The sequence below is a fragment of the Herpailurus yagouaroundi genome, unplaced genomic scaffold, assembly GCF_014898765.1.
Source record: "Herpailurus yagouaroundi ecotype Mexico unplaced genomic scaffold, PumYag 193, whole genome shotgun sequence".
Lineage (NCBI taxonomy): Eukaryota > Metazoa > Chordata > Mammalia > Carnivora > Felidae > Herpailurus > Herpailurus yagouaroundi.
The window spans coordinates 7,790,230-7,844,924 of record NW_024412424.1 but is presented as its reverse complement, the minus strand read 5'-3'; the positions used below and the strand labels follow the sequence as shown (position 1 = coordinate 7,844,924).

General features: G+C 40.0%; 1 protein-coding gene across 1 annotated transcript; it reads right to left on the bottom strand.

The window, feature by feature from the left end:
* Positions 1-27,480: 27,480 nt before the first annotated feature.
* Positions 27,481-52,346, bottom strand: RBM6 (RNA binding motif protein 6). The gene is made up of 4 exons (XM_040445424.1): positions 51,048-52,346; positions 49,541-49,630; positions 47,995-48,064; positions 27,481-29,653 (listed from the first exon to the last, which is right to left on the bottom strand). Exons 1-4 carry the CDS (start codon positions 51,972-51,974, stop codon positions 29,502-29,504), a joined length of 1,239 nt encoding a protein of 412 aa, XP_040301358.1. The 5' UTR covers positions 51,975-52,346; the 3' UTR covers positions 27,481-29,501.
* Between the last annotated feature and the right edge of the window lie 2,349 nt (positions 52,347-54,695).

Sequence of the window (54,695 nt, the reverse complement as noted above, 5' to 3'; positions counted from 1 at the left end):
TTTTTTTTTTTAATAAAGAGAGAGAGAGAGAGAGAGAGAGAGCGAGCGAGCATGGGTGGGGAACAGGGGCATGGGGCTGGGGGGAGAGGGAGACAGAGAAAGAGAGAGACAGAGAGGGGGGGGAGAGAGAGAGAGAAAAAGAGAGAGAGAGAGAGAGAGAGAGGGAGAGAGAGAGAGAGAGAGAGAGAATTTCAAGCAGGCTCCATGCTCCACAAGGAGCCCAACACGGGGCTCGATCCCATGACCCTTGGATCATGACCCGAGCCGAAATCAAGGCTGGGCCACCCAGGCACCCCCCAGTCTTTGGTGTATTTTTAAGATCCCAGTTCTTCTAGAAAACGCCTCTTGTAATTATGAAAGAAAACCAGTAATCTACGGTCTTGGAGGTAATTCAACAACTTAGCTCCTCAGAAGACTTAAGGAAGACTTGCCTACCAAGGGATCCACAAAACTCTCCTATCCTAAGAGTCATCTGGGTCAAAAACAAAGATGCAAAATAAAAACAAATATATGAGTAAGCAAATAAGTAAATAATCAAAACAGCCAAAAGTCTTTTCTTTCCTTGGGAGAAGGTGAGGCTCCTGGCAGAGGCTGAGACCAGGTAGATGGATGGGGCACTCAGCAAACTCCTTCACCACAAACATATTGCTCTAAAGAAATTATTACTAGATCCAGCAACTGGTACTTACAATAACTGAATAATTGTGAACCACTAAACTGCAAACATTTTTGAAAATTTCATTTTGTTAGAATTGTGTATGTTTTAAAGTAATTATTTCATTCAATGTTGATAAGGACCTCAGTCTAGTTAAACAATTTCCCTGGTTAATCAATAACTTATTTCCAAAAAATTCTTAATGGAAGTAGAAGATCACATTGGAACAGATCTTATTGATAATCCTCAGAATTCCCTTCAGAATTCAGGTTTTTATAACCTTCACTTTTTTTTCTCACTTGGTTTCAATTGCATTGTGATGAAATCAAAGTACTCATAAAGTAGAACAGATACAGAAACAAGATACAGATTGTTCCTTCCTAACGATTTTCTCAATTAACCCTAAAAAAATTGTGAGGTATGCAGAGCAGAGGTTTTAGTCCCAGATAAAAGAGGGGCTCTCTGCCTACTGCAGTTAGGGACATTTTCTCCCCACACTGCTGAATAACAGAACACTATATATATAAACACTCTTTCATATCCTGAGATGACTATTGCTCTAGCTCCCCCTGCTCATTTCTCTGCAAAAAGTGGACCCTAAATTAAACATATAGTTATGCTTCAATGTCTAGGGCTCTAAATCAAGTCACTGTAGGGGAAGTAAAAGGGAGTTTCTAAAATCATTGTGGTAAATGTAAAGTTTCTTATTTTGTTTATTGAGTGACATAATCAAAACATTTCTCATTTCTTTTTCTGTATGCAGAGCTCATGCTGGGAGGTGGAAGGAAAAGCCAAGAGAGGCCCACAAGTCTTAAGACACTGCAGATCACACCCTGAGGCAACCACGAAGGCTACAGTGTTCCCCAGGTATCCCCCAAAGAGCCAGCAGCTCTTCTTCCGGCCTCCCATTGAAAACATTATTTCTACTGCTACCTCCCACCCAAGAACCTTAGCTTCTTGAAGACTGTCTCTATTAGTCTCTTTGCTTTCAGTGTCCTTGCTCAGACATTTCAGAAAGCCCTGCTGACATACTTTCTGCAGAAACAATGTCCTGAAAAGATGAATAAAATACAGTGCCAGACTTGTGAATACACAATGTTCAATTGCCACTTTAGGTCGGTAAACACCCACCATTCTTTTTTTCTTAGGCAAAAAGCTACAGATCCAAGGTACAGAATCAGGCTGGCTCAGCTGGAATAATATGCGACTCCTGATCTTGGGACTGTGAGTTTGAGCCAGACCCATGTTGGGTATAGAGATTACTAAAGAAAACAACAACAACAACAAACAAACAATTAAAAAAAAAAAAGGGGGCGACTGGGTGGCGCAGTCGGTTAAGCGTCCGACTTCAGCCAGGTCACGATCTCGTGGTGTGGGAGTTCGAGCCCCGCATCGGGCTCTGGGCTGATGGCTCAGAGCCTGGAGCCTGTTTCCGATTCTGTGTCTCCCTCTCTCTCTGCCCCTCCCCCATTCATGCTCTGTCTCTCTCTGTCCCAAAAATAAAAAAATAAACGTTGGAAAAAAAAAAAAAAAAAGCGCTACAGACCCAATGCCACTCTTGACAGCTGCTATAAGACTAAGAATGGAAGCTCTGCGTCAGAAAAGGTCCAACGGGACAAATGATTAAGTGCCTAATCCTTTTCGGTCTACTCATTCTCACTTGCAAATAACAGAATTATCAAACTTCACTTCAGTTCGTAATAAAAACGAGGGGTGGCTTTTCACATGTAAGGCAAGCTCAAGTCAAACTAGACCACTGAGTTTGGGGCGCCTGGGTGGTTCAGTCGGTTAAGCGTCCGACTTCGGCTCAGGTCACTATCTCATAGCTTGTGAGTTTGAGCCCCGCGTCGGGCTCTGTGCTGGCAGCTCAGAGCCTGGAGCCTGCTTCAGATTTTGTGTCTCCCTCTCTCTCTGGCCCTCCCCCGTTCATGCTCTGTCTCTCTCTGTCTCAAAAATAAATAAACATAAAAACAACAACAACAACAAAAAACAAGTTAGACCACTGAGGAAGCAACATTTACTGAGCTATATAATAGCTGCTACTGCAGCAGGTACACACTGAGAATGAGGGAATGATTTCTGCACAGGGCAGAAATCTCAGGTAATCTATGAATTTGAGAGAACACAAACCCAAGAGGTCTCTAACAATGTCTCAGCTAGAGTTGCTGCCAAGTGCTACAAAGGCAGAGCCCTCAGCAATCAAGAAACTCTCCCTGATCAGACTTGTATGCTCTGAGAATCTAATACAGCCTTAACCCTTGAACACCTTTAAACACCCTCAGAGCTAAAATATACTATTCAGTGTATTAAAAGGCATCCTGGGGAGCTTGGGTGGCTCAGTCGGTTAAGCGTCCAACTCTGTACTGATAGTTCAGAGCCTGGAGCCTTCTTCAGATTCTGTGTCTCCCTCTCTCTCTGCCCCTCTCCCACTCATGCACTGTCTCTCTCTCAAGAATAAATAAACATTAAAAAAATAAATAAAAGGCATCCTTTATACCTGTTTAAAGGAGATCAAAATTGGGGCGCCTGGGTGGCTCAGTAGGTTGGGCTGACTCTTGGTTTTGGCTCAGGTCATGATCTCATGGGTGTAGGAAAGAACCTCACATACGGCTCTGAGTTGAATATGAAGCCTGCTTGGGATTCTCTCTCTTCCTCTCTTTCTGGTCCTCTCACGCTTACATGCTCTCTCTCTCTCTCAAAGTAAACATTTAAAAATAAATAAAGGTTGTCAAAATTAACCAAGTGATCATATAATTGAAAATTTCTCTTTTTTATAAGAAAAACTGGGAAGAGGGGCCCCTGGGTGGTTCAGCTGGTTAAGTGTCTGACTCTTGATTTCAACTCAGGTCAGTTGTGAGACTGAGCCCCATGTCAGACTCTGCGCTGAACATGGAGCCTGCTTGGGATTCTCTCTCAATCTCTCTGTCCCTCCCCTGCTTGCATGCATGCTTTCTCTCTCAAAAGAAATAAACATTAAAACAAAAAAAAGCGGGGGTGGGGGGTGGGGGGGCGGCGCCTGGGCAGCTCAGTCAGTTAAGCATCTGACTTCAGCTCAGGTCATGATCTCACAGTTCATAAGTTCGAGCCCCATATCGGCTCTGTGCTGACAGCTCAGAGACTGGAGACTGCTTTGGATTCTGTGTCTCCCTCTCTCTCTGCCCTTCCCCTGCTCGTGCACTCTCTCTCTCAAAAATAAACATTAAAAAAGAAAAAAAGAAAAAATAAATAAAAACTGGGAAAGAAATATTTAAAAAGGGCCATCCTTGAGCAGTGTTAGGAGGCCTCTTTAGTCAGGAACCTACTTTAATGTCTTTGTAGGTGGGGAATTATTTTTTTTTAAATTATTATTTTTTTATTAAAAAAAAAATTTTTTTTTTCAACGTTTTTATTTATTTTTGGGACAGAGAGAGACAGAGCATGAACGGGGGAGGGGCAGAGAGAGAGGGAGACACAGAATCGGAAACAGGCTCCAGGCTCCGAGCCACCAGACCAGAGCCCGACGCGGGGCTCGAACTCACGAACCGCGAGATGGTGACCTGGCTGAAGTCGGACACTTAACCGACTGCGCCACCCAGGCGCCCCAAATTATTATTTTTTTAACGTTTATTTATTTTTGAGACAGAGACAGAGCATAAACAGGGGAGGGGCAGAGAGAGAGGGAGACACAGAATCGGAAGCAAGCTCCAGGCTCCGAGCCATCAGCCCAGAGCCCGACGCGGGGCTCGAAATCACAGACCGCGAGATCATGACCTGAGCCGAAGTCGGACGCTTAACCGACTGAGCCACCCAAATGCCCCGGGAATTACTATTATTATTATTGTTTTGGGTGGGGTGTATCCTTGTCACGATGAAGCCTTTACCTAGATTAGCCATTCAGCTGAGTTGAAGTTTATTTGAATTAAAGACTGAAATGTTTTAAATAGGTCTCAGTAAAAGATCTTCTTTAGGAAAAGAAAAAAAAAAACCCAAAAAACGGAAGCATCTTGAGGTTTCTATTACACACAATAGCCTGCACACCTAGATTTTCTAAGATAGTTCCAACTTCATGTTCTGGCCCGTTGAAAAGTGATGTGTTAAGCAATACAAACCAATCTGAGGTTCAAGAAGATGGTCAACATTATAACACGTGGCTGGCTCCTCTCCAAAAGACTTCAACTCAATGTACTGAGATTATTTCTTCTTGTGGGAAGACTTCTAGAGGTTTGTAGATTTAAAAAATGCCTTTATCCTTTCCCTACCACCTCCTCATCCCCAAAAAACATTAACCAGAATAGGATATGTATTCTTAATCCACAAAAATATTTTCTCACAGCTGACTAGGCATGGTGGTGACTAGACTAGTTCAGTAGTGAACAAAACCTAATGATGCTCTCGTGGAGATTATGTTTTAAAGCACAAAGACAATAAACAAATGGGAAACCATATCTCTATCTGAAATTCTTAGAGGAAAATTACAGAATGGAAAGAGTTCTTCGACACTGCTGGAAGTGAAGACAGACAGAAGGAAATGAGAAAGTTTATGCTCAGAGGTCAACTGTGCTGATGGTTCACCAGGTATAAAGTGCACTGTGAGCAGCACGTATAATAGGCAAAGTTGGATGTGACCCAGAGAGGACTACACTTAAGAAAAGTAAAAAAGCCCAGAAATAAGTTAAGATCAACATATCCTCTTCTTCTTGCTAAGAAAGGCCTAGCAGAAATGCTGGTGCTTTCAGAGGCATTCTGCTTCTATCCTCTTTAATCCTGTATATTTATAATAAATCTAAGACTCAGAAGAACTCATGTAGAAAAACTACATCCAAAGCTGCCAAGGTAAAACATGGTTTTTATCACACTGCAACTTTTCTAGCTTCTGGATCTACCGATCTTACATTCAAACTTTTTTTCCCCCAATATATGAAGTTTATTGTCAAATTGGTTTCCACACAACACCTGTGTTCATCCCAAAAGGTGCCCTCAATACCCATCACCCACCCTCCCCTCAAACTCTTTTTTTTTTAAATTCAAACTTTAGACATTGATTCCAACAATGGTCTATTCCGTAGCATATGCTATAGCTACTAGCTATCAGTCTATGTGGGTTTTTAAAAAATTTTTTAAAGATTATTTATTTAGTTTGAGAGAGAGAGAGCGTGAGCTTGAGCAGGGAAGGGGTAGAGATGGAGAGAGAGAATCCCAAGCAGGCTCTGCACTGTCAGCACAGAGCCCAATGTGGGGCTTGAACTCGCAAACGGTGAGATCATGACCTGAGCCAAAACCAAGAGTCAGACACTTAACTGACTGAGCACATAGACTAGGTGCCCCAAGTCTACATGTTTTTTAAAGAGTACAAGAACAGAGTGGCGCCTGGGTGGCTTAGTTGGTTAAGTGTGTGGCTCAGGTCATGATCTCACGGTTTGTTGAGTTCCAGCCCCGTGTCAGGCTCTGGGCTGACAGCTCGGTACCTGGAGTCTGCTTTGGATTCTGTCTCCCTCTCGCTCTGTCTCCCTCTCAAAGATGAATAAACATTAAAAAAAAAAAAAAAAAGAATACAAGAACAGAAATGTACATTTTAAATTAAATTTATTAAATATATTTTATTATTTAATATATTTTTTATTATTATAAGGATAATTAAGGTTTGGAGAAACAAAATTCTGTAACCTGGAAGAATTTGGAGTTTGGTTCTTACTCTGGATAATTAAGAGACTTCAAGGAGTCTCCCAATGCCTATTTGCTTCCTTTTCCTTGGAAGCAAACCCTTGATTTTCAACTGAGCACATGGTTACCTGAAATAAAGAAGTCTCCCAGAGCTCCCTTCAGTTAAGTGTGGCCATGACTAAATTCTAATCACCTGGACATAAATAATAGTGTGTGCAAAGTCCAGGCAGTATTCTTAAAGGGGAAGGGGGGGGGCATGTCCACTTTCATTCCTGCTTCTTTCCTATTGGTTGGCAAGTCAAAGTGGTGGCTAGCACTCAAGCAGCCATCTTGAAGCCATCACTTTGGCTTAACAAATCTATGAACAAGATATAAAACAGTCTTCAGAGTTAAAGAATTTCTTCTTGTTCTCAAAAGTGCTCAGTGCAGTAAGTATTGTAATAAGTACTTAGTAGATACCTTCTTCTTGCTTATAAGAGTTTCTCATACAGACCGAGGTGCAAAAAACCAGTTATTAAGTGATTTTGCACTTTCTTCGGTAGTTTTCAATTAATTTCTATGGCATGTAGATATTTAATAAAAAACTATACTGAAAAGAAAAAAACCATCTTAAAGTGGTCATATGTTGAGGATGATAGGGCTACATGACTGAAGGAGTCTGGGTCTCTGAGGACCATGAAACCACAGAAGAAAGCCTGGATAGCTTAGACTTCATTTATTAGAAAGAAAGAAACTCATTTAAGCCAATCTAATCCTAATTGGTACAGATGCTTTTAGAAATTACTGGTGATAGGGTAATAGGGTGCCTGGGTGGCTCAGTTGGTTGAGCATCTGACTCTTGATTTTGGCTCCATCATGATCCCAGGGTTGTGGGATCGAGCCTTGCGTCAGGCTCCATACTGAGCATGGAGCCTACTCAAGACTCATGTTCCCTCCCTTCCTCCCTCTCTCTCTCCCCCACTCCACCCCGTGTCCCCCTCCAGCACTTGTGCGCACATGTGCACACACACGCGCGCACACACACACACACACACGGGATAAAAATTTAAAAAATAGGGGCGCCTGGGTGGCGCAGTCGGTTAAGCGTCCGACTTCAGCCAGGTCACAATCTCGCGGTCCGTGAGTTCGAGCTCCGTGTCAGGCTCTGGGCGGATGACTCAGAGCCTGGAGCCTGTTTCCGATTCTGTGTCTCCCTCTCTCTCTGCCCCTCCCCCGTTCATGCTCTGTCTCTCTCTGTCCCAAAAATAAATAAACGTTGAAAAAAAAAAATTAAAAAAATAAAATAAAATAAAATAAAAAATAAAGAAATTACCTGGGATAGACAGAGGTAGGTATTTTGCTCAAAAAACATAAGATTATGAAATAAAGAGAAAGCTGTAGAATAAACTAGTTACGTAGTGGAACAAAACGTGGCAATGGAAAAACCTCACGATTTTTCTGCTATGCTTCAGTCTTATAAGGTTCTGATGTCACCTCACGCTCAATATATCTAAAACACTCATCTTCATCCCTGCCTCCCAAATGCCTTCCTTTTCCACATGCTTTATTTCTGTTTAAGGTACTACCATTCTTCTAACCTGAGTGGCCCTTTGAATCTGCCCTCTTTTTGCCTTTCTGTCCAATATTAAGTGTTAACAGACATTAGAGATTCTTTGTGCAAAAGGCCTTTCAAACCTAACTTTTCCCTTACATAGCTGCTGTCAGCCCTTAGTGCAAACCATCACCTCTTCACATTTCAACTGCTGCCCTAGATCCTAAGGCCTTCTCTGCAGTTTCTCCCGTCTAGTCAAGACCATATACTACCCAAGAAGAGTTTCCCTATAGCGTAATCTTGATTTTGTTGCATTTTTGTGGCTCTCCCATGTCTTCAAATTAAAGATTTATTTATTTATTTATTTATTTATTTATTTATTTATTTATTTATAATTTTTTTTTTAACGTTTATTTATTTTTGAGACAGAGAGAGACAGAGCATGAAGGGGGGAGGGGCAGAGAGAGAAGGAGACACAGAATCGGAAGCAGGCTCCAGGCTCTGAGCCATCAGTCCAGAGCCTGACGCGGGGCTCGAACTCACAGACCGCAAGATCGTGACCTGAGCTGAAGTCGGACGCTTAACCGACTGCACCACCCAGGCGCCCCTTCAAATTAAAGATTAAATGCAAGGCTCTTGACAACCTACCTTGCACTTTCTAAGTTGTTTCTTTCACTACTCCCCAGAGTATGAGGACAAGAATCAGACAGGAGATTGGAAGCTGTAACAAACAAGATGTGGCTACCTCTGGCAAAAACAGAAACAGCATATTACTATCTGCTATCAAAGATTACAGGGCAGAAAGCTAACAGAAGTACCAGAATCTGGCAAGTCAAGAGGCTGCTCATGTTGGAAGGACAAGAGCCTTCTACATTATGCAGGAACTAAAAAGATTGCTAAGAGCTTATAAAGAAGGAATATGGAGTCAGAAACTACTGAAAATTTATTAATCCGGTTAACAAATATTTATTTAACACATCATATGTTGCCAGGTATAGCTCCAAACCATTTGGGTAGTGAAGGAAAAAGAAGGTGAAAAAAAGAAAAGAAACGGTCCATGCCCTCACGAACCTTTCAATCTAGAGATGTCCAATTATATCTGGTGGCATTTGCTTTATTGTACATAGATCTTTGCCAGTCATTATCTGGGTACTTTGTCTGGTTTAGCGGTTTACTTCTTTATTCCATATTTCTCAGGGGTCTGGTACTATCTTTAAAATACCTAAGCAAATGCCTGACAATGGAGAGCCTCTTCATTTAAGCACTTAGAAGAGCCACAAAAGCATTCTTCTAGGCAAGGTGGCCAATATAATGTTCCCTGATCTTAAAGAGAGCTCCTGACCCTGGAACCTTGATAGGAACAAACAGAAATATGTCTCTGAGTTGGCGCTCCTCCAGATTGTAGGAGCCAAACATATCCTGTATTGGTGTAGATTCACATTACCCAAGAATCAAGTCAAAGAAAAAAAGAGACCTTTACCCTATAACTTTAAAATAAATACCTCAGGAGCTAGACAACATAAGCATTATTAGATACATAGGCAGAAACAATAAATGTGCAATTTAATAGTTGCAGGAGAATCTATAAGGAATGGAAAGAGGAAAATTAGCTCTTAAAGTGTCAACTGCAAATCCTGGATATGCTCAAAACCTAAATAACAAAGACAGACCCACATCCAGGGCAGCAAGTACCCTGAGACATCCAGTAAAAAACAAACAAACAAACAAACAAACAAACAAAAGAGCCCAAAGGAGAATTCAAAATGACAATATGAATGTACAAAATAAAAATGAAACCTGGCCACTGGAACTGTGAGTGTTCCATGTTTTCAATACTACACCACTCTAATACAGGATCTAATGAGCTATTCATTTGGAGAAAGCTCCTGAAAAAAACAAACAAAAGCTTTAGCATTTCTAGTCCTAGATACATATACAAGAGACTTGAAAAACCCATGCCCAGACAAAAGCGTGTACATGAATGTTCATAGTAGCATTTTATATATATGTATGTGTGTGTGTGTGTGTGTGTGTGTGTGTGTGTGTGTGTATCCCAAAGTGGAAATAACCTAATGTCCCATCAATGAATTAACAGATAAAGAAAATGTGTTACATCCATACAATGGAATATACTCAACCATAAAAAGAGATGAGGTACTAATTCATACAGCAAAATGGATGAACTTTGAAAACATGATGCTAAGTGAAAGAAGACAGTCAAAAAAGTGTATGATCCCACCTATATGAAACATCTTGAGTAGGCAAATGTATAGAGACAGAAAGTAGACTCATAGACATTTAGATCATGGGTAGGGGAGAGTGGAAAGAAATGGAAAGTGACTGATAATGGGTACAGGGTTTCTTTTTGAAATAAATAAAAATGTTCAGAAATTACATAGTGGTTACGGTTGCATAACCTCGTGAATGTACTAAAAACTCCTAAGTAGTATACTTTAAGAGGGCTAATTTTATAGTATGTAGATTAAACCTCAGTTAAAAAACAAACAAAAAAAGCTTTCAGGGCCACAAGACTATTGCCAGAACAAAGCCATTCAGTTATTTCGTTCCTCCCTCTCTGCCATACCCTGGCCCACTTAACCTGCCCCCACCCCACAGCCTCTCAGGGAGCATCTGCCTCCAGCTAGCCTCCTCTAACCATGCACATCACTGACACATGCATCCTCCTTACTGTGCCCCTATTTTTGCCCAAAGCTCTGGTTCCTAGTAACTACATAACTGAAAATTAGAGAAAACTAGAAAGGAACACTTATTTTTCCAACAAACAGACGGCCAAAAAGCAATCTGACTGACCTTGAATGAATGAACTTTCAGGGATATGAATGAAATAGACAAACATCCACTTACACTTAATTTCTTAACTTAGTTTTATACATTTAAATTATAAAATATAGTCATAATTATGACTATACCCCCAATACCTACACAATGGCAGACATATAAACATAGTGGGGGATCAATAGCTACTGAATGATTATATCTAGGCAGCAATCAATGGAAGTTTATTACTATTAATGTTTACTTATTATTTTGAGAGAGGGAGATAGAGTGCAAGCAGGGGACGGGCAGAGAGAGAGGGAGACACAGAATCTGAAGCAGGCTCCAGGCTCTGAGCTGTCAGCACAGAACCCGATGCAGTGCTCGAACCTACGAACCATGAGATCATGACCTGAGCTTAAGTCGGACACTTAACTGACTGAGATACCCAGGTGCCCCAATCAATGAAAATTTAAACTACTGGGTTACGGATTGGAGATAACACACAAAATCTAGCAAGTCTACTCACGGGTTTATATTAAGAGAAATGAGTATACCTATTCACCAAGAGAATTAACTTTGAAATAATAACGCCTCCAACCTTACATGTCCTTTAACAGAAGTAATGAATAAACTGTAATATACTTTCTCCCTCTCTCTTTTTTTTTTTTAAGTAGGCTTCATGCCCAGCAAAGAGCCCAACATGGGGCTTGAACTAATGACCCTAAGATCAAGACCTGAGATGAGATCAAGAAATGGATGCTTAAATGACTGAGCCACCCAGGGATCCTGTGATATACTCTTACACTGTAAGACTGTATAACAACAAAAAATGAACCCAGCTATACAGAAGATGAATTTAAAAATAATACTAAACAAAAAAGTCAGGTAGAAGAATAGATCCTGTGTGATTCCATATACATAAGGCTCAAAACCAAGTAAAAGGACTCTTCAGTATTATAACTTACAACGGCGACTACCTCTGTAGGGGTAGAAAGGAAAACAGCCAGGAGAGGCAGGAGGGACTTCTACATATAACACAACATTTTGTTTATTAACCTGGGCGGTAGTAACAGGTGTTATGGATAGAATGTTTGTGAACCACCCTCCCCCACCGTTTCAATTTATATACTGAAGTCCTAACCCCCTATCTGATGGTATCTGGAAGTGGCACCTTTGGGAAGTAATTGGGTCATGAAGGTGGAGTCTTCATGAATGGAATTATTACTCTAAGAGATAAGAGACAGAGATCATCTTTCTCTACCATGTGAGGATACACCAAGAAGACATCCATCTGCAAGCCAGGAAGAGGGCCTTCACAGGGAAATGAATTGGCTGGCACCTTGATCTTGGACTTTCCAGCCTCCAGAACAACGAAAAACAAATTTCTACTGTATAAACCACCACGTCTATGGTTATTTTGTAACAGCAGCCCAAACTGAAACAATAGGTATATACAATTTGTGATTATTCACTGAACAGTAATGCTTATGATCTATGTTCTTTTCTGTATGTATGTAATACAGAAAGAGAGAGAGACAAAGAAAGAAAAGGAATAATGATTTCAAGACATTGGCCTTTCCATGTGTACCCTTCTATTTTATTCAAGCTCCTTATATGCTGCAGTTCCCTCACTGATAGTGCCATTTTAGGTCATCTAGCAATTTCCTAGAGCACATCATTTTTAAATTATTTATTTATTTTTGAGAGAGAGAGAGAGAGAGAGAGAGAGAGAGAGGGAAAATATGAATAAATCTTAAGCAGGCTCCATATCTAGTGCAGAACTCGAAACAGGGTTTGATCTCATAACCGTGAGATCATGACCTGAGCTGAAATCAGAAGTCAGACACTTAACCCACTGAGCCACTTAGGTGCCACTAGAGCACATCATTTTAATTGCCATCGAACATGCTTAAGGTGTACCACTTGGAATCTGAGAATAATGTCATTGTAAGAAAGTTTATCCTAAGCCACAGTACCTTTTGGCGTAAAATTATGATAGCAATAGTCAATTCTTTTGTTGGCCCTGTAAGTAAATTTGAATACTTCATTTTTTTTTCAAAAAATTTTTTGGTGTTTATTTATTTTTGAGACCAAACACGAGCAAGGGAAGGGCAGAGAGAGAGAAAGAATCTGAAGCAGGATCCAGGATCTGAGCTGTCAGCACAGAGCCCAATGTCGGGTTTGAACTCACAAGCTGTGAGATCATGACCTGAGCCGAAATCAGATGCCCAACCAACTAAGCCACCCAGGCGCTCCCTGAATACTTCTTTTATTAAAAATGTTATCCAAGGGGCGCCTGGGTGCCTCAGCCAGTTAAGTGTCTGACTTCAGCTCAGGTCATGATCTTGTGGTTCTTGAGTTTGAGCCCCACATATGGCTTTCTGCTGTCAGCATAGAGCCTGCTTCAGATATGCTGCTCCCTCTTTCTCTGCCTCTCCCCCACTCACACTCTCTCTCAAAACAAATAAACTTAAAAAAAAAAGTTATCCAACATTCTGTGTGATTATAACCTCAGAATCATCACTGAAATTTTAAAATTTCTTTACTTCTTTAAAACATCAGAATCTAAAATTAGAATGGGCTTCAGTGGGTGATTAATATATCGTCCTCAAATAATACTTTGTGACTCAAAAGAATTGGGAAGACTCCAGAACAGCAAAGACTTTGTAAGATCTTCAAAAAAAAAAAAAAAAAAAAAAAAAAAAAAAATCTTTTCTGAGGGGTAAGTTCTTAGGTAACCCTATCTCATATTCAGGTAATATACTAATTTTCAGCATTTCAAAAAAGTCTAGCAGATGTTCCCTACGTATTTACCTTAAGACTAGACACAGTAACTAAGATGTTCTGCCTTTTCTCTTTTAGCTGAATATGTATCAAGAACCAACAACTTATAAAAGAAATACAAATAACTAGTAATCAAATGTAAAAATGTTCTATCTCACTAACAACCTAAGACAGGAAAATCAAATCATTCCCTTTGCTACACTGGCAATATTCTTTTTCTTATTTTTACTTTTTTTAAAAGTTTACTTATTTATTTTGAGAGAGAAAGAGAGGGAGGGATGGAGGGAGGGAGGGAGAGAGGGAGAGAGGGACGGAGGGAGGGAGGGAGGGAGGGTGTACGTGCAGGGGAGGGGCAGATATAGAGGGAGAGAATCCCAAGCAGGCTCCATGCTGTCAATGCAGAGCCTGATGCAGGGCTCAAACTCACAAACTGTGAGATCATGACCTGAGCTGAAACCAAGAGCTAGACACTTAACTGACTGAGCCACCCAGGTACCCCAACACTGGCAACATTTTTAAAAGATATGAAATGTTCTTTTTTTAATAAAATTTATTGTCAAATTGGTTTCCATATAACACCCAGTGCTCATCCCAACAGGTGCCCTCAATACCCATCACCCACTTTCCCTTCTCCCCCACCCCCCATCAGCCCTCAGTTTGTTCTCAGTATTTTTTTTTTATTAACGTTTATTCATTTTTTTTTTAAATTTTTTTTTCAACGTTTATTTATTTTTGGAACAGAGAGAGACAGAGCATGAACGGGGGAGGGGCAGAGAGAGGGAGACACAGAATCGGAAACAGGCTCCAGGCTCCGAGCCATCAGCCCAGAGCCTGACGCGGGGCTCGAACTCACGGACCGCAAGATCGTGACCTGGCTGAAGTCGGATGCTCAACCGACTGCGCCACCCAGGCGCCCCACGTTTATTCATTTTTGAGAGACAGAGAGAGACAGAGCATGAGCAGGGGAGAGGCAGAGAGGGAGACACAGAATCTGAAACGGGCTCCAGGCTCTGAGCTGTCAGCACAGAGCCTGACACGGGGCTCAAACTCACAAACTGCGAGATCATGACCTGAGCCGAAGTCAGACGCTCAACTGACTGAGCCACCCGGGCGCCCCTGTTCTCAGTTATTTAAGAGTCTCTTATGGTTTGCCTCCCTCCCTCTCTGTTAACTTTTTTCTCCGCTCCCCCCGTACCCTCCCCCATGGTCTTCTGTTAAGTTTCTCAGGATCCACGTATGAGTGAAAACATATGGTATCTGTCTTTCTCTGCCTGACTTATTTCTCTTAGTATAATACCATCCAGTTCCATACGCGTTGCTGCAAATGGCCAGATATGAAATGTTTCTAACACACACACACAAAATCAGAGAATACAATAACAAACACCCATGTACCACTAAGCAGTATAAATACTGTTATTAATGCTTGGCACTGGTTGGGATGCAGGGAGGACAGGTACAATCAAACATTGCTGACAGAAGAATAAATCAGGAAACTTCTAGATGGCAGTCTGACTACATTGAACAAGTCATAAAACATGTTTACCGCTTAATCTGACAAGTTTACCTAGAGGAAATTCACTTAAGTAATGAAGGATGTGTGACTATTTAGCTATGGGGGTATTCATGACAGGATTATTTAATAAAAATAAAGTCCTCAAAATGTCAAATGAAGAACTAGTTAAATCATGGTGATCTAAACCATGGAACATTATATCGCCAACAAAAATGATGTGATAAAAATGTATTTAATGACAAGGAAATATGTTCACAATACTTGAAAAAAAAGATTATAAATCATATGCACAAGACTATCCTACTTTGTAAATATAGTGATCACAGATGATATGTGCACAGAAAAATCGGGAAAGGCAAACATCAAAATAACGGCAGTAGTCTAATCAGTATTTACAGAATAGGTCATCTAACAAGAGAAGGTACACATTCTTCTCAAGCTCATATGGAACATTCTGGGCCCTAAAGCACACCTTAAAAATTTAAAATAGAAAATTATACAATGTATGCCTCAGACCACAAAAGAATTAAAATAAAAATCAACAACAAACACAGGTATAATCTCCCAACACTTGGAGATTAAACAACACATTTCTAAGTAACACAGGGGGAAAGAAGTAATCTCTCAAGAATTTTTTTTTTTAAACTAACTGAAATTGTAAACACAACCAAATTTGTGGGATGCAGTGAAAGTTGTGCTTAGAGGGAAATGTAAAGCACTGAATGCACATAATAGAAAAAAGGGAATATCTAAAATGAATAACCTAAGCTTCCACTTCAGGAAACTAGAAAAAGAAAAACAAATTAAATCCAAAGTAAGCAGAAGAAAAGAAATGATAAAAATTAGAGCAGAGGGCGCCTGGCTGGATATGTAGGAAGAGCATGTTGACTCTTGATCTCAGGGTTAAGTTCAAGCCCCACACTGGGTATAGAGATCACTTAAATAAAACTTTTAACGTTTATTTATTTTTGAGACAGAGAGAGACAGAGCATGAATGGGGGAGGTCCAGAGAGAGAGGGAGACACAGAATCTGAAGCAGGCTCCAGGCTCTGAGCTGTCAGCACAGAGCCCGATGCAGGGCTGGAACTCAAAGAGCGGGGGGTCATGACCTGAGCCGAAGTCAGTCACTCAACCGACTGAGCCACCCAGGTGCCCCAGTTAAATAAAACTTTAAAAATGAAATAGGGGCCATCACTGCTGACTTCCTGAACATTAAAATAATAAAGGAATGTTATGAATAATTGTATGCCCAACAAAATTGATAACCTAGATGAAAAAGTCTAATTCTCAAAAAAAAACCCAATCTGCCAAAACTCATACAAAAAGGAAAAGACAGGCAGCTCAGTAGGTTAAGCATCTGACTCTTGATTTGGCTCAGATCATGATCTCACGGTTGGTGGGTTCGAGCATCCTGTCAGGCTCCGCGCTGACTACGCAGAACCTGGGACTCTCTCTTGCCTCTCCCCACTCATGCTCATCACACGCACTCCTGCTCAAAATAAGTAAGTAAGTAAGTAAATACATAAACATTAAAAGAAAAAAAAAAAAAAAGGAAAAGACAATCTGGATAGACCTATATCTATTAAAGATATTGGTTAATTAATAATCTTCCAAAATTGAAAGCACCAAGCCCAGATGGGTTCACTGATGAAGCCAACCAAACATTTAAGAAAGAAATTACACTAACTTTCTACAATCTCTTCCAGAAGATAGAAGTAGAAAGAATACTTGCTAACTCATTCTATGTAGCAGGCAACACCCATTACCAAAATCAGACAAAGACACTACAAGAAAAGAACCACGGATCAATTATCTCCATGATAATGCAAAATCCTCAACAGAGTAACATCAAATCAAAACAAACTACGCATAAAAAGAATTATACTGGGGCACCTGGGTGGCTCAGTCAGTTAAGTGTCTCTCTCTCTTTTTTTTTTTTTTTAAGTTTATTTTTGAGAGAGAGAGAGAGAGAGAGAGAGAGAGGGAGGGAGAGAACGCACACAAGCAGGGAGCAGGCTCCAAGCTCCAAGCTGTCAGCACAGAGCCAGACACCGGGCTCAAACCCACAAACCTCGGGATCATGACCTGAGCCGAAGTCAGATGCTTAACTGACTGAGCCACCTAGATGCCCCAAGCGACCAACTCTTGATTTGGGTTCAAGTCATGATCTCACAGTTTGTGAGATCCAGCCCTGCGTGGAGCTCTGAGCTGACAGTGCAGAGCCTGCGTGGGATTCTCTCTCTGCCCATCTCCCGCTATACACACACTCTCATTCACTGTCTCAAAATAAATCAATAAACATGAAAAAAAATTATGCACCGTAACCAATTGGGCTTTATTCCAGGTATGCAGGCCAGGTTCAACTTTCAAAAACCATTTATGTACTCCATGACATCAACAGGCTAAAGAAGAAAAAAAATCACATAGTCCTATCATTAGACGCAGAAAAAACACTGGACAAAATCCAACACATGTTTATGATAAAAACTCTCAGCAAAGTAGGAATAAATGGAACCTCTTCAACTTGATAAAGAACACTGAGAAAAAGAATAACAGCAGGACAGAGTTTATTGGAAATGTTAACTCTTTTCTTTAACTTGTGTTCTCCACTTTTTCTACAGAGCGAATAACAACATACTCAAGAGTCGATGAGGTGGTGAAGAACTAACCTAGGTAACTTTGGAACACAGAATTTTGATTACATACTCACAGGCTGATAACAAAAAGAACTGTCCTGAAGTACTGTAGTCTAGTTTTTCACAGGGGTATGAACAAACAATTCTGAAACTACTTTATGTATACTCTAGGACTGAGCAAATAAGTAAATACATTGCGGATAATGAGACCTAAGATTTTCACTGTTAGGGAAAGGAATTATAATTCAGATTGGGGTAAAGCTGGAGAACTGTGATACTGAACCGGAATTGGAATTATCGTTATGAAATCAGAGTTTTATAAGGGAGAAGGGATGGTTCTTTCTCATAAAAGAATTCTAACAAATACGTAAAGAATGACAGAAATAGAGAATTACCATTACACAAACCCCACAGTAGTAACTGTTAGAAGAATCATCAGTGAATGCTATAATTAAGTGAAAAGGGTATACTGAGAAGCAGAACATTTATATAATCTCAAAGTATGCCCTATAAGACACTTACTAATTAGTTAATTATTAAGTTAATTATACCTAAAATAGCAACTTTATAGTAGAGAAACACCACCTTACCCAAATGGTCTAAATTAACATCAGTAGTAATGGAAAGACCCCACATCACCTGTGGTTTTCTTTTTTAAGTTTATTTATTTTGAGAGAGAGAGAGAGAGAGCAAGTGGAGTAGGGGCAAAGAGAGGGAGAGAGAGAGAATCTCAAGCGGAGATTCTCAGCGCAGAGCCCAATGCAGGGCTTGAACTCACAAATGATGAGATAATGACCTGAGCCAAAGTCAGACACTTAACCGACTAAGCCGCCCAGGTGCCCCAACACCTGTGGTATTCTTGCTAAAAATGTATTAACTTGAATTTCATAAGAAAATAGACAAATCCGGGGCGCCTGGGTGGCGCAGTCGGTTAAGCGTCCGACTTCAGCCAGGTCACGATCTCGCGGTCCGTGAGTTCGAACCCCGCGTCGGGCTCTGGGCTGATGGCTCAGAGCCTGGAGCCTGTTTCCGATTCTGTGTCTCCCTCTCTCTGCCCCTCCCCCGTTCATGCTCTGTCTCTCTCTGTCCCAAAAATAAATAAACGTTGAAAAAAAAAATTTTTTTTTAAAGAAAATAGACAAATCCAAACTGAGAGATGTCCTACAATGTAACTCTTCAGAATTGTTAAGGTCATGAAAGACAAAGACTGAGAAAATGTCACAGAGAAAAAAAGGATAGGATAACATGTGATCCTGGATTGCATACTAAACCAGAAAAAAGACAGCGGAACAACTGGCAAAATCTGACAAAATTCTGCAGATAATATTATACTTATGTTAACTTCCTGGTTGTGATGACTGTACTATGAAATGTAGGAGTAAAGAGTATCTGGTATTCCTTTTTTTTCCCCCTTTTTAAAATATATGTATTTATTCATTTACTTATTTGTTTATTGTCTGGAATTATTCCAAAATGGAAGTTCTAAAAAATTAAAACCTTTTTAAAACTGTTTATTTTTGAGAGAGAGAGGGAGAGAGAGTGTGTGCACGAGTGGGGAAGGGTCAGAGAAAGGGGGACAGAGGATCTGAAGCAGGCTCTGTGTTGACAGCGGGCACCCAGATGCCCACCAAAATTAAAAACTTTGAAATAGCCTCATCCCACTAGAACCTAAGGACACGTGCCCATTTTATTCATTATTAAATATATACCACCTAGCCTAGGACCTTGCATATGGTGGGTGCTCAAAATTCACCATGTTAACAAAAGTCATCATGAGTTGCTTCTGATATTTCCAATGTGATTCCAAACAGATCAGTCGGTATTACCCAGCAAAGCAGGTGCCGTTTACAGCAAAGTGCTATTATATTAAGATAAAATATATGCATCTTTTATTTTGAGTTTAGTCTGTATAACTAGTTCAGTACACTGGCCCCAGTTATATGGCTCTGTGAAAGCTTCTTCTAATTAAAAAAAAAAAAAAAAATTTTTTTTTTTAATGTTTATTTACTTTTGAGAGAGAGAGAGACAGAGCATGAGCGGGGGAGGGGCAGAGAGAGAGGGAGACACAGAATCCGAATCAGGCTCCAGGCTCTGAGCTGTCAGCACAGAGCCCGACATGGGGCTTGAACTCATGAACTCTGAGATCATGACCTGAGCCGAAGTTGGATACTTAACCGACCGAGCCACCCAGGTGCCCCCAACAGGTCTTATTCTAAAGTTCCTCTCCCAAGGGCACAAACTAGGCTTGGGAATGCAAGTCTGGAGGGAGAACAGGAGCAGTGTCTGCACTCTTGCTACATTTCTAACCCCACCAATCACTCCCCACTCTGTTAGGATCAGGAGGAAGGCAAGGAGAAAGACTCATTAAGAGACAATCCATGGCAAGATGGATCGTTTTCTCTTTGGCTAACCACAATTCCTATCCCTTTAAATCGGGGTTACTCAACCTCAGCACTATTGTTGACAGTTGGAGGCAGATTAAGTCATATGGGGGCTGTCCTGTGCGTTTTAGGATATTTAGCAGCATTCCCGGCCTCTACCCTATAGATGCCAGGAGCAACAACAAAAATGTCTCCAGAATTGCCAACTGTCCAATGGTTGGGGAGGAGTGGAAAGGGAGTCAACACTGTTTCCCCCACCATTCCCCCACTGTTAAGAACCACTGTCTTGCAAAAACATGATCAAGCCAGTGCAGGTAACTTTGTGTCCCCTTTTCCCTGGCTGCTATTGCTTCTTGGTTTAATGCTGATTAGCATGTAGTCTCTCTTTGAGTATCAGGCATCCAAATGCCAGCTCTTACATGGGGGAAACACATTTGTTGGTTTACTGAAAAGCTCCACAAAAACCTCACAGTGCCCAAGAGTGGGACATTTGAATCTGGCCCTATTTCTCATCCCTCAACCTCAACCCCAACCTCAGCCCGTGCCCAGCAGGGGACCTTCTTGGAAGCACTGGTAAGATGGCTTAAGCCCCAAACATCTTCCAAAGCATCTACTCAACCCACCAGACCTTCACATACCTTGCCCTACCAAAGAGCACCTCCAACTACCAAAAGAGGGTCTGGGGGAAGGACAAGTCAAAGGATGCCTCTTTCCAAAAGAAGGGGCCACTACTATTCAAAAATCTCTGCATTCAAATGTGGTAAAATGTTAACATTTGATGAATAAGAGTACAAAGCATAAAGCAAGTTTTTGCATTGTTTTTGTAACATTTCAGTGAGTCTGAAATCATTAAAAAAAATGAACCTCAAACAGTGATCTTATTGGAGATGTTCTAACACTAGGCTATGATGATAGAGGCACACTGGGTGAACTTACTAAAAATTATTGAATTGTACACTTAAAATGAGTGAATTCTATGGTATCTAAATTATCACAGTAATTCTTTTTCTAAAAAAACAAAAACAAAAAAAGACCCCTGTAATTCCCCTCGTACTAGAGATCAAAGATGACAATCACAATATCAATGCTGCTGGAAAGAAACCTCTAAGAAAGATATACAGGAAAGGAACCTATTCCAGCTGGGATCTGGTCCTCTGCCCCCAACCCTCACCCTCACTTTGAGCTCTGGTTAAAAATTCCAGGAAAATAGTAAAGATCCACATTGGTACCTACTAATCATCCGGTTACAGGAATACCGCCTCTAAAAAGTAGTCCAAGGATTTTCTAAATGACATTTTTAAAAAATGTATATTTATCTTTGAGAGAGAGAGAGAGAGACAGAGAGACAGAGAGACAGACAGACAGACAGCAAGTGCGAGGGAGGGGCTGAGAGAGAGGGAGACACAGAATCCAAAGCAGGTTCCAGGCTCTGAGCTGTCTGCACAGAGCCCAACATGGGGCTCAGACCCACAAACCGTGAGATTGTGACCTGAGTCAAAGTCAAATGCTTAACCAAGTGACCCACCCAGGTGCCTCCTAAATGGCATTTTTATTTCAAATCTACTTCAAACAGTCCTTTCATGAATTTCTAACTGTATGCATACTAAAGCAGAAAGCCCACTCAACTCTACTGAACAACTACCGTGCACAAGCCATGTGGCCACTTCAAATGGGGTTTGTTATCAATTCCAACCGTCAGCTTTCAGATTTTCAGCCTAAGTGTTCTTCTGTGGTAAGCTGATACCATTAGCAAAGAAATTCTTTTACATTTTAAGAATGAAATTCTAAGTCTCTAGCTTTCACACAAAATTATATACACTCTTCTTTTTTGGTAAATGAATCTAATCTGTATTTTATTTTTAGAGCTGCACTCATTCCCACTGGACTGGGACCCTGAACTAATTCCCATGCTAAGTTTAAATACTTTTTTTTTAATTGAGAGACAGTTCACATACCATAAAATTCACTCTTTTAAAAAAATTTTTTAATGTTTACTTATTTTTGAGAGAGACAGAGAGTGGGGGAGGGGCAAAAAGAGAGGGAGACACTGAATCTGATGCAGAATCCAGGCTCTGAGCCTTCAGCAGAGTCCAATGTGGGGCTTGATCATGACCTGAGCCAAAGCTGGATGCTTAACCAACTAAGCCACCTGGGCACCCCAAATTCACTCTTTTATTGTGCTTTATACAATGCAATGGGTTTAGTATATCCACAAGGTTGGTCAACAATTACTACTAATTCTAGAACATTTCATCACCCTATTACCCATTAGCAGTCACTCACCATTCCTTTGTTTTTTTTAAATGCTTATTTTTGAGAGAGAGAGAGAGAGAGAAAGCATGAGCAGGGGAGAGGCAGAGAGAGAAGGAGACAAAGGATCCAAAGTGGGCACCATGCTGACAGTGGAAAGGCTGATGTGGGGCTCAAACTCACAAACCGTGAGATCGTGACCTGAGCTAAAGTCTGATACTTAACTAAGCCACCCAGGCATCCCAACTCACTATTCCCTCTTGAGAGCACTTCCCCCTAAGTGGCTGGTAAAACCAATCATCTACTTTCTGTGATAAGCTTCTTCCTCTATTGATTTTCCTTCGAAAATAGCATTTATGCAGATTAAACACAAATTTCACGTAGTCATAGAATTTGGAAAAATACACATCATTAGTATACAATGTTAGCATTGCTAATCTCACATTGTGAGATTAAGAATTATTTATCTAGATAAGTTTATCCATGATTATCAGTCATACCATCAATGTTCTCAATAAGAAATACATATTATATAGAATATATATTTATCTCATATGTAAATAAGTTAGAAGGTGGAATGACAGCATCCGAACACTTGGCCTAGGGAGAATGAGACACAAAGACTCTTTGTAACCTTCAGGTTCATCAAGATGGACAAGATGCCTACTAACATTGAATGTTACCTGTAGCCTAAGAGAATTCTGTAATGGGAGAACTAGCAGTAATGCTAGCTAGCCTCAGAAACAAGGCTCCCCACCCATGGGAGTGGTGGTGTGGCCATGGTCCTCTTCCCTCACATACCTGGACACCTGTGCAATCATCCCGCAGATGCTTTCAGTCTATGCATCCTAGTCTCAACCACCATCAGAACTGGTTGCCAAAGATCTAGGTGCCACCCAAAGCAGCAATACCACTACTCAGGCATCCCTGAGTCCCAAGAGGTGGATAAGTAGCCAAGGAAAAGGAGGACAACCAAGCAGGGTCTAGTGTTATAGAATCACTCTCTTCAGTACCTCTTCTGGTAGTAAGCACGCACCACATGCTGGCCACTATACCAAGCACTTCACACGCAATTAATCTCACAACTGCTCTGAGGTGGGTACTGTGATTATCCCTCCATCTTACAGATGAGACACTAAGATTATGAAGTTACAAATGAACTAGGAAGTGACAAAGCTGGAATTCTAAATCTCTCAGTGCTCCTAACCCTATACTCTCTGGAGGTATACAAAATCATAAACCAAAGTTATAATCAAGATCACAAACTGAACTGTGCTTTTGTATAACCCCTGAGCTAGTATTTAGAATATATGTATTGTTTTTTTTTTTCAATAACTGTAATCAAGTTCCAAAAGGCCACAAGGCTGAAAATCAGCACTTTGCACAACCCCGTTTTTATAAAAAGTACAAACATTAACTAAAAATATCAGCTGAAAGAGATGACAGGATCAAAGAACAAAGTTGAAATCTATAGGTACATTCCCAATTTAGAACAAATTAAGAACTAAATTACCTCAAGAAATGAACAGAAATTACCACAGAAATGAGCCATGATATATATATTTATGACAAAAATTATTATAAACCTCATCACAGGAGACACACTGAAAGTTCCCCCTTAAAACTGCCAAAAGATTCAGGAAAATTAAACTGAATCCACTTCAAAACACCCTTTACAATTATTGTAGAAAGTCTGAGATATGGCAAAGCCAGGGGCTGGTCATCAGAGCTTAGGGTTTTAAAGCCACAGGCTGGATTTCTAGGGTGGTCTAACTATACTCTATGTCCCTCATATGGTGCATCTCTGGCTCTTTCTCTTGAGAGAATTTAAGATTTGAAGGCTAATGTAGCAGAAGCTCCTCAAAAGACCTGGAGGCAGTCCCCTGATAATCGGTCCCAGTCAACAGGCTAAATGGGAAGTACTGTTGATGTAAAAATAATTCTCCTGCGCACTGCCACCAAATCCCTTTTTAGCTAGCTACTCCACAAAGCCCAGATGGACTGAGGCTACTGTAACTTAAGACTTTCTTGTTCCACTCAGATGTGAAGTTGCTGTGATAATAATAAATACACACTCAATATTCACTGTGTGCCAGCCAGTTCTAATCATGCATTAACTCATTTAATTCCTAGAAGTGTGAGAGGACACGGAGACACAGGGACATTAAGCTACTTGTCCAAATCACACAGGAGAAGGTGACGGAGCTGGGATGCAACCCTAGGCAGTCAGTCGGGCCTTCATGTATGTGACTACTAGGATATACTGCCTCATGCCAGCCAAGACTCAATTACTAGATAGGTAATTCTTCCAAATACCCTGACAGCAAGAATCTTCAGTAACTAATGATTTACACTCATTTTAGAATGCATTTTCTTTTCTGTTTCCCACCAATAACCTCTGCTGAGGGCAATCAGGAGAAGGCAATGAAACTGATATTTCTAGGAAGATGGCATGATTCAACCACAAGTTATAAAGCTGAGCTCTGCCTGGGGTGCCACATTCTCTTCAGTGAAGTAGATTTGGGGAGTGGGTTTAGACAACACCACAATCTTGCAGGAATTTATAAGATTATACTTTTTTGTTATTTGGAATGCACACAACTTCAATACCGGAGTATTTCATACAATATTGCTATCGACTTGAATAAAATTCCAACAAATGGTGTTTTCACCCATTTTTTCCCATCGGCCCCACAGTCTTCCTATCCCCCTAAACAAGCTTTCCCCATTGATCTCATTTTAATCATAAAGACAGATACCATTTAAGATTTGGCTTCCTTCACATTACCTTCAGAAACACCTTGGACATCTGGTATCTTCTAAAACCCAAATTCTCTTAACTTTGTTGACACAAAAAACAGTATCTCATAAACCTTCACGTATTCTATAGTCTCCATCCACCACCCCCCCATGCCAGTCTGAAGGAATTTTCATGTTAGGTGATAATGGCATCTTTTCCTTGCATTTTATAAAGTCAGGCTAATTCTGTCATACAGCCATGTCATCTTCAGCTAAAGAAGGCCAATGATGCTACAAAAGTTGAGTAAAAATTCCAGAGAAATGAATTCTTCCAAAGCTATCTTTTATAAGGGCATTTTAGTAAACATTTGGCTGAATGGGAACAGGCAACAAACACCACACCTACTAACTGAAGAAAACGAAATGCTAATTCCTTTAGACCAACTGACAACAGTTTGAAAGAGCTAGTATACTCACAACTGGGTAACTGATGAAAAGGTTCGATATGCTAACACATGCTCTTACACCTTTCCTTAAGTCCCAGTGAAATGGCACACACAGCAAGAGGAGGTAATATTCACCCTCAACCTGCAGGGACTTGGACAACAGAGAAAGCCCAGGGTAAGTGACACTGCTAGAAATAACTTTCCCAGTAGGGGTGGAATAAAAAACCCTGCCTCACAGTGTTTCGGGCTTTCTACATCTCCTAGACAGAGAGAGGTGAAGGTATGAGCTGACAGACCTCTGCTGGAAATTACTTCCCCAGAGAGCTGCTGGCTAAATGATGCCCTGAGGAGTCCTCTTGACCACAATGCTCAGTACTGCTGCAGAATGTCCTACTGTCTGATGCCTCCACGAAGGCGCTGGGAAAGGGCTAGTGGGGCCTTGGTTATCATCCTGCCTCTCTAAGGCACACTTACTCCACAATATTTGACAAAGCAAGCTGGCAGAAGCCTCCTTTACTCCCTTACCCTAGACTTGCAAGTATCAGTCAATGATAAATAAAAGACATTTCACATCAAGAATCAGGATAAAAAGAATTATAAAACAATAAGAAAAACCAAAAAATACCAACCCAAAACATTTGACAGAAACCTCTTCAGAAGCATATACACAGATTCTACTTAGAGGTGCCCAGCAGATGGTGACTCAGAATCTGTACCAATTTGATCTAAAGTAAAACCTAGAGGGTAGGAGAATGAAGGAATAGACAGAGACATTCATCTTCCATAAACACTTGGTTTATCCACTCTGAGGACTTCTCTCACATACTTATGTCTAAGATTTTGAACTGTGTTACTGGGAGTTTGAACCACATCCATTTTCTTAAAGAATATCCAGATATTTAAGAAATAAACTTATTTTCCTAGAATTATGATTGAAAATTACTTGACACGAAGAAGGGAGAGGGAGTAGGAGGAGGAGATGAACATCTAATTTCAAATGCTTATTAGGTACCAGATTCTATGCTAAGTGTTCTGTATACATTATTCACCAAATGTAATGTCACTCCTCAAGAAGCTTCCCTGACTACCCCTTCTAAAATTGCCCCCATCATGCATTCTTTAATACCCTGCTCTGTTATCTTTACAGCACTCAGGACTATCATATATTATTTTAAATTTGTCTAGTTGCTTATGCTCTGTCTTCAAACACTAAGACAGAGGTTATATAATCTATCTTGTTTACTGCAGCATCTCCAGCGTTGAGAAAAGTGCCTGGCACACAGCAGGCACTCATGAATGTATGATCTCACTGAGTCCACACCAGAGCCCCACGAGGTACTGGTTACAGAGGGAACTGAGGCTGAGGGAGGTAAAGAAACTTGCCAGAGACAACCCACCTAAGAAGTAACATCTGAATGCAGAACCTATACTCCTCTTTGCTGTGCTATACTATATAGATACAAAAAAATCCCCTGGTGGGGCGCCTGGGTGGCGCAGTCGGTTAAGCGTCCGACTTCAGCCAGGTCACGATCTCACTCCGTGAGTTCGTGCCCCACGTTGGGCTCTGGGCTGATGGCTCAGAGCCTGGAGCCTGTTTCCGATTCTGTGTCTCCCTCTCTCTCTGCCCCTCCCCCGTTCATGCTCTGTCTCTCTCTGTCCCAAAAATAAATAAACGTTGAAAAAAAAAAAAATCCCCTGGAGATCCGACTCTTAAAAATCTTTCCATCAGGGACGCCTGGGTAGCTCAGTTCGTTAAGCATCCGACTTCGGCTCAGGTCACAATCTCGTGGTTCATGGGTTTGAGCCCCATGTCGGGCTCTGTGCTGACAGCTCAGGGCCTGGAGCCTGCTTCGGATCCTGTGTCTCCCTCTCTCTCTGCCCCTCCCCCACTCATGCTGTCTGCCTCTCTCTCTCAAAAGTAAATAAGCATTAAAAAATTAAAAAAATATATTTCCACCAAAATGACCTGCATATACCCTGAGTTGTGCTAAAGATCATTAGGAGGATGCTGAGTGGATCGTGAAACCTATGCAGTTCAGCGAGAGGATTCTGTTGTGTGGCAGTGCTAAGCAGTATGCCCTCTGTCCCATGACTAGGGGAAGAATAAAAAGCTAGGAAAGGAAGTTGACTGAATAAGGATATGGTGCTACTTTATTAAGGAATAACTCCAGTGAGTATTAAAAACGAGATCACACAAAAAATTGGTATTTGAGAGAATACCCTCTGGGATCTATGAATACCAAAATGCCTGTCACCTTTCTTAGTCTATTACAAGTTCCTGGAAGATAGAGGCTGTCTCTTATTTGTACTGCCACACAGAGTACCTCATGATACCATATGCATAAAGATGGCTGTCAAAACATCCTATTTCACCCCAAAAGAATTTTGGCACTCCTCTTCCTTTGTTCTGGTATCTCATTCACTAGGCAAGGGTTGGTCATCAGGGATCTAATCTAGGAGCCCTAAGCATGTTCACAGAATGTGTGGGGAGGCTGGGAGTAGAGATGTCTAAAGGCCGCTCTCCCTCCATACTGCTTGTGTAAATGCACATTTTGCCAGATATGGCTCCAAAAGAAACCCTGCCTCAGGATAAACCCTGTTTTTAAAGAAGGCTGTCTTAATTCTATTTGACATTTCTCTTCAAGGGGCTAGAAATTTCAGGCAGGATTTTTTGTTGGGATAGAGGGAAAAGGCAATTAAGACACAATATTGTTATTTTTTAAGATCAAAGATTAAATAACTCTGATAAAAAGTAACACTCTTCTAGGAAACACATACAGTTGGGAGAATGGTACAAAAGAATAGCATCTGCCACGGCTCCCCCATTTGTTTCCACCACTCACAGTATTATTTAACACAGTGGCAAAGGACTTAATGATTAGTCACTGAGAACAAGATGTTCATAAACTAAATGAGTGTTCTCAAATTAGGACAGACAATTAGAATGGACTTGACCATAAGCAGAAAGATTGGGATCTTCATTCTCTCAAAATATCATTAGGTAGCACAGTTTCTAACATATAATTAGCATCTATTAAATGACTGGCTTATTGATGGGCAATGAACAAATCAGTCAACAAGAACTCTGTCAAGGGGATACGGTCCTAATCCGGTCATTTTCTGAGGATCTAACAGTACTTATACTACTAACAATAGGTATGGATACATGAAGTTTCCCCTAATTAGTGCTTGTTCCCAAAGGGTTACAGCATGTCATCTCCATACCCATAAGGGGAGAACATGGCCAAAGAAGGGAAAAGGTTAAGTGTCATGAGCCATGATGAATGGAACAAAGCTGATGAAAGGCCATCAAGCTATAAGAGAAGAAGAGTTCTCATGCACTACTACTCTTCTCTGGCAGAGCCTTAAGATCTTGGGCATACAGCTGTGATTCACACTGTTAAGTACAGGCAGTGGGTACATAAAAATAAAACAATATCATTAAGCTTCTTTCTCCCAGACAGAGGAACTAAGACACCACAAAGAAAACAACTTTCTCCAAGGGAACACCATGACAAGAAGGACTCTATCCATTTCATAATTCCTTCTAAAACTATTAAAGATCCAGATTACAGCTCTACGTGGCAAGCTGCCTACATCTAGATATTTCAAACATAAGGTAAGTCCAGATTCAGATTCACCAGCTCAGTCTATATGCAGCCAAGAACTTGAGTATGAAACTCCAATTTGTAAAGAACCATGATGAATGCAATACACAGGAATAATCTACTCCTCTCTCCTCCCCGATGGCCCTCTTGAGAAAGCAGCACATGCAGGCAGGACCTGAGTGTCACAGGAGTTGCCATCAGTGGTCTTCACCCTAGGTCTGGGTGTAAGTACTGACCTAGAATTCCTGTGCCAGGCAAATCCTTGAGATGACACACAGTCAAGGATTATTCTTTGCATTAGGTTCTCCATATCAGTCACACTCCAAAGGGAGGCACTCCAGACCTGTCATTTTTGCCCATCTACTGTCTTTGGCATCTAGTCCAACTGCAACTAGGCTCCAGTTTTTAAAATATACTTGTGCCCATTAACTCTTCTAAAGAAACCTTCCCAGCCTCTTCTAGAGTTTCTCCTTACAACCATTTTCTAGTTGGAATGTGGTATGCTCCAAATACAGATTTCTGGTACCTTTCCAAAGTTCAATCATGTGAAACCCTCCCTCCCCATATAGAAAAAATATATCCTTCCAGCATCATTTGACCGAAGTATAAAGCAACCTGGTTGGCCTCCATGCATCCGATGGCATCTTCCAAGAGTGAAAACTCCACGCAGACATAGCCATAGTCGTAACCTGGGGACAGCATTTAAATACAGACGGGAGTGGTGTTAGTGCCTTGCAAACACAAAAGACACACTTAAATCCCCTGTTTCTGAACCCCTTAATACAAGCCCTCCCAACTAGCCCCTCCCTCCCCTATACTAGGCAAAGCTGCTATTCCAAACAGAAAAAAGTACTGAAAGAAAATCTGGATGTTTCTGGACTTTGAGAGTCATTCCACAGTGGCTTTTTCTATTAACCAAGAAGATCCTTTGCTCTCTTTAGTACTGATGGTCTGGTGAAGGTGCCCCAGAATTAGGTAATCCCACAGTTAAGTTCAAGTGGGCACCCAAAACATATTAATCACAGGGTGAATCTTCTGGAAAAACAAAGTCAAGAAGAACAGGGAAGTATCTGGAAAAAAAAAAAATGTATCCCAAGAGAGGAAGGAGAAGCAATTATCCCAAAGCTATGCTAATAGTCACCACTTTTCAAGCAGAAACCACCTTCAAAGACAGAAGTGCTGACAGACTGAGGCAACTATTCTGTTTGGATACCACAGGAGGCTTCTGGTTGGCAGGGGACAGACCATTTCAGGTCTCCTCTTTTTTTCTTTGTTTCAACTCAAGTCATAAACCAGCTTAAATCTTTATGAAAGGAAGAAGGTGTAAAAGCATAAATAAATTCAAATAGCTGGGTCCAAAATTGTGCTTGTGCACAAAGATTGGCGGTGGGGTAGGCTGGGGGAGAGACAGCAGTTGTTAGCAATCAGTACATGTTCAAGAACTGTATGAACCATTAGAGTTACAGAATACCCTTCACCTTTCTCCTAAGCAAGTGTCATTTGCAACTCTCATGACCCATGAGACTGGGAGCTCATGGGATTTACAGGCTGCCAAGCTCTAATACTAACCCATCCTATAATTTCCCAGATACTGGCACCACATGACTACAAAACACACTTGGCAATGCAATGCTCCACAAGGGCTTCCATGCTTCCTCCACTGTCTCCCAGGATAAAGACACTCATGTTTAGAAGCAACGCTGTGCAAATGAACAGCAAGAAAAAGATGTGACTTGTTCAGATGAGAAAAAAACTCAGGGAAAGAGAAAGAGAAACAACACAAACCCAGGCCAATTTTGAGCAGTAAGTATATATAATAGGAAACTAAGTATCATTACATTAAGGTATCAAAGACCAAAAAGTAAAAAAATCAAAATCAAAACAGACAAAAATTAGAGCAACAGAAAATGTAACTTAAAAAAAAGACCAAACATGGTGACATGGATTGGATTCTTTGTCACTTGGATTGAATGGTCTGAAATGTTTTATTATGATAAGAATAAAACTGACTTCAGACTTGTTAAATACTCCAAGTTCATTATGAAATATGACAATGGTATAGGCTGATTCTTGCTTAGAATTTTAGGAGTTAACCAGGAAGGAAAAAACAAATCTATTAGAAATCTCAGCATCACTTTAGGCTGAGAGAGATTTTCTATTTGATTTCACAGCTTTGACCGACACTAACCCCTGCAACCTCTACCTAAATTTACCAAAAATCAGCCTCCTGTGATTAGTAACTATTTGAAAAAATGAAACTACTCTAAAGAAATGGTATATATATTTACATATGCCCTGTTAACAATGGAAATTGTTTTGTTACTTAATTCCTTTTGAGTGGATTTTCTTGATCAAACTTGGTGAACATCTACAGAAAACACTGGAAATTTTGTAAAGGGCTCTGATTGTTCCTGGGAAACACTGGAGAGTAACAGAAGCAACTAAGGTCCCTTTTACCACCAAATATCTACTGCAAACAATGAAATGCATATCCACAATCAGAAGGGGGTACCCAAGGAATAAGCAGATATATTCTCAAGTGTGGGGATCACCTCTACAAAGCATATCAAAGTTCAGGTGTGTGGAAAGCAACTCTCTCTATAGCTGCCAAAATGGACAACACAGGGAACTAACACCAATTGGGAAAGCCTTGAGCTTTTCTGTACTTAAAGAAGTAACTATTGTGGCCCAGAAGGGCACACCACAGAATCTATAGACAGAGAAAGAAAGAAGATTCATGACAACCTTCATACTTTGCTAAAGGACACACAAGACTTTGATACTACACTCACTGGAAAGGGAAAAGATATGTCTGCAAGCAACATTATGAGCATCTTTATACATCAACACTGTACTACTTTATGTTTACAATGTGCTTCAGATTTAATATTAGAATCACAAGCCCAACATTCCATTTCTTTGCCTGAAACTTTAGCTATTACACAGTAACAAAAACTTAAAGTTTAATTATAATGCCTAAAGCTTAAAAAAAAAAAAAGTACCTAATCTTGATCCTAAGCATTTTTTGTGTCTCACAGCTATATAAGGATTTTTCAGAAACTGCCAAAATGGACAATACTAATACTTACGTAGCACTTGTTGGTGCAAGGCTGCACTCGAAACACTTTACATACAATTTAATTTAATCCTCACAAGACTACCCTATGAGGTAAGTACTATTAAGTTCATGGGGTTATAGGCATAGGGAAATAGGCAAAGAAATAAGTAATTTGCTTAAAATCACCTCAATGGTAAGTAGCAATATGGGCTCAGAGCCAGGCAGTACAGATTCAAATCGATGCTGTTAACTGCTACACTGAATAGCCTCTCACCTTTTAATAAAATCCAAGAGTGATACAGATAATCTGAATTCTGAATTTTACAGAGCCCAATCACAGAAAGGGTATAGACAGATAAGACCGTGTCTATCGTTAAGAAGTACTGAGATCTGGGGGCGCCTGGGTGGCTCAGTCGGTTAAGCGTCCGACTTCAGCTCAGGTCACGATCTCGCGGTCCGTGGGTTCGAGCCCCGCGTCGGGCTCTGGGCTGATGGCTCAGAGCCTGGAGCCTGCTTCCGATTCTGTGTCTCCCTCTCTCTCTGCCCCTCCCCCGTTCATGCTCTGTCTCTCTCTGTCTCAAAAATAAATAAACGTTAAAAAAAAAAAAAAAAAAGAAACACTGAGATCTGGGTGCTTGAGTGGCTCAGTCAGTTAAGCATCTGACTTCAGCTCAAGTCATGATCTCATTTTGTGAGTTCAAGCCCCCTATCAGGCTCCATGCTGTCAGTGTGGAGCCTGCTTGGGATTCTCTCCTTCTCTCCCTCCCTCCCTCCCTCCTTCTCTCTCATTCTCTCTCTCTCTCTCCCTCCCTCCCTCTCTAAAATAAAATAAAATTTGGGTGCCTGGGTGGCTCAGTCAATTAAGTGTCCAACTCTTGATTTCAGCTCAGGTCATGATCTCTCAATTTATGAATTCGAGTCCCACATCAGGCTCAGCACTGACAGTGTGGAGCCTGCTTGGGATTCTCTCTGTCTCTCTGTCTCTGTCTCTCGAAAATAAATAAATAAATAAACTTAAAATAACATAAAATGAAATAAAGAAATACTGAAATCAGCATACCAGTTATCCTTACTCTAAAATACCTATAGCAAAACCTTTTGAGTGGGCCTGAGTATGCAAGTTAGAAAGCATTCGCACTCATGGACTGCTATACTGGCTACCAAAAGTCTTCTGCAAAGACAAAAACCTGAAACTCTTGTAATGATGGTTACAAAAATTACAATACAGTAAGACACTTGATATAGGAAACTTAATATAACATATTTTAAAGGCTTCAAAAATGAGGACAATTATATAAAACGTGTATAGGAAAAAGAACCAGAATTAAACACAATGAAGTAGCATCTAACTCCTAGGTTAGACATAAAGTCCACATATGAGATGAAAACCATGCATTGTCAAAATCATACTCGAACACCCCAACGTGAAGAACAACATACCATCTCTCAATATAGGTTAAGTCCAACACTGCCAGTTTTTCCTCCAGCGTTGCAACAGATCGCTTTTCTTTTGGTTGACACCAGATGAAGAGGCTGGCTTGCATTTAAGGGCCATAATGTATGAAAAACATATCACTTTAAATAACAGAATCACAGCTAGCACAGTGAATGCTCACACTTAGAGAAACTTGGATACAGAGACCAACTGAAGCCACGACCGAGTCACATCCCACCTCTCATGCTCACTTCATGAGAGGGAAGATGGGGTTGTAGAGAGGGGTTGAGCAAGCACAGGTGAAATTTGAAAATGATGTAATGCAACACAACTGTACATGAACATGATTACAATGGTTGTATTGTTATAGTGGGATAATTGGGGATTTTTTTATAATTCACAGAAAAAGTTCTAGTAGACCTGTTCCACCACAGACCTAAACATTCTGAAAACAACCAACAAACTTTGCATTCAGAATTGCTAGGAACCATTTGGAATCATTAAGATGACAAACTCAGTGTTAACAGTCCCACAAAAAGATTCTTACCTAAAGTGTAAAAAATTCTTTTATTACGTTTTTCTTCTACCACCGCATGCTGGAAGAAGCCTGGTGGCCTGATGGGTCTTTGCACTTATTTATAGGACTATTAAAAAGCGTATTTTACTCCATTTTCTATTCCAAATGTGTAGATTTCTTGGGGCGCCTGGGTGGGTTAGTCGGTTAAGCATCCGACTTCAGCTCAGATCATGATCTCATGGTTTGTGGGTTCGAGCCCTGCATTGGGCTCTGTACTGGCAGCTCAGAGCCTGAAGTCTGCTTCAGATTCTGTGTCTTCCTCTCTCTCAAAAATAAACATTAAAAAATAACTTTTTAATAAAAAAAATAAATAAAATTTCAATTCTTCTTCATATTCACTAATCACGTGGTTGTCTATTCTCCAAAAAAGTACCTGTGACAAAAACTAACCAGGTGCTTAGTAAGTGCTTATTAATAAGGTGCTTAAAAAGTTCAGAAAACAAAGCCCTGACAAATAATATACAGTATCTTTTAGTCTCTACTCCTAAAAAAGCTGACTCAGAGACGCTGACAAAGATGGCCCTCAATTGTTCAAGTCAACTGTAATGTCTATACCAAACCATGCTTTTGTAACAATTACACAGCAATATTTATTTAAGCAAATGAGATGAGCAGCCCTACATTCAAACTAGTCTAGAAAAACTCAACTAACATAAACAATTCTGGCTCAATTCCCTATTAGGAGGACTAAGTGACTTTGATAAAGCCTGGAATATACATACCAACTATGAAATGTAAAAAGAATTTTAAAGGATTTTAAAGGACATAGGCAGCGGGGAATCATGATGAACACTGAGTACAACGTATAGAATTGTTGAATCACTATATTCTACACTTGAAACTATACTGGAATAATAATTAAAAAACAAAAAGAAGACACAGAGGGGCAAAGAGGTTTCTTTATTTTATTGGGTATTTCTGAGGAAAAGAAAACACATTTTTTTTTCTCTAAACAAGGATTATTATTTCTGTGAGAACAAAGCATTATGAATATAAAAAACACCATGACAAATCTTAATAGAGATTCAAGAGGGCTAAAGGTCCTATTTTCGTAATTCCATTTCATTGGGGCTACAGGTTTTTAGAAGTAAAATATTATCAAGTTAGAGATTTTAACAAAAACCAAAACAGAACTGATCCAGGTATTTGAATTCCTATCAATGGGAATAATATACCAAAAGAGGCTGGTGTGTAAGATTTCTAAGAGGTACTTTGCCCTGCTAAACCCTCAGGTGAATATGCACCTGCAGCTTGCGTTATGAAAATTAGGAAAATATCTGATTTATATGTCAACCTATCGTGTGGGAAGAATAGAATTGGACCCAGGAGGGGCCCCTGGGTGGCTCGGTAGGTTAAGCGTCTAACTCTGGATTTTGGCTCAGGTCTCGATCTCCTGTTCCTGAGATCAAGCCCCACCTCAGGTTCTGTGCTGAGCAAGGAGGCTGCTTGGGATTCTCTCCACCCCCCCTCCCGTCTCTGTCCCTCCCCCAATCATGTTCTTTCAAAATAAACAAACATTAAAAAAATAATAATAATAACCGGACCTATGAAATTCATTACATTGACATCTTATAAGCACTTTCAATCCTCTCCCCCTCAACTATGCACATAAGGGTTGCTGGTTTCTAACAGAAAAAGATGAAACAAGGAAGATACCCACTCATGATTACTTGCTAAATTTTTTAAAACTGCATATGGTTATTTAGTGCTCCATCTGTGCCAACAAAGAAAAAAAATGGGGGTGGGTTTCATTTTCAAGTAGTTTTCAAAGTTCAAAATTAATCTTAGGGTCACTTCATCCTTATGATGGTTCTCTGGCCCCGGGATACCATTTGTTAGGAAATTCTCACCCTTATTTAATTAATTTCAATTCCAACGACATTAATAATGCTATGTAAGCATGGCGGAAGAGGAGGGTCTGTGCCCTCAGAGAGTCTGGTCTAAAGGAAGACTTATAAAACAGACAGGCATAGACTACCTCAAGATGCTATATAAGTCAGAAAAGGAAACAATTATTTTTTATTGAGACAGAATTACATAACATTGTGTTGGTTTTAGGTACACAACATAATGGTTCAATATATGTGTATACTGCAAAATGATTACTACAGTAAGTTTATAATTAACACCCATCACCACATACAGTTACCAATCTTTTTTTCTTGAGATCTTTTAAGATCTATTCTCTTAGCAACTTTCAAATATACAAAACAGTACTGTTAACTACAGTCATCATGATATACATTACATCCTCAGGACTTACTTATCTGGGCACAATTTTTTTTTTTTTAACTTTATTTATTTACGTAATCTCTACACTCAATATGGGGCTAAAACTCAAAATCCCAAGATCAAGAGTCACATGCTCTTCCAACTGAGCCAGCCAGGAGCCCCTGGGAACAATTATTCTTTACAAAGCCAATGATCTAGTTCAATTTTTGTTCACTTGAAAACAAACAATCTACAGAGCGAACAGCTGGAGTAAAAGAGGAACCTCTGCAGATCTACTTTTTTCCCCAGCCAATAACACTCTATCCTGGCAGGAAAGATCGTGTAAGTGTGGCGAAAGGATCACTGAAGAGAGGAACAGCAACACTGAATGCTGTAGCAAACTGCCCATGTAGAGATAATCCCAGAATAAGAGAAGTCCCAGATTAGGGGTGACGTCTTTTCATTCCTACATCCCCAACACTAGCATAATACCTGGTACATGGTGCTGCTCAGTCAACACCACATCAATTGTAATGAGTATCTTCACTGGAGCAAGACACAAGAAAAGTAACTTCTACAGTTTGTATATATGCAGAAGCTAACTCACCACAAGCTCCCAGTCAAGCCACTTCTCTCTGGGCTTGGGTTATCCATACACCAAGTTGCAATGATGGTAACTTCTTTGCAGAGTGGTTTCAGGAGTGCATTTCAGTACCCCTGTGCTTCTATTACAAAGCATTAGGGGGACGCCGGGGTGGCTCAGTTGGTTAAGTGTCCGACCTCAGCTCAGGTCATGAGCTCACAGTTCATGGGTTTGAGCCCCACATGGGGCTCTGTGCTGACAGCTCAGAGCCTGGAGCCTGCTTCAAATTCTGTCTCCCTCTCTGCCCCTCCCCTGCTTGCACTCGGTCTCTCTCTCTCTCTCTCTCAAAAATAAACATTAAAAAAATTAAAAAAGAAAAATAAAGAACAAAGCATTATTAGAGACTAAAGATCAAACAGTACCTGTGTTGCTGTTCCTCATATGTGCCCCAATATTAACATTTTAGCACTGATTTCTAGTTGATGCTAAGAATATACCTGCTTCTCCCACAGATCACAAAGCTGTTTTCATTTCAAGTGGGAGGAAAATATGTCCCAATCAACTTTTTTCCCATTGCCTTGGCCCTAGTGCCAAATTAGAGGACAACTCAACACTGTTCTAATGGGCTCTGGGAGGTTCCACAAAGATAATGGGTTCTGAGCTAGAAGTTGCTCAAATTAACAGATCACACGGGCCCAGCCTCTCACCTATTCCAGAAGTAAAATAGCATCCAGAGAAGGGTCAAACAACTGGCATTCTGTGAGACTCACACTTTGACCAGATCATAAGCCTAGGTCACCTATGCCTTATAACAGAAAACTGATGCCCAACTAAATTTACTGGATACCAGCCAGATCCACCTTTGAGAGCCCCATCTGTGGTAATATAGAAAGATATTGGGTCTCTGTTCCAGTTTCCTGGCATGGAGTTTCTAAAACCCTTGGAATTTTCTGAGTGATAGGGTGATATGATGTCTTTTGTTCTAATGAGGTGACTCTTGGCAGGCTCCTAGACAGCATCAGGATGGGGCCTGGTGATCAAACTGTCCAAGCTTTGATTGGAAGCTTGGAACCTTTGGGGGCGCCTGGGTGGTTCAGTTGGTTGAGTGTCCAACTTTGGTGCAGGTCATGACCTTGCAGTTTGTGGGTTCAAGCCCTGCATCAGGCTCACTGCTGTCAGCGGGGAGCCTGCTGCAGATCCTCTGTTCCCCCTCTCTTTCTGCCCCTCCCCCCACCCACACTCTCTCAAAAATAAATAAACAAATAAATAAATAAAAGCAAGCTTAGAACTTTTGGCCTCACCACTCCCACCCCTCAATTTGCAGGGAGGGGAAAGGAGCTGGAATTTAAGCTAATCACCAGCAGGTCAATGATTTAAACAACAATGCCTGCATAATGGAACCTCCATAAAAACCCCTCAATGGTAAGATCTGGAAAGTTTCCAGGTAAGTGAAAGCATCCACATACATCTGTGTACAATTGTCTCTACTTTTTGTCTGATCACTTCCTGTAACATCCATGCAGAGTCCTATTTTACCTCCTCTGAAAATTAGGGAAGGTCGTTAACAATTATTTACTGACCTCTCTGACCAATAATTACCTCCAAACATTCATTTAGGTGTTATTCTTTTTTATATATTTTTTAATGTTTTTATTTATTTTTGAAGGAGAGAGAGAGAGAGACAGAGCATGAGCAGGGGAGGAGCAGAGAGAGGGAGACACAGAATCCGAAGCAGGCTCCAGGCTCCGAGCTGTCAGTACAGAGCCCAACGTGGGGATCAAACTCACGAACCACGAGATCATGACCTGAGCCGAAGTTGAACGCTTAACTGACTGAGCCACCCAGGCACCCCTAGGTGCTACTCTTTTTTAAAGCCTATTGCCTCTAAAAGTCTTATGTTTGCCATCCTCTAACGACTTTAGGATTAAAATAACTGAACATTTTTTCATCAAGTTACCCAGAGTAGTAAACTTCAAACTTAAAGCCAAAAGAACCCATGATGCATGAGAACTCTCAGATTCCTTTGATTGATTATCCCAGATCCCTTAATTGATTTATAAGATTCTGTGGCCTAGTCAGAAGAGGAATACAGAACACTCATCCCATATACCCATTTTCCACAGAAACTGAAGTCTCTAAAGTCAAAAATTACAATACTCATGACGGCCAGCATATCCTCTGCACCACAACATGCTATAGGTATTACTTGGATAAATAAATCAATAAACAATAACACTGAACACTGTCCAATATTTTCAAAGGTAGAGCCATATACTAACCAGAATGGCACAGAGGCGCCTGGCTGGCTCATTCAGTAGTGTGTGACTCTTGATTAAAAAGGGGGTGGCTCTCTGCTGGGTGTCTGACTCTTGATTTCAGCTCAGATCAAGCCCTGCATCAGCGTCTGCACAGAGTGTGGAGCCTGCTTAAGATTCTCTCTCTCTCCCTCTGCCCCTCCCCTGCTTGCACTCACTCTTGGTAGGTAACACCAAAGAATGAATCATAAGCTTTTCAAGGTTATAGGGTGTTGTTTTATTTTTAAATGATTAAAAAAAAAGAGAGAGATGAAAATATAACAACATTTTCTAAGCACAGCATAATGAACTGAACTGAGACTAGGAACAATTAATTATGAACTCTACAAGTACCAGTCAGTAGGCCATTAACATCTGTGCTGAAACTTGGTAAATATTCTATATACTCATGAAAATGCTTTTAAGAAATCAATCTTTATATGACTTGTCAACTGATTTTTAAGAAGGCTTAGCTTCTAAAACTGAGATGTAATTCATACCATAAAATACAACCTTTTAAAGTATACAATTCAGGGGCTCCCTGGACAGCTTAATTGGTGCAGCATGCAACTCTTGGTCTCGAGGCTGTGGGTTCAAGCCCCGCATTGGCTGTCGAGATTACTTAAAAATAAAATCTTAAAGGGGCACCTGGGTGGCTCAGTCGGTTGAGTATCCGACTTCGGCTCGGGTCATGATCTCACAGTCCGTGGGTTCGAGCCCCACTTTGGGCTCTGTGCTGGCAGCTCGGAGACTGGAGCCTGCTTCAGATTCTGTGTCTCCTCCTCTCTGCCCCTCCCATGCTCATGCTCTGTTTCTCTCTGTCTCTCAATAATAAATAAATGTTAAAAAATTTTTTTTAATAAAATCTTTTAAAAAATAGTAAAAACAAAACAAAACAAAACAAAACAAAACAAGGGTGCCTGGGTAGCTCAGTCAGTTAAGCGTCTGACTTCAGCTCAGGTCATGATCTCATAGTTCCTGAATTTAAGCCCCACCTCCGGCTCTGCGCTGACAGTGTGGAGTCTGCTTGGGATTCTCTCTCTGCCTCTCCCCCACTGGCACACTCTGCCTGAAAATAAATAAACTTAAAATAAAGTGTACAATTCAGTGGTATGTATATTCAGAAAGTAGTGCCACTATGTAATTCCAAGAAAGCTTACGTGTAAATTAGAAGTGAAAAAATAAGAAACATGGAAGCAGGTAAATACTGCTTTAATTTACATTCTGAGGGTAGACAATTTAAGCTAAGAAAGGTGAACACAGAAGAGATGTTCTTGTGCAAGGGGAAAGTTCAAGGAAGAAGCCAATGTATTTTTTTTTAATTTTATATGCACAGAGCCTGACACAGGGCTCGAACTCCAGAACCGCAAGATCACGACCTGAGCCAAAGTCGGACGCTCAACAGATTAAGCCACCCAGGTGCCCCACCAATGTATTTTTATACCCTGTAAACAGTTTGTATGGATGGCCTCTATCTTCTGCCTATTGAAGGTAACTGTATAAATGACTTTTCCTACCTGGACTGAAGCTGGGAGTCAACCAGGCTGCTGCACTATTCAGGCTGATTAATGACCCTTTTATTCTTGCTACTCCAGCAGAAGAAACTCTTCCATGAGTTTCTACTAACCAACCAAAGGCACAGGAAGTGCTATCTCTCATATGACAGGTAACCCCCTCAAATGAGGGTAAGGGTCACAAACCACCCACACTCTCTAACAGAACTTTCCATTCAGTCTTTAGGGCAGGAAACTTAAAAAAATGAAGGCAGGGGCGCCTGGGTGGCGCAGTCGGTTAAGCGTCCGACTTCAGCCAGGTCACGATCTCGCGGTCCGTGAGTTCGAGCCCCGCGTCGGGCTCTGGGCTGATGGCTCGGAGCCTGGAGCCTGTTTCCGATTCTGTGTTTCCCTCTCTCTCTGCCCCTCTCCCGTTCATGCTCTGTCTCTCTCTGTCCCAAAAATAAATAAACGTTGAAAAAAAAAAATTAAAAAAAAAAAAAATGAAGGCAGGGCAACCTGGGTGGCTCAGTCAATTGAGTGTCCAACTCTCGATTTCCGCTCAGGTCATGATCCCAGGGTCAAGGAATTGAGCCCCACGTGTCTCCATGCTGAGTGTGGAGCCTGGTTAAAATTCTCTCTCTGAGGGCACCTGGGTGGCTCAGTTGATTAAGCATCTGTCTCTTGGTTTTGGCTCAAGTCATGATCTCACGGTTCATGAGTTCAAGCCTCACATCGAGCTCTGCACTGACAGCACAGAGTCTGCTTAGGATTCTCTCTCTTCCTCTCTCTCTCTGCCCCTCCCCTGTTCGCGCTGTCTCTCAAAATAAATTTAAAAAACTCAAACAAAAAAAAAGAAATCCTCTCTCTCCTCGTCTCACACATTCTCTCTCCCTCAAATAAAAATAAGGCAAATCCCAGGTAATTCCAAACAAGACTAAAATTAATTCTAGTTGCATTCACCTCTCCCCACACTTACCTGACCCCTCCAGCATCACATGGGATTCTCCTCTAGGTGTATTGTCTGCACTTGGCCACAGGGTCTATCGACTACCTCCACAAGACTCATCCAGCCCTAAAAGGTGTCCCTTGGCTTCCTAGGCATTCCTGTTTTTAAAGATCTGCCACCTTTGCCTAAGGCTTCTCGGTAAACATCTTCCCCAAATGTGGAACCAAACCTAATTAAGATTCCTGGTTGAAAACAACACCTTCTTCAGTTTCACAAATTGACAAGTAAATGTGATATTTTCCAATTAGCCTATGGTATTTCCTTAAAAACTAAAAATATTTACTTGTCTATTCTGTAAATGCCAAAAATAATGTAAAAAAATATTCATTTGCATTTTCCAACTCACTTTTTCTAAATGATGTTAAGCTATTGCGTCTTTAGCTACCCCATTTGAATTACCATAAACTATACATGTTTTGTATCAGTGTCAATTCATTTCATAATGGACTTCTGCCCCTGAAGTGACAGATTGTCTCTGGGTTTTTCTTTTCTTAAAACTTCTATTTTATCAACATGGTCGTAAAAACTCAAACCATTTTAGGGGCGCCTGGGTGGCTCAGTGTCCGACTTCAGTTTAGGTTTAGGTTGTGATCTCACAGATCTTGAAATCGAGCCCTGCATCGGGCTTTATGCTGACAGCTCAGAGCCTGGAGCCTGCTTAGATTCTGTGTCTCCCTCTCTCTCCACCCCAGCCCTGCTTGCGCTCTGTCTCTCTCTTGTCTCTCAAAAATGAATAAATGTTAAAAAAAAAAAAAAAGAACAAAAACCCTCAAACCATTTCAATTGTGCAAAATGAAAGGATAGGATATGAGCCTGTTACAGAAATTGGACCCATCCATTATATGAATGAACACTGAAAGATTCAAAGCAAGATACTCCTTCTTCCTAACACCACTTCCATCAGCCTTCTATCTTTGCTATACTGATTAATAAAACAGTACTACAATAATTCTATAGGGGTGCCTGGCTGGCTCAGTCAGAAGAGCGTGTGACTCTTGGTCTCAGGGTCATGAATTCGAGCCCCACACTGGGTGTAGAGATTACATAAATAAATAAATAACAATTTTAAAATAATAATTCTGTAACACTTTAGTGAATTGAAGAATTCACTTCTATGAAGAAATGAAGAATTACTTTCTATGTCTCAAACACAGAAACATTGGGAAACATAATCCAAAAACTATGTCATCTGTTGCTTAAATAATACAAATTCCTTTGGAAAAAGTATCACAGCAAGTTTGTATACAATATAGTATGTAGTAAGTCCATCTAAAAACCAAGAGCAATTCTCTCTATATCCATAGGTCACAGAAACACTTTGAGAATGAGAACATCTACAACCATTCCAAGATCTCTGGAGGAGATATGCTACATAAACAGAAAGTACAACTAAGGTCATAAAACAGCATCAACCCTACTCTAGCTCCCACCCCAGCTCAGTACAGCAGAACTGGCATGAGGCAGACAAGGCAAGTGTTTGCCATAGGCTCCAAAAGCACAAAAGCATTAGTCTTTTTGACTTAAAGAAAGTGTACCTGCTTACTAAGTCTCTTTTAAATGGCGCCAAAAAGTCCTAGAATAAAGAATATAAACATAGTCAATCTAATGCAGTGGTTCTCACAATTCAGGGCACATCGAAATCAAGTGGAACACCTGTTAAAGCAGAGATAGCTGGGCCTCACCCCCAGTTTATCATCTGGCAGGTCTAAAGTGAGGCCTGAGAATTTGTATTTCAACAAGGTCTGAAGTAGTGCTGACACTGCTGGTCCAGCACCCACTCGGAGAACCACTGCTCTATTGTTCACAGAAGCTGTTCGCTGTAGTCTTTATCTTGCAAGATTTCTAATCATTTAACAATAAAATGTATCAGTTGCATGTCAGTTTTTAAAAATTTTTAACGTTTTATTTTTGAGAAAGACAGAATATGAGCGAGGGAGGGGTAGAGAGAGAGGAAGACACAGAATCCAAAGCAGGCTCCAGGATCTGAGCTGTCAGCACAGAGCCTGACAGGGGGCTCAAAATCTCAAACTGTGAGATCATGACCTGAGCCGAAGTAGGATGCTTAATTGACTAAGCCACCCAAGGCACCCCAGTTGCATATCAGTTTTTCAACTTTTCACTGAAAATAATTTCCAAGTTACAAAAAAGTTGCAAGAATAATAGCACAAACACATGCATACACCTGTTACCCAAACTCAGCTACTGACATATCCTGTTGTGTCTATTTAATCATTATTCTCTTCCTCCCTTCTCCATATGCATCAAATATTTTTCTCTAAACCACATGAGAGAAAAAAGTATACACCATGGTCCTTCACTCCTAAAAACTTCAGCGACTTATTTCTTAATAAGGATATTCTCTTATTACTCTTATTTAAATTCCCTTAGATATAGTAGTTAACCAATTTCGGTGAATTTAACATTGATACACTACCACAACCTATATACAGAACAGTTCCATTGTGCCCCAAAATTGCCATGTTTCTACTTTCCAAATCCTCCCCCAACACCCTGGCAACCACGATTTTCTATTCCTATCATTTTGTTTTTTCCAGAATGTCACAGAAATAGAATCATATTGTATACAGTCTTTTTAAAAATTAGATCAAATACATATAACATAATATTTACCATTTAACTATTTTAAAGTATGCGATTCAGTGGTATTAAGTACATTCACGTTATATAACCATCCCCACTATCTATTTCCAGAACATTTTTATCACCCCAAAAGGAAACCTTATACCCATTAAGCAGTCACTCTCCATTTCCCCTCCTCCAGCCCTTGGTAACAACTAAATTACCCACTCTGCTTTCTTTTTCTACAGATATGTCTATTTTGGATATTTTATATAAATGAGATCATATCAGGGGTGCCTGGGTGGCTCAGTCGGTTAGGCCTCCGGCTCTTGATTTAGACTCAGGCCATGATCTCACGGTTTGTGGGATTGAGCTCCACATCATGTTCTGCACTGACAGTGCCAAGCTTGCTTGGCATTCTCTCTCTCCCTCTCTCTGGCCCTTCCCCGCTCCTGTGCGCTCTCTCTCAAAATAAATAAACACTTTAAAAAAACGGGATCATGTGAGAGTATGTGCTCTTTTGTGTCCAGCTTCTTTCACTCAGCACAATATTTTCAAGATTTATCCAAGTTATAGCACGTATCAGTATTTCATTCCTTTTTATGCAGCATGTAGCCTTTTGAATCTGATTTCTTTTACTTAGTATAATACCTGAAATTCATCCATTTTTAATGTTGAATAGTATTCCATTGTATGTACATACCAAAGTTTATTCATCCAGTCACCAAAACACATGTCACTCCTGATACTTTTTCCAGGAGTGTAATGTTACTCAAGGTAATTTACAACTAATGGGGTTATAACATATTTACAAATGGCAAAAAACCTCAGATATACACAACATTATGTAGGTTCACAATTCTTATCTGCAATTCTAAAAGCCCAAGATCTCTTAAATATCAAGGTTTTTGGTAAATTTTCAGGTCATGTGAAGTCATTTGGAAACAAATCCTGACCAGAACTATACTGAGTCCTTTACTGTCTTTAGTCAGTCCCCTTAGTGAGAATATTCATATATTTTGAAGTATTACTATGTTTGATATACATCCCACTGGGGGATAGAATTCATATATGATCTACGTACCACATTATCTTTCTATATTCAGAAAAAGTTACGATTTTGACTTTTGATCCCACAGATTTTGGATAAAACTTGTAGCCCCGTACTTACACAGCTCTAAATGAAACAAAAATTAAATTGATAATTACTAAAGTCAGTGAGCAGGCATTAATCTTTTTTTCTGTTACAGACTGCACCCCCCCCCGCCCCATTACACCAGTGAAAAGGACCAACTCTACCCTACAGTCCCCTTATGAGCAATGTCCATCCCACAAGATCATTGCAGGTTATCACACAACCTAAAAAAACTAACTGCCATTCATAAAAGTCACCTTTTCTGCTAAAATACACATACAGTCTTTTAACAAGCAACTGTTAAAGTTCTTAAAACATCTGATTGCTCCAAGGCATATTCTTCAGCAGATATAAGACTGCATTGCTATGGAACCTAAATGACCCTTTACTGTTGATCACCTGAGAGGAGATCGTAGCTGCTCTCTATATACTTCACAGATATTCACTCATTCCATGCATACTGAGAACGCATCAGTGCCAGACACAGTGGGCAAGTGTAACAGGAGGGAACAAGACAGACAAGGCTCCTGCTGTCATGGAACTTTCTAGTGGGAGGAATAAGACACACAAAACCACTGGAAAATAAAAGTGATAGATCCTATGACAACAAACCAGGATATGATGAAAATAACTAAGGAGTGATTTTGGAGTAGATAGTGAGGCAAGCCCCTGAGAGGTGAAACTGAAGCCATGAACTAAATCCCAGAAGACAAGTGAGGATCAGAGGGGAGAACAGTGCAAGGGCCCTGACAGAGAAAGAAGTCTGTATTTGGTCAAGCCTAGAGAAAGGCTCAGTGTGGCTAGAGCATAATAAGAAAGGTGGAGAGCAGTACGGGATGAGGTCAAACAGCTAAGGGCCAGCTCATGCAGGATTCTGTAAGTCAGAACAAGGAGTTGCAAATTTCTTGCAAGTGAGATGGAAAGCCTTTAGACGATTTCTGGCATGGTAATAACACGATCTGACAGGTATTTTCAAAATTTCATTCTACTTGCCATGAAGAAATGGATAACATGGGACTAATAATCCAATTACCTCATTTAAAAAAAAAAGAACCATGTATCTACTTTTAATACATCATTACTTCATATAATAAAATGCCAAGAAGAGAGTGTATTTCCTGAAAGGTGATTTTTTTTAACCACTGTCTTAAATTATTTTACATGAGTATTCATTAATGTCTTACATCTGCCAATTATTACTCTAACAGCTACTACAGTAAGCAAATTTAAGAACTTCTATGGACCTTATACATTAATATAAGCATTACTCTGCTAATAAATCTGACAATATATAAATTCAGTCAGTAGTAAAGAAATGAAGAGTTTAAATTGCTATTTAAACATCAAGACATCTCCTTTCCAAATATACCAATGCTTAACGAAAACACAATTAAGGAAACAAGACCAAAGCTGAGGTTACTGCTGTCAGTTGAAAAATAACTGCAGCCTATAAATTCTTTTAGTTCCTAAATAGTGAATGAATAAAGTGTGTATGAGACATGCGCACGCGCGCACACACACACAAAGACGTGAATGTGTGAATGTGTAAGAACATAACTACTCTTCTGTCTCCACAAATTCAGAATTGATGCTTTTAAAACAAAAAAATAATTAGCTTTCTAAAAAATAACGTTTATGAGTTTATTCTCAATTTACAGACCAACTATTTCTAGACATGACACAAATATCAAATTATTTCAAGCACAAAAATTTATTTTTATGGATAGTTTCCCTCTGCGGAACCAAACTGAAAAAGCAGCTACCTAGTTAACATGAAAAATTTATTGCATGTAAATTGTTTAGAAGTAAACTATATCCTCAAAACACAGCATACTCTTTCTTGAAGAGTTCTTAAATTTGGATTACTAAAATTCTGTAAATAGATTAATGGTCTACTTTCTTCAATTGAAAATTCTGCAAAAGACATCACTTAAAGATTACTTTCATATTTAAATCATTTCATATTATGTAACCTAAAAATATCAGTCGATACCTTGAATGCCTAACATTTCACTTCCACTTTTTCTGTAATGTATTAAGATTTGAAGGAACTGACCAAACTTGGCACTCTAAGACACTAGGAGGATATTATGAAAAGTTTAATCTGCAGTTCAGACCACAGAGCAGAGGTCAAAGAGAAAGCTCTTCTGGATCTATCCATGAATTTCAACAAAACAGCTGTTGCAGGACTTCATTCTCAGAGCAAGACTGAAAATTCAAGAAACCACTAATTTGTACAATTTCTCTGGAAAGTTGTAAATGTCACGCTGAAGCAATGAAATATAAATTTTTAAATACAGTAAGTTCATTAAATCCTATGGGCTCATACATAAAAACACCACCACCATGAAGAACATAAATAGCAAGTTTAATGATTATATAAAATATATTCAGGGGTAAATGCTACAACACTCACTTTAGATCTCATAGGCACCCAGAAGAACTGGAACAATGCATCCTCATCGCCCATGTGTGGACAAACAGCCACAAAGAACCACAGCTAAGACTAAAGCTGGCTGTTATTTGAAGACATCAACAGGAGGCTTCCGGAAATCTTAACTGTGGTTTCTTAAAAAAATTTTGAGTAGCACATGATGCAGAGATCTGACAAATACCCTTCCTAACCCAAGGCCACATGCATGTCCAGAAACTCACCTGTGTTATACTCCTTCAACTGCAAGTCCTTTACAGGCGTGCCATCAGGAGTCCGAAAGGCATTAAGAATCTGCAAGAATACGGTGTTTACACTAATGACACAAATCATTATCTAACACTGAATATTTAAGTTTCCCTTTTTGTTTTTATTCTATATAATTTAAAGCAATCATTACTTTATAAAGGCAAAATTAACCCATGCATACTCTAGGCACTCAAAACTGTTAATGAGTAGAACATAATTATTAAAAAATTCCTGGGGCGCCTGGGTGGCTCAGTCAGTTGGGCGGCCGACTTCAGCTCAGGTCACGATCTCGCGGTCCGTGAGTTCGAGCCCCGCGTTGGGCTCTGGGCTGATGGCTCAGAGCCTGGAGCCTGCTTCCGATTCTGTGTCTCCCTCTCTCTCTGCCCCTCCCCCATTCATGATCTGTCTCTCTCTGTCTCAAAAATAAATAAACGTTAAAAAAAAAATTAAAAAAAAAAATTCCTAAGTACGTAAAAAAGGCAGAAAGAGCCTAACTGTCAAGAACTTGAGCTTTGAAATCAGACTGCCTACATTTCAAGCCTCTCCTGCTCTCTTGCTGTGTAACTTTTCAGTGCCAAGTTTCTCATCTGTTAAAGAGAAGATGATGCCCTGGGCTCAAGTCAGTAGAGGGCCATGGCACTTAACTCCCTCACACCTAGTCAGTTCTTTTCCTCATCTTCAAATGGATTGTTCTCTCCCAGCAGTCAGGCTTGGCTCAAATGTCATTTTCTTAGTGATGCCTTCCCCAAATACCCGATCGAAAACAGCCCCTACCCCAGTTACGCTCTACACCTTTATTTATCTTCAGAGCATTTATCACTACCTGAAATTATGGGGTTTTGTTTACTTTTTTATTATCCATGGAGGCAGTGACTTTACAATATCCACTGCTATATTATTCAGTGCCCAGCATATGCTTAATATTTGGAGGGAATGAATAAAGAGTACCTATTCATAAGGTACTGTGATAATTAAAGAACTAATGTGTGTAGACGTCATGTGATGCCTGGCACAGAGTAAGCAGTTTGCTCTTCTTATTGTAATATTCTGACCAGATTTCCCTGTAAATTCAGCTATAATTTAGTCAGCCAGTCCTTTAACAATGAAGAGTTAGGCAGCTCCCAGTTCTTACTGTTGTAAATAAACTGCCTCTTTATGTATGCAATCCAATCCTCCCTCTTAGATTATGCCCTAAAGGATGATTATCAGGTCCGAGGACAGCAATTATTTGTCAAAATTTTTTGTTTGTTTGTTTGTTTTTAACAAACCCCACCTCAGTGAGTGAATATATAACTGCTGAAACCTAAATAAGTTCTATGGATTGTACCAAAGCCAATTTCCTGGTTTAGCTATTGTCCTGTAGTAATACAAGACGTTAACCCTGCAGGAAGGACACCCAAAACTTCCATGTACATTTCTTTGCACCTTCCTATGAATCTATTAACTTTTCAAAATACAAAGTCAAAAAACATTTTTTTAATTGACAGAAAAAAAAAAAGGAAAAAGAAGAAAGAGGCTTACCTCTTCTTTTGTGGCATTTTCAGGCACCCCGCTTAATCGAATAAGCTTGCTTGGTTTCTCCTCACTTGGGCCAGTCCTATAATCTTGATCCTTGAATCCACAATAAAAGATTATTTCAGAAATGAGTATATGTTAGTATGCAAATGAAAGTGAAGGTAAAATACAGGTTCTTAGGAGCAAAATCAAAATGACTTGCATCATATAAGGTATGAAAAACTGTAATTTTCTCTATTTTTTTGAGTTCCAAAATTTAATTTCAAATCATTAGTATACAAGTGTGCTAAAACCAAGGCTCACTGAAGAGTCTTGAAATATAAAGCAGAGCATTAAGAGAAACAACACTGAACAGGACTTATAATTAAGGAAAAAATATATACTCTCAAAAATATAATTTTCTTTTCCTGAATGAGAAAATAGAAAAAATTCTTAAACCAGATGCCATTTGTCAAAGATGTCAACTATAAACAAATTTCAGAACAAGACCAAAAGGTGTCATCTGACCATACAACTTAACAGTACAATTCAGAGAAATACGCATTTTCCATATTCACAAAAGCCTTAACCCCAATGTCTTCTACTCTTGAAAATATCGTGAATGATAAATTATATAGTCAATCAGCTCTAACATTCTCAAAATCCATTTGGTTAGCATGTCTTAGGATTACTGTCCAAAATAACAGTAACCTGAGTAGAGATGAGTAAAGTCTATTTCAAAGATAATATTTGCATTAACCAACTGCAAACATAACTCTCTTCTCTTAGATTATATACGTTAAATTATATATTATATATATTGAAATTCAACAATTAAGTTAATTAAGTTAACTGTAAGAATATACCTGCAATATTACCATCACTTCCTTACGACTAGGAAGACTCCTAGGTATTCTGTATATCCTAAATGAGTTTAAACAAAAAAACGGACCCTACGGTGCCTAGGTGGCTCAGTTGGTTGACTGTCCGACTCTTGGTTCTGGCTCAAGTCATGACCTCCAGGTTTGTGGCTTCAAGCCCTAGGTAGGGTTCTGAGCTGATGGCACGGAGCCTGCTTGGGATTCTCTCTCTCTATCCCTCTCTATGCCCCTCCTCTGCTTGCTTGCACAGATGAGCTCTCTCTTTCAAAATAAATAAACTTAAAAAAAAAAAAAAATGTTCCCTAAATAGCCACAAGGCCTGACTAGCAAGAATTTAGAGAACCAACTCCCAAAGACATACTTTCTAACTAAATTATCCCAATGCATTTCAATCAGCACCATAAAGCAAAATAAGAGATACATGAGCTGCTCTAGAGATGTACATTCCATTCTTGAATATACATTTTGGGTTTATTTTTTTTAAGGATTTTATTTTTAAATAATCTCTACATCCAACCTGGGGCTCTAATTTATAACCCTGAGATCAAGATTCACATGCTCTACTGACTGAGCAAGCCAGGAGCCCCCCAGGACCAAGGATCCTGGACTCTACACTTCATCCAGCAGAAAAGCAATCTACTCCATTAACATACCTGAAGGTCCCGTTGGGCATCTCGGGAAGTTTTGCCCTCTGGAAAAGACTTGCTCTGGCCATAGCCAAATATTTGGCTTCCTGGCAGCCTGTGATCCACATCACGGTACTCCATGCTTCTGTAATCAGTGTCTTCCCGGCCAAGAAAGTCCAGACCACCTTCTTCTTTAAACACACCAGCATCTGAACTCTGTTGCTCACCTCCAGAAAGCTGTGACTTGTCTTGGTCTTGAAGTGGACTTCCGCTGTTCTGAAAGTCCGATGAAGACTCATGTTCAAAGGCTACATCTTGTTTTTCTCCTTCTCTTGTTTCTGAATGTTCAAATTCTCCTTTCTGAATGCCAAAAGCAGGCCTTTCTGTTGTATGGTCATGTGTGGATTCTTCTCTCTTGTTCACGTTCATACCAGAATGTTCTCTATCTTGTGTAGAGGGTTGTATGTAATCCAAAATATTTGGATCCACAGAGGGCATCTCCCTATCTTTAAACTCCATACAAGGTCCCACCTCTCTGCTCCTAAAATCCTGATCAGTCCTGGACCGGTGTCTACCTCTGAAATCTGAATGTGGCGTATCCCTGTCCCTAAAGTCTAGATCACTAGTACCTGAACCTCGGCCTCTAAAGTCCACCTGTGTTCCGTCTTTGTCCCTGAAGTCCAAATCAGATACATCTCTATTCCTAAAATCAGAACGGGACTGATCTCTAGCCCTGAAATCCAAATCCGACAAATCTCTTCCCCTAAAATCTGCATGGGATCCATCCCGGCCTCTAAAATCTAAATCATAAGTGCCCCGGCCCCTGAAGTCAGATGAAGGAGCATCCCTACCTCTGAAGTCAACAGTGTGAGCATCCCTGTCTCTGTAGTTCATGTGAGATGTCTCCCTACCTCTATAATCCATAGAAGTACCATCTCCACCCCTATAGTCCATAGGTGGTCCTTCTCTATCCCGAAAATCCCCAGAATGTATGTCCCTACCCCTGAAGTCCAACTGTGATGAATCTCTGTTCTGGAAATCAGAAGATGAAAAATCTCCCCCCCTGAAATCATGTCCAGGTCCCTCCCCTCCTCGATAGTCACCATGCGGTCCGTCTCTAGCGCCATAGCTGAAAGAATGCTCCTCTACATTTGCAAAGGGAGGCCCCGAATGCCCCTGGAAATCAAAGGGAAGTGAATCTCTGCCAGGAAAGTTGCCAGAGTGTCTCTCTTGAGCATGACTCTTAAGGGGAGGAGGAGGATAATCCCTGTTCCACCCGGGAGCAAACCTTTCTTCTTGGCTCCCACTGTAGAAACAAAGACAGTGTTATTCATATTGTCCAGAGAGTTTGAAATCTACACACCAGCATATTCTTCTCTAATCACAGCACATTCTTCTGCAAACATTTTTTTTTTTTTTGGCAGAGTTCTGTAACAAGGTCCTAGATCTGCAGAAAACAGCAATGTTTTGCTATTTTAAGACGAAGTGGCGGAGTAAACTTTTATGCTCCCATTTCAGAACACGAGGAAAGTCAACACAAGGTTTTCAACATGACTGCTGCAGAAAAAGCTTTCACCCAGTCCTGCAACAGGGAAAATCCGCAACACCAGATAAGCTAGCAATGGTGACACACTACAAAAATTTCCATTTCCTACAGCCAGGGAACTTAGAATTCCAAGATCAACATGATGATTCCTATACATCAAATAAATCAATGCACCATAAATGTATGACAGTAAATTTTAGGCAGTGTCTTTCTCATTTCAGCATACAGGGATAACATTCCAAAATATTTGATTACAGCTACAGCATGGACACTACCTAGATCAGAATGAATGCAGGTCCAAAATGAAAGAACACTGGCTGTATATCACCAGCAGGAGAACACAAGTGTATACCAGCTGAGCATCAGCCCTGGCTGTATCTAAAATCCAGTTCTACAGTGGCTCCACCTAGAAGCGCTCTCACCTGGGTCCCAATATTAATACTATCCAAGAGTATCACAAAAGGCAGCATGAAATCATGCCACGAAGCATTCATACATCAACCTAGCCAAGCAACAGCATCCAGAAGCTTAATGCTGAAAGGGACTTAGAGCATTAGGCCTTCAAGTATTATCTCCAAGTCCCAAAAGCTGATATTCCAGAATCTAATGCCTCATGCTATTTTTTAATAGTAATAAAATATATTTAAAAAATAAGCAAAGTACATATTAAATTCACATTCTCAGTTTACAAAACTCAAGAGATAAATGAGAACTGCTCTAGTCTTTCATTCTACCCAAATCTTCCCTAACCTTCAGACCATTTTACATGCTTTGGCTTTGGTAAAAGGGAATTTAAATCTGCAATTAGATACCTAGATCCTAAGCTTGAGGGGAAGGAGAGAGCATGAAAAAGGAAAACATGAAATGATCTGAAGGGTTATCTGCTATTTTGCAGTAAAACAAAAGTATTATATTAGGAAATCAAGTCCAAATCAGTTATCTTCTTCCAGAATATATAGGTTCTATTATATGACCCTTCTGAGCACAGACTACACCACCAGAGAAAGACTTGAAGGACACTCAGTTCAGGAGAAACAGTTACAAGGCCAAATCCTTTCTTAAAATAATAGGACTTCAACAACAGTAACCTGAACATGAGAATGATGTATATTTAATGGATTTCCAGAACATAATGATTTCTATCAGCTCCCATTAACATTAATTATGTCTATGTGGTTCATCATAAGAGAAGCAAGTTTAAATGTTCTTCATAATACAGTATTGCACTAAAACTGATGCATTACCACTAACTCTAGTGTTTTATTTAAAATCATCAAATCCCAATAATTAGCTTACAGTAAGCCTCAGTAGACACTTATGGGTGCTGAGGCATCTAAATCTACATGTTTTCTGACCAGAATGCATCTAACACTGTCTTTGAATACTGCCCTAAGATTATCTTACTCTCTTAAGTTGGGAAGATCAAATTCATCTACAGTAACCTACCCCTACCGTAGGGTTCTTAGAACTGTATTTTATGCAAGATACAGTTCTATTAACGTAAAATAGCAGCGACTACAAAAGCCATTTTCAACCAAATAAGATAAAACGTAAGAAGTTAAAATGAAAGAATCATTTTCCTACAAGATTATCTTTTTTAAAATCCAGAGCATAAGTCTTCCAAAAACTTATGCTATATAAACTATGTCTCCCTTTTAGTCAAAGATCTTAAAAATAGCATGTAATAACTTATTTAAAATGAAGGTGGGGAAATATGACAATACATTTCATATTTTAAAAAAAAGTAACTAGTAAAACTGATTTCTGGTTACAGAAGGAAAAAAAATGAAGGTGGGGAAATAGAATTTTAAATAATAAATTGGTGAAAAGAAAAATGTTCTAAAAACTTTTTTTTTTTTAAGTTGTGCAATAGAGCTAAGGTTACCCAACATTTCTTGAGGCTTATCTAAACAATCTAAATTAGGTTAATTTGTATAAGAAACAGCCTTATTTACAAAACAGTCATCCATAAATATGGGTAGAAAAGGAAAAATTACAATCTAAATATTTAAAAATGTTAAAGTATAAGCCCACTGATCTAGATTAGGGATTGGTGAAGTTTCCACAAAAAGCCAGACAGTATTGATATTAGGCTTTGCAGTCTTGATCACAACTATTCAACTTTGCCA

Excerpts from the sequence above, each read along its gene's own strand:
- RBM6 (XM_040445424.1), bottom strand. The coding sequence starts at position 51,974 with ATGGACTATAGGGGTGGAGATGGTACTTCTATGGATTATAGAGGTAGG. Across the intron at positions 49,631-51,047 it reads ATGCCCAACGGGACCTTCAG|GATCAAGATTATAGGACTGG; the intron begins GTATGTTAATGG and ends TGTGGATTCAAG. Across the intron at positions 29,654-47,994 it reads GTTGAAGGAGTATAACACAG|GTTACGACTATGGCTATGTC; the intron begins GTGAGTTTCTGG and ends TGCTGTCCCCAG.